Source organism: Cannabis sativa, chromosome 8 (genome assembly GCF_029168945.1).
Source record: "Cannabis sativa cultivar Pink pepper isolate KNU-18-1 chromosome 8, ASM2916894v1, whole genome shotgun sequence".
NCBI classification, from domain to species: domain Eukaryota; kingdom Viridiplantae; phylum Streptophyta; class Magnoliopsida; order Rosales; family Cannabaceae; genus Cannabis; species Cannabis sativa.
In genome coordinates, this window is record NC_083608.1 from 28,874,351 (window position 1) to 28,946,439 (window position 72,089).

Below are 72,089 nucleotides of genomic sequence, written 5' to 3' on the forward strand. Positions count from 1 at the left end.
GGTTCACTTGCTCGGTCCAACTCGAGGTCATTGTTCTTCTGACCGGCCAGACCTTGGAACATATTTTTTAGTTCGTCCAACTGTGCTTGCACAGATGGATTAACTTGTTCAGTCTCTTGACCGACCAGAGTCACGTTAGGATCTCTTTGAGCGGGATTTTGAACACGAGCCCGGGGCTGAATGACTGGTGCGACATACTCCTCGTCTAGCCCTCTCCTTCTGTTCAGATCATCCCTAAGATCATGAGCTATTCCCAGTATATTAAATATAGATACACCAGGCTGTCTCAGTGACTTGTTGGTTTGACCGATCACTTGGCCGAAATCGTTAACCTGGGCAGAGTTATTAGGTATGACTTCTTTTGACAAATTACTAGATAAGGTCTGTCTACCTACTGCTTGACCCACAGGCGGAACCTGTGACTAGGGATTGAGTGGCTGACCGTTCAGAGTTTGAGAAGCATTCACGGCTGGATCTTCGTCTGACTCGCCCAGTGGGATGATGGTTGCAGGTTGTTGATTAATAGCCTGGTAGGCTCTTCGTATCAGCACGGTGACCTGCCTTATTCGATGGTCAATGGCCGCTTGCTGAGCCTTCAAAGTTTCCACCTCTTTATCTCTCCATTAAACGAATAGAGGCCTTTGCTCTTCAAATGCAAGGTTCACCAAAGCACGGAGCTCCTCCTGGTCATGATGCAAGGTATAAGTATGACCTTGCATGAGTCCAAGAGTAGCACGGAGGTTCTTAATCTCGTTGTCATCTCCAACGGTTGTTCGAACATTTGTTGCTGGTGGAACTCAAGTATTGGGAATACCCTGATTGGCTATTGAACTTGTATTTCCAGTCTCTTGGACACCAGGCGCGATTCCACTCAAAGGATTCGTCACACCCTGACCTACAGTTGGTGATTGTTCAGGATTTGTGGCTGGTGGTACCCCTGCATTTCTTGGATTCTGTAGTGTGGGATTCACTGCCGGTGGATTCGCTGGATCGACCATGCCTCTACGAGTCTGTACCACCATCGTGTTTATGATTAAATTTAAAGTAAAAAGCGAGTTTGTGATTTTACGCTCTCAATGAAAGCACCAAAATATTGACCTCGCTTTTAGCCAACGACAATGAGTCTTAATTGTAAGCGACAAATGATATAATATAGTAAAATAAATGCAGGACATAGAAAATTTAAAGAGGTTCGGCCCTAAGCAGTTCAGTAATAGCCTACTCCCCTTGATTTGTATTGACTTAAGAATAAAGAATGCAATGATTCTTCTCTTAGAGTTCTTACAATGATATCCCTGAGTATATACTCTTAGATAAGTTTTTCGACCCCTTGCTCAGTGAGAATAGGTCACTATTTATAGGGCTATAAGCTTGAGGGAAAGTTTCCTTTCTGTTTACAATGTTTGTAATTGGTAAGATTACACATTAAATACAAAGTACACTGATTAAGGGATTTGGACAGCTTGCCATATCTCTGTGATATGATCCCAAAGTTATAAGGATTACTTCTGTGATTCACGATGCAAGTGTTGAAGTTGCTAAGTGTTGGCATGTTGTTCGGACTGTCCACTGCCCGGCCGGGAAGGCTTTTCCCGTGTTGATATGTGCGGCGTTCTATTCAGCATATCTCTTTCGAGCAGATATGTGAAGTCGATTCCACGTGTCACCAGTATGTGATGCCACGTCAGAGTGCCGAAATTGGGATAACAACTAATAGGTCTATATTCACCCAACTGTTTGGGATTATCCACCTTGGGGATTAAAGTGATAATTGTTGAGTTGATAGCTGAGATATTAGCTCCATCATTTAAGATTTGAAGCACACATTCAGAAACAAGGGGCCCAACTACATCCCAATGATGCTGGAAAAAAATGCTTGACATGCCGTCAATACTGGGGATTTATCTAAAGCCATAGAATGGAGAGCATCCTCAACTTCGGCTAAAGTGAAATCCTACATTAGACTCACATTCATGTCTGCTGTAATGGACGAGTTGATGGTAGAAAAAGTGACATTAAGAGCTTCATTGTCAATCCCTGAAGTAGTGAAAAGTTGGGAAAAGAATCTTGAGGCTTCTGTAGCAAATTCAACATCAGTGTAAAGCATATTTCCATCACTAGTTTGGAGCATTTTGATCTTGTTAGTGGTGTTAAATGTAACATCAATACAACTAAAATAGGACTAGGTCATTACCCGCTAACTAAGGGGGCCGAACCTCTATAAAAATATTGTGTTCCTTTTACTTACTTGTTTTCATTGTGTACATGTGATGATATTAGTCATAAATACGACTCTGCAGCCAGTTGGCCGAATCTGAGGTCCAAATCACAAAATCTAAAATGTAATCTAGGTCATGATAATACCAAAAATCTCAAATTTTCAATTAACAAATGAAATTATGAAATCGTAAACTTATAGTACACAACAAAGAGCATGAATACAGAAATTGATACCTTCAATTCCTCCAAAAGGATGATGGAATAATTATGAATCCTGGCAAGACACCCAAGAACGTGAAAGATGGAAAGAAATCACCAAACAACTGATCAAGAGAGCTTGACAAAGAGAAAAGGATTTGATTCAAAATGTATCAGGGATTAATATTAAAGAAGACATTGGAGGAGTCATTGAGATTTTTAGATAAGATAATTAAGAAAGAAAAAAAAGATGAAGAAAGAGATATTTATTTGGTGATATATTACTTTTATTAAAAATATACCGGAATTAGAGTTGTTTTGTGGGTTGAGAATTTGAAAATGGCGAGATGACAAGCTGAGAACGGTTCTCTAAACATTTTGAGCGGGGTCACAAAAATTTGGGGGGGGGGGGGGGGAAGGATTTTGTGAACTAAAATTTTAAAAATATTTTTTCCTAATTGCGTACAACTGTCGAGTATACGTAATTTTCCCAAACGTTATACACCGTCAGGTATACTTTTTGCTTTCAAAAAATTTCATTTAGTATTACTCACGGTTCTCCACCATTAGAAATAATTATCCCAACAGTTTCTTTTCTTCTGGGCTAAGTCAAATCTCTGCTTTGCAATTCTGGTGGTTTCCATAATTGAACCTCTTTTTGAGTGACAAGAATTAATATCCCATTCTTTAGTAGTGCAGGGCTTTCAATTCATGGACTATGGAGCCATGCCCCATTCCTCTACAATTCCAAGCTAAGGCAATTATCAATCCTGAAGGGGAGCCAATGGAGCAACCTTCTCAAGAGAAAATTCATTGAATAAAAAGTTACCAGGGGCTGCCAAGATAAGGGAAAAATAGGTTGCAATCATCCTAGAAGAAACTAACAAGGGACCGAAGTTCGAGTGCTACCCAAGAAAGCCAGCCTAAGAAGCTCTGAAGAAGAAGGCAACATAGACATGAAACACAAACTCGAGTCTCAAACGCAGAGTGACCTCAAGCACAAGAAAATGTACCTCCTTAATCGCAAAAAGTAGCACATAACCTCAAGTTTTCTTCCTAGTGACCTAACCTTGGAAACCCTTAAGTTAGAAGTGGGAAACTCAAATCTAGATGAGGGAAGCTCGAAAACCAAGCAACAAATCAAAATTTGGACCCTCACACAACGGGTTGAAAGGAAAGACGTTTACTTACAGCATATTGAAACATAGACAACACTGTGCCTCAAGAATCGAACCCAAATAATAGAGTTGTAAAGAAACTAGGGCAGAGCTGCAAGAAAACTCTTAGAATAAAAAAAACAAACAAGATCTACAAACTAATGTGCGTGTCCATTAATGGAGCTCCACAAACCGACGTAGAAGCAAACCTAGGCAAAGGAACAGTCAGAGACGCCTCAATGAACGAACAATAACCACACAAAGGAACAACCGCAAGAAAGAAATGGCGTAGAGGAATTGCACTGTCAATTTCAAAATCACACGTGGTACGAATTTTTTTTTTTTTTTTATCATCACTAATATATATATATATATAGAAAATGTTTGTGTTTGCTCTCTTGATTTATTTTTTTTTTACTAATATTTGCTATTAAAATTATATGTAAATAAATTTCAAATTTTTGAAAGAATTCTAAATATTGGAACATAATAAAATTTTAATAATTTTGATATTTATGATAATATTTTTATAATTAATATAAATATATATATATATATATGAAAAATTAATTTAGATATATTTTGTGTTAGATTTTTAATCAAATAACAAAAGTTTTGATATTGATTACGCATATAATTTTTTTACTAATATATATAAACTAAGTGAATATTACGTATTTAATAATATTTTTAGATTTTTTTTGGATATGTATATTTTTAGTTGTATAATTAGGTTATTTTTTTTAATATTATTCAATTAAACAAAATTATTTTTTGTTAAAAATATTTATTTTAAGTGATATTTATATAATAATATATAAAATTTGTTGTTAATTATAATTTTAGTATTGTCCTAATAATTTTAATTTTATAATTCTTTTCATTTTTTAGAAGCATCACACATTTTTCTAATTTTTTAACAATAATACTAAAAAGATATATTTTTGGTTATTGCAAAAGATAACATCAGTCATTTTTTAAGAATCATGACACTTTTTTTATTTTATTCTTTTGAAAAAAATAATTATAGAAATATATTTGTTTAGATATGTGGATGAGTACAAATTGATAATAGAAAGATATTTTTTTTTTTATATGGGTTAAATTTATCATGCAATGTTAAAAAAGACACAATTAATATAAGAGATCAAATATAAGAAAGATGTTTGAACTTTAAATTTGAATTGTAATATTTTGAAAAAGAATTACACTTTCTTGTATAGCCAAATTTAATATAATATTTATAAATATTATAATCGTAGAATTACATAAAGTACTATTTTTTGTTCTTTGAAAGAACACGAAAATAATAAAAAAAATTACATAAAAGTGACACGAAAATAACATCCAAATAATATCAAAATATATAACAATAAAAAATAACATACAGATAACAAAAAATTAACAAGAGATCATATTTTTTGTAAATAAAATTATAAAAATTGTAAAAATATTTAAAATTTTGTAAAGCCGTATTTTTGTTATTATTGTTATTTGTGTATGTCTGCAGCATGTTACACTGTAATTTAATTTTTAAGTACCGCTGGCCATAGTGAATGAGAGTTGAATATCACCACAATGGGGACTATCATCGCAAATGCAAATGAAGATGCACAATATTTGGTTCTTGGTGCTACTAAAACACCAACTCCCACAACATCTGACCGCCAAACTAAGTGCTCGGTGGTACCTTTGAATCAAAAGAATGTGATTAGTTCATTATTCTTAATTAAAAGAATTTGATAAGTTCATTATTAATTTGAATAAAATTGAACCAATCTCTGCGTGATGCATCTAATTACTCGAGTTTATATTGTAACAATTATAGTAGAGGGGTGAGTGAGATGAGAGGGGAAAAAGATAAATACCCCTGACCACTTTCTTTGTCATCTTTCAATATAGTTATAAACTTTCTGAGCATGATTTAATATAGTGCTCACGCCACTAAAATATGCAAAACAAACATAGCATGAAAGGTTAAAGCACATGCACACCCAGAGCTTTGAAGCTCTTTCTTTGTGATTATCTCCTATTAATAGCAGGGATGGAGGGAAAAATTAACTTCAGAAGGGCCATAAGATTTTTTATTAAAAATAAAAAAACTAGATAATTTTTGAAAAAAAAAATAAAATAATAAAGGACATCGTCATTAGTTTTTGTCAAAATTTTGCAGTGCCTGACCTTTCGAAGTTTTGTAGTCCCTAACCTAGCTCATCTACAAGTTTTGTTATTTATAATTGGGTAAATATCATTTTGGATCTTTTGCAAAAGTTACAGATTAGACCATGTGTTTTGTTAAATGATAAAATGGATCCTGTATTTTCTAAAATAGTAAAAATAGGACCCTGAGCTTAATTTTTGACAACTTTTTTTTTAATACAACCAACTTGAAGACAATGCTTAATACGAACAGATACAAAAAATGTAAACAGTTTTGTCATAACACTCTTAGATCGGATTATAATTAAACTTTATATTGACAAAAATCAATTCAGAGTCCTATTTGTACTATTTTAAAAAATACAGGGTCCATTTTGTCATTTAACAAAACACAGGGTCCAATTGGTAACTTTTGCAAAAGGTCCAAAATAGTATTTACCCTTTATAATTTTCTTAATTATTTCCTACTATTCTGTCCCCTTTTTTTTATGAGCTCATTCATATTTTTTATTTCTTACCTAAATTCAAGAACACTGTAGCAAGAAACAGAAGTTCACTAGTAAAAAAAATAGTTTATTAGTGCAAGTGGAACGCTAGCTTAGACGGGTGAAAACTCAATATTCTCTACCATCCACCATGTGGAACGTCGTGTGTGCCTTTATATATATATTTATATCATAGCAGCGGCTATAGTTGGCAAGACAATCATTTAAGCATCATGTCCTATCATAATAGAATTTAATTTTTGCCTTGAAAATTCAAATTTATATGTCTATTCTACAAATGTAGTACATATAGAGAAATGTTAAAAGGGTACTACTCTAGCACTCTCTTATCTCTTATGTATTAGTATTATTATTGGTTTAACTAAGTATTAGATCCCACATAATTTAATATAATAATTTTTAGAAAATATCGCTAGCCAATAGCAACGTGACATGTCGAGAAGGTACTAGTCACCGCTAGTACCTAAGAAAAATGCTCATATATATATATAGAGATGTTAAAGAGCACCAGTGGTACCTAGCACCCTCTTACATATCAATATCGCTATTGGTTCAATTAAGTATCGGGTCCTATATAATTTAATATAATAGTTTTTAGAAAGTATCGCTAACTAATCACAACGCAATATATTGAGAAGGTACTAGGCACCACTAGTGTCTCATAACAATACTATATATATATAATACTATATATATATATAATGATTCACGTCACCCCATATGATATTTTTAATGGGGATTTAAAAGTATTTAACTGGTAGTAATTAAAGAACCCATGTGCTTCTCTGAAGTTTTTGTCACTGAAAACTTTGACCCTTTGCCTTTATTTTTTGACAAAAAAAAAAAAACGTGCCTTGATTCCCCCTACACATGGAGGAAAATGGGCTATGCAAGTTTCATATTATACCAACAAAATATCATACGGAAAAAGACTGAGCTATCACATGAATATTGGATCACTATCATTATCAACTAATTAAGTGGAATATTAAATTGAATCCATGTTGAAAGCAATTTTAGAACAATACTATCCATATGATGTGCTATTTGTCCCCAAATAGTCCCATCATGGGGTCCATATAGCTAGGTACATTAGCTGATCAGTCCCCATTACACAATAATATGGAAATTAATGAATTTCAATTAGAAGCCTATTATAATCTTGATTGTAATTTTTTAAAAAATTAGTTATAACATATATTTGTATTAAAAGATGATATTTATAGACATAATAGTAAGCTTGGTATAATAATTAAAGTAGATGACAAATATGTTATAGGATAAAAGTTCAAATCCCACTAAGAACACTTTATATTTTTCTATTATTTAGTACTATTATAAAAAACGCAGGATCGAATTTGTCATTTATCAAACAAAAAATCCTATCAATAAATTTTATAAAAATCGGATTCAAAAATATATTTATTCTATTATTTCCCTTTTCATATTCAAGATTTATAAGATCACTTGCCTTAGTAATAAAAAGAAAAGAAAGAAAAAAATGGAAGAGTGTTGTGGTGGTGATCAATTTCCAGGGTTCCAAAGATATGGTCACAAAGATCATGACAATATTATACTAAAGAGGAGTTTGACTTTGATGAGTAGGCTACAAAGAAGTGCTCCTTGTCCACTCCAAATAATAAAGGTCTCTTCTGGTGAGGCCAATAATAATAATAATTCACAAGGGAACTGTTCAAATGCTACGTCTTCATCATCTTCTTCTTCTTCTTCTTCATTGAGTTCAATATTGTATCCTAGTAATGATCCAATTCCATTGCTTTCTCCTCTGCCTTCTTTGCTGGAAACTGCCGGCATTCAACATGAAAATGCTTCCAAATCGCGTTGAAATTTTTGTAGCTGTGACCTGCTGATTATATATATATAAATATATATATATATATATGTATGTTATTGTTCATCTCTTCTTCCTTCTTGTGGCCTTTTTGGCTATGTAAATTATAGAATATATTTCTTTTTTCTTTCTTTGTTTGCTTAAATTGAACATTCTATATATATAATATTAATTTTCGTTATTCGCCCATCTAATACATTAGCATTTTGAATACAAGTTATTTTTTCTTAAGAAAATAGAATTATTAGTTGATAACCGAATGTTACAAGTTAATTAGACATTACTCTTTTTTTCTTTTTTGACAAAACAACTCATTGATTAAAAAAATTGTTTAGTACCGCGGAGGAGGCAGATATGTTCAGTCGTATTAAAAAACTTAGCTAATCTATGGACAACATTAACAACAAACACATATACTAGAGTTAAAATGATTAAAAGGAGTGGAAAACAGTGTTATAGTTCCTCCAAATGAAAAATGTGTCATTCCTGGAAAGTTATTCTTTCACAGAAGCTAGTCCAGGAAGGCTTCCTTGTCCTTCTGAGAAGTGTCCTCAAGAAAGCTAGCCTTGCTTTGGAATGGAATTCTAGTTGGCTAGTTGTCTCTCCTGAAATAGTAGTTCCAGATAGTCGACTCCAGTAGGCTCTATCCTATCCGGAAGCCTCTCCAGCATGTGCCTTTGGTCCGTGATCCTGGAAGCTTGTATGATTGCAATTTTTTCTGATATGGTTGAACATTTTTTGAAAATCTTTATGAATGATTTTTCTATAATTTATGGATCTTCTTTTGATGAATATTTACACCATCTGTCTCTTGTCTTGATTCGTTGTAAAGAAAAGAATTTAGTGCTAAATTGGGAAAAATATCATTTTATGGTAAAACGTGGAATTGTCTTAGGACATGTGATTTCATTTGAAGGAATAGAAGTTGACAAAGCTAAAGTTGATCTTATTTCAAAACTTCCACCACCTAAAACTATGAAAGAAATTAGATCATTCTTAGGTCACGCCGGTTTCTACCGGAGATTCATAAAAGACTTTAGCAAAATTTCACGGCCTCTATGCCATTTACTTGGAAAAGATAATGCATTTGTTTTTGATCATGATTGTCATATTGCTTTTGAGGTGTTACGGTAATTTAATCCCTTTACAGTGTAAATCATCTATATAGAGGATCATTGATCACATTAGAGTTATAACAATGGATAACTAATGACGTGTCTATATCGTGGAACATATAGAGCGTTCTATATACTGAGAGTGCAATTCTAAGTTTTATGCGTGGATTCAACGAAGAATTAATAAGTCAGTGAATTTAAGATATAAATTCTTGATCTACTTATTGGAAGCTCGGATATATAGACCCATGGTCCCCATACTAGTTGAGACCATACTGCTTGTAAGACTCAGTTAATTGATTTTGATTAATCAATTATAATTCTAAAGTTAGACTATGTCTAGTTTATGAATTTTCACTAAGCAATGGCGAAATTGTAAAGAAAAGAGAATTCTAGGTTTATTTATTAATTAAGAGACTTTATATGTCTAATTAATAAATATATTAAATGACAATATTATTTAATAATTAATTTTTAGTTATTAAATAATTAGAATTGGCATTTAAATGGTTGAATTTGAAAATTGGCGTTTTTGAGAAAATGAGATGCAGAAATGATAAAACAGCAAAATTGCATAAGTGAGGCCCATTATCCAAGGCCCATGACCGACCACACTTATAGGGTTTTATCATTTATTTTTTCATTATTTTAATGCCAAATAATTCTAACTTAAACCTAGGTGGTTACCTATAAATAGATAGTGATGGCTCTCATTCACACTTGAACTTCTGTTAGATGAAAACTGAGCCTCTATCTTTTCTCTGTAGGCCGAACCTCTTCCCTTCTCTTTTCTTCTCTAAATTTTTGAAATCCTTGAGTGAATGAGTGAGTGCCCACACACATCAAGTGGTATCTCAATCATAGTGTGTAAGACTGTGGAAAACCATCCAACAAGAAGGAGAATCAGCATCAAAGGAAGGAGAGAAAGAGATCCAGGTTCAGATATTGATAATGCTCTGCTACAGAAAGGAATCAAGAGCTAGATATCTGAACGGAAGGAGTTATTATATTCCGCTGCACCCCATATAAGGTTTCCTAAACTTTATATGTGTTTATTTCATTGTTTTAGAATTCATATTAGGATGTTAATGAAACATACTTGTTAGTAAATCTAGATCCTGGTAAAATATATCCAACATATAAAACTAATTAGTACATCTCAATTAATCCTAAATTCTGACAGTGTTTTTTAAATGCAGTCATTGCCAATACTTTGGTGAATGGATCAGCTAAGTTGTCTTCTGTGTCCACTTTTTCCACCAGTACATCCCCTCTTGCCACATATTCTCTGATGATATGATATTTCCTTTCTATATGTTTGCTTCTCTTGTGGCTTCGAGTCTCCTTACTGTTGGCTATTGCTCTAGTGTTATCATGACAAAGTAAAACTAGAGGCTTTTCCACCCCAGGCACAACACTGAGACCGGTGAAGAACTTTCTCAGCCAGACTAATTCCTTGGCAGCCTCTGCAGCAGCTATGTATTCTACCTCCATGGTAGAATCTGATATCGCACTTTGTTTAGCACTCCTCCAAACCAGTGCTCCACCCCCAATGGTAAACACCATCCCAGATGTAAATTCCTGTCATCAAGACATGCCTGGAAATTTGAGTTGGTATAGCCTATGGAATTTAAACCACCACCCTTGTAGAATAACACATAATGTCTTGTACTCTTCAAGTATTTCAGAATATACTTAACAACATTCCAATGTTCCTTACCTGGATTTTTCTGATACCTGCTCACGATTCCTACTGCATAGCAGATGTCAAGTCTAGTGCACAACATTGCATACATTAGACTTCCATCTGCAAAAGCATAAGGAACTTTTCCCATGTCCTCTATCTCTTGAGGATCAGTCAGAAACTGTTCCTTAGATAGACGGATACCATATCTAGAAGGCATAGTCGCCCCTTTGGTGTTGGTCATGGAGAATCTCTCTAAAACTTTATCAATGTAAGTTGTTTGAGAGAGAGCAAGGGATCTGTTCTTCCGGTTTCTAATACCGAGAACATAGGCAGCCTCACCCAAATCTTTCATTTCTAATTGAGTGTCTAGCCATTCCTTAATGCCAGTCATTTTCTTGATATTGTTGCCAATGATCAAAATGTCGTCAACATAAAGGACCAGGAATACTACTACTTGGTCTTCCTTGAGTTGGTAAACACAAGGTTCATCTTCATTCTGAAGAAAGCCGTAGGTTTTGATGATTTTATCAAACCTTTTGTTCCACGAGCGAGAAGCTTGCTTAAGTCCATAAATAGACCTATTTAACTTGCAAACTTTCTTTTCCTGCCCTGGAAGAACATAGCCTTCTGGTTGCTCCATTTGCCACATTTCATAGTCGAAAACGGCTGCGATGGAGAGAAGAATTCGGATGGATTTGAGCATGGCGACTGGACTAAAAGTTTCCTCATAGTCTACACCTTCTCTTTGGGTATAACCCTTGGCGACTAGTCTAGCTTTAAAAGTTTTGACTTCGCCTCCAACGCCTCTTTTCTTCTTGTAGACCCACTTACATCCGATTGGATGATAGACATCGGGTGGGTCTACATATTCCCAAACTTTGTTCTTTTTCATGGAATCCATCTCTGAATCCATGCCGGCTGACCACTGTTTCCGTTCTGAACTTGCCATTGCTTGTTTATAGGTTAATGGTTCGTCTTCAATACCGTTACCAACGACCATATTGATTTCACCTTCTAAGCCATAACGAGACGGTTTTGTAGAAACCCTCCCACTACGACGAGGAGCGGTGATCTTCTGAACAGGAACTTTAGTAGTATATTTCTCAGTGGTTTCGACTGAGGGAGTGGGATTATCCTCTTCTTGAGTGGAAGAGGACGGAACATTGGGAGGAGTTAAATCTGTAAGCATTTCCTCTAATACAACTTTACTTTTCAGTTTGTTGTCTTTAATATAGTTATCTTCAAGAAAAGTAGCATTCGTAGAAACAAACACTTTGTTATCCTTGTAACTATAAAACAATCCACTCCTAGTCTCTTTAGAATTCCCGACAAACATGCAAACTTCAGTTTGCGATTCCAGTTTTCCTTCTTTCTTTCTCAAGACATGAGCAGGGCACCCCCAAATTTTATAATGGCGTAAACTAGGTGTACGACCATTCCATAGTTCGAAGGGTGTCTTAGGGACTGCTTTAGATGGAACAACATTTAAAATTTCGTTTGCATCTGAATAGCATATCCCCAGAAGGATGTAGACAGAGTTGAATAACTCAGCATAGACCTAACCATTTCCAAAAGAGTGCGATTTCTTCTTTCTCCAACTCCATTTTGCTGTGGAGTGCTTGGGGCAGTGTATTGGGATTCAATTCCAAGTTCAATTAAATGATCTTTGAATTTCATATCCATATATTCTCCACCCCTATCAGTTCGCAAGATCTTTAATGTTTTACCTAATTGGTTTTGAGCCAAAGCATGAAATTCCTGAAACTTTTCAAACGTTTCAGATTTCTTTTGCATTAGGTAAAGAAAACTGTATCTAGAGAAATCGTCAATGAAAGTGACGAAATACTCATAACCACCTCGGGCTTTTACATTCAGAGGTCCGCAAACAGCAGAATGCACTAAACCTAGGGGTTGTTTCACACGCTCTCCCTTTGCAGAGAAAACGTTTGGTCATTTTTCTTTCTAGGCAAGACTCACATACTGGCAATTGACCTAAGATAACATTTTTCAATGGACCGTCCTTGGTAAGCCTATTGAGTCTATCAAAACCTATATGACCTAAACGTAAATGCCATAGATAAGTTTGTTCATCATTATCAATCTTTTTTCTCTTAAGGCTTCTAGGTTTAGCTACATTAAAAAGTTCAGTATTTAGTGAGATTTGCTTATCAGGTCTTAAAACATAAAGCCCTTGTTCCATGTTAGCAACACATATATGAAATCCATTACGAGAAATTGAACAATTAGAACTCAAAAAATTCAATATATAAAATTGTGTTTGTAAACATGAAACACTAATCAAGTTTCTACTAAAGTTTGGAATAAATAAAACATTCTGTAAAAGTAAAAATCTTTTTGTATGAAACTTGATACGTGTCGTTCCTCTTGCTTTGACTGATACTAACTCGCCATTTCCAACTTTAAGCTTTAACTCTTCTGGGTGCAGATTTTCTCAAGTTTCAAGCAGCTGCAGTGAAGAAAAAACATGGTTAGTAGACCCAGAATCAACAATCCATGTGGATTTGTCATTCTCTAGAACACGTGATTCAAAGACAAAAGCATTACCTTCGTTTGAATTGTTTAGAAGCCGGGGACATCGTTCTTCTTAATGTCCCTTTTCATTACAATTTAAACATAGAAGATTATAGAAGTAGCTTTGTTAGAGCCTTCATGCTTAATCCTCTTCCTCTGATTAAAGTTTGCAAAACCAGGAGGTCCCATTGCAAACAAATTCTGTTCATGAGCTCGTAATTCTGCTTCGAGCTTGTCCATGTCGGAGGAGTTAAAATTGTTGATCATGTAAGATACAACAAATCCATTATACTCCAGAGGAAGACTATTAAGAATGAATTGTACCCATTGTTCATTTGATAATTCAATTCCAAGTAGATTTTCCTTTTGAAACTTTAGATTCATCAACAATAGGTGCGAGTTAATGCAACTACCAGGATGCATTTTCACACTATAGAGTTCATTGGCTAAGACATTGACTAGGAGTGGATCGGGGTGAGGGTTATCCATATTGGCACTACAACACATCAATAAAACAGAAGTAAGGTTTTAGTTCAATAAATTCATATACAAGTTCAGAAAATAACAAATAATCACATATGTTATAAAAATACTAAATTTAACATAGATTATTTTCCAAGGTTTCTAACAAACTGATACAGTGTCCCATTTAGGCGAGAATCAAAGCATCATCCATTGAATAGAGTTGTCAATTCATCTAAAACGATAAATATTCTAGCAACCTTTTATTCGATCAAGATTGGAATTCAGCGTTGTCCCGTCCAGAGTCAAGGCTATTCTATCTTATGAGCTTCCACCATTGTTTCATACTTATGTAAGTCTTATACAGTCGCCACCATTAGGGTGATCAATACTAATATAAAAAACTTACAAAAATACTTATCTTTCGAGATTAAACGGTGTTAACTTGCTAATGAACGTTCCTCCATTAGGGAGGATTACTCACTAAAACAATAGCTATGTAAAACTAACAATGGAGATCGAATGTCTCTTGATTAAAGCTCATTATTTAAAAAAAAAATTGTGTATTTTATTTAATCATTTAATTTATTCCATATTTTAATGATGAAAAATTACAAACTAAAGTTGTTTTTAATAAAAAAAAACAACTTTAATTAAATTTCAACTATTTAAATTCGAAAAAAAATCGAAATTAAATAAATAATTAAAATATAATGGAATAAATTTGAAAAAAAAAATATCTTATTTAAGTTGTTTAGAAGAATTTAAAAAAAATCCAACTTAAATATTTTTCAAATTATAATTTAATAAAATATTAAAATTAAGTTGTAACCACTTAATTTAAAAAATATTCCATTTTAAGTTTATCCATATTTAAAAAAATATCAACTTAAAAAATATCCAAAGAATCTTAATAACCAATTCCTAAAATTCCTCAACTTAATTTTGAAATTTAAAATTCAAAAGATATTCAAATTTAAGTTGATAAGTTAGAAATAACTAATTTTCAACTTAAATAAGAATATTTAATGAAATAATTAAAATTAAGCTTCAGTTATCCAAATCAGGCAAATGGGCCTTCACAATTGGGGTAGTTCATGTGAGGGGGAGCTGGGTTCAGTATGTCGTACCCACTTCTATGGCCCTCAACTCTCACACAAGGCCCAAAAGAGAGGAATTTAACCTTAAAATGAACAACTGTTATTAATTGAATAGGCCCAAAAACTAAATGGGCCTAAATAAAATCTATCAAGATATGACATTTTATTTAGCAACAACAACCTATATGCATCTATAACAAAAATAAACATATAGGCTCACACATGCACACAGATTTGGATGGATCCTATCATGTTACTAGGTCATACACAGATGAAAGAAGAATGTAAAATTTACCTGTTATAAATTATTTACTTGACCTATTGACAATTGAACCATGGGTTAAAATCAGATTATTGGATCTGTCAACAAGTTAACCATGGAAATTTAGATCAAGCAATAATAGGTTTTTATAAAACTTACACACAAGCTAAAAACACATACTCCTGGAACAAGTAAACTTTGGATAGTTGCATATAGGATTTATTTAATTGAAAATATTAATTTCGAAAATAATAAATAAATAAAAAAATCGATTTTAAATAAAATAAAATAATATTTAAAATTAAACCTACAATTTTTGAAAAATTAGGTTTCAACTAACTTAAATATCTTTTCAAAAAAAATTTGCTAATCACCTTTTAAATTTCATGTTATTTTATAAATTAAATATTCAATAAAATAAAATGATAAATAAATATCCTTTTTCTAATTTTATAATTTAATTTTAAAAAAATAACAAAATTTAAAAGTTAGCAAAATATCTTATATCTATTCAAAATATCATGATTATAGTTATCTTATTTTAAATTTAAATAAGGTCAAATAGTTTAAAAAAAATTTAATATCTGACCTTAAATTTAAAATTGAGATAAAAAATAATCAAATTTAAAAATAAGATAGATAATTAAGCAAAAAATTAGATATTTACCTATTTTCAAATTCAAATTACACTAATATCATAAATTAAAATTAAAAAAAAATTAATTTAATTATGATAATTAGAATTAAAATAGGAATAGTAAATATCTAAATACAAAACTACACAAAAAAACGGAAGTTAATTCCATGAAATAGCATGAAAAATCGAAAAAAAACGAAAAAAATGCATGTGGTACGGACAGTATGCATTGCATACTGTCCGCGCGCGCACAACAAGGAGGTGAGCTGAGTTTCCTCGGCGCTGGAGGCTGCAAGCAGCCATTCCGCGCGCGGATGAGGGGCTTTAGGACAACCCAACGTGTTTCCTCGAACATGAGGCTGTCCGAACACGCGTCTGACTGAGTGTAACTCGGTGTCCGCGCGCGTGAGGGAGTGTCACCACCCCTAATTTTTTTTCAAATCTTCAAAAAATCATAACTAATTCAAATAAAATCGAAATTGAGTTCTGTAAAAAAGTAAATTGCTTAATTTTTTTCCAAACTATCCAATAAAAATAATTTCACAGAAACGAAAAAATTCAATTATTTTTCACAGAATTTTACAAACATCAATTAATTATCAATACAACACACAAAACAACATGATACCATCCAAATCACAAACAAATCGTTTTAAGTCTAAATTTCTTGCAAGCAAATCAATTACCATGGCTCTGATACCAGTTGTTGGAATTATTTTACCAGGATCTTAGATCTACTCACAAGTATGTTGATTAACATCCTAAATATGAACTTCTAAAACGATTATAAGTAAACACATATAAAGTATGAGAGACCTTACATTGGGTGCAGCGGAATAATATGTCTCCTTCCACTCAGATCTCTAACCCTTATATCCTTTCCGTCGCAGAGTATCATCAAGATCTGAGCCCGAATATCCTTCTTTGTTGAATTTGGATTTTTCACGATCTTCCACACTATGATTGAGGTACCACATGTTGTGTGTGGGCACTGCTCTATCACTAAGGGGTTTCGAAACAATCAAAGAAGAAGGAAGAAGAGAGGTGGCGGCTAGGTTTAGAAAGATGGCTCAGGATTTTCTCTGAAAGGAATAAGATGCATCTTACTTTCCTGAAGCCATCACTTTCTATTTATAGAATACCACATAGGATTAGGTTTGAATTACATGGCATTAAAATAATAAAAATATTAAATGATAAATCCTATGCAAGTGGCCGGCCATGGCTTGTGGATATCGGTCTCATTTTTGCAATTTTGCTGTTTTATCATTTCTGCATCTCATTTTTTCAAAAACGCCAATTTTCAAATTCAACCATTTAAATGTCAATTTCAACTATTTAATAACTATAATTAATTATTAAATAATACTTTCATTTATTATATTTATTAATTAGACTAACCAAAGTCTCTTAATTAACAAATATACCCTAGAATCTCTTTCTTTACAGTTTTCCTCTTACTTAGTGATAAATTCACAAATAGTAATTCGAGAATTATAATTGATTAATCAAAACCAATTAAATGAGTCTTACAAGTAGTATTGTCTCAACTAGTGTGGGGACCATGGGGCTATATATCCGAGCTTCCAATAAGCAGATCAAGAATTTATTTCTTAAATTCACTGACTTATTAATTCTTCGTTGAATCCACGCATAGAACTTAGAATTACGCTCTCAGCTATATAGAACGCTCTATATAATCCACGCTTTATTATTATTTATATCTTTTTAATTTAATGTCTAAAGCCATATAAGTTACATACCAAAAACTATATTTTTTACAATTTTATAGAATCATATTAATTATATTAATTATGTTTATTCTCGTTAATTATTTTATTTACTATTAAAACATTTTATTGATTCTTTTGATTAATAATATATTTTTGTATAAATATATTTTATTAAATTAATCATAACCATTCATGTATTATTATATATTTGTATAATTAAAAGTTATTTTATATATATTGTTATTGTTCGGCTTTATTTTGTTTAAGTTAAATTTTGTTAGTTATGAAAAAGTTTGATGTTGTGATATTGTTAAAGATTTAATATTAAAGATTTGTTGTCTATCCCAAAAATTTTAATGAAAATTCGGAGATCTTGTTGATGAGATAAATTTTTATATTCTGCTTTATCAAATCAATTTAGATTTATTAATCTATAGTGTGTATTTTAGTTTGTTGGACTTTTATTTTTGCTATAATATTTTTGTAGGGGCTCTTACAATCATTCAAACAAACTTTATTGATACGAGTTTAGAGTAGATGTTCGTTGCCTGGTCTATAAAAACCCTTTAAGATTGATTGTAATTTGGCATTATGCTTTGCTTTCTCATAACAATGTTCCTGCAATATCCATATTCCATGATATCTCATACATTAGTTGTGCATACATTCAGAGTAGATAAGACTTGATTTGATAGACTTTTTTCCATCATTTTTGTAAACTCCAATTAATATCTGAATGATAAGTTAATTTTTCAAAAAAAAAATATGCAAAGAAAAGTACTTACTATTTAAATAATGGAGAAAAATTGTAACAATCCACGTATTACAATAAAAATGAAAAAAAAAATGAAAAATTCAATAAAATTCAGTAGAAAGTCATTTAATTGATGATGTTCGTTGTTTTTTGTCTTTTTTCTTTAGTTACTATTACTCATGTTCATAAGCATGTTAATCAAGCTGCCATGGATTAGCAAAGTACGCTCTAGAGTTGGATGAAGATGTCTTTTGGATGGAAGAATTTCTACATCCTATTTTTCCTATTGTTGTAAATAACTTTTAACCTATAAATACCATAGAAGAGTGACAAACCTATAAATGCCATATTTTTGTAACTTTTTTACAAAATTCCATATTTTATGTAATTTTCACATAATAGTAATAGCAATTTCTCAACAAACAAAAAAAAAAAACCACAAAAAAAAAAAAAAAAAAAAAAAAAAAAAAAACACACACATTTTGCATAATATGAATTTGGCTCCAAAACGACAACGAAAGGAGTTGATGACAACAAAAACGATTATGTTTGCTTTGAGAAATTTCTTAGAAGGATCTTAGAAAGAGTGGTTTGTAAATCGGTGAAAACTGTGTGCTCATGTCAGAAATAACATCATAATTAATAATCCAAAATTGCTTCATTGTTAATCCCAGAGATGAACAAACTATCTCCAAAACCAAAATTGAGGAAACTCCTTGGTCTTCATCGTTATCACCGAGATTTTTCTTGCATAAAAACATGCTTCCAAGAAATGAGGATGAGGCATTTACAGCTTTGATGTTTGAAAATGTCGACGGAAGCAAATAACAATTTCAAAATTGAAACGCAAAGCCAAGGAATTTATTGAATTAAAAACTAAGTCGGCTGGCATTAACTATGTCCGGAAATGAAGAATCATTATGTTAAGCAAAATCTATCATAATCGTCTGTAAAGGCTTATTGTGCAGAACATGACCAATTCAATGTTATATCTTCTAATTACTTTTCTTTAACATGAATTGTAAAGGTGATGTAAACAACAATGCCAAAATTGACCCTCAAACCTGAGGAATTTGGAGGAATATAACAAAATCTAATGACACACTACTATAAATACATAACTAATAAATGAAGTTATGACAAAATTGAAACTCTTTCTCTTTCATGTGTTAAGGCTTGACACTCTTTCATGTATTCCATCAACTCCACTATCACGGTAGTAATTTATAGGCACGGCACATTATATGATCCACTGCATGCAAACAAAAATCAACAGAAAATTCATCAGAAGAGGAAAATGAATGAACAAAGAAGCAATATACATGTGAATATTTGCAGGAAATTACCTTGCCCCAGCTGATGAACAATCAAAGGTGATATGCGAGTACAGAAAAGAGAAGTCAACTTCACTTCCTCCTCTTCCTGCCTTTTCCTAGTTGTCCAGAATTGAAAGCATGTTGTTGTTCTTCAAGGAAAGCTTTCACTTTGTGATACTTCTCAGTTCTTTCTTCTGCCATCAGTGCCTTCTCCTTTGCCTTAACCTCGTGTAAGAAATAATTGTCCTTACGGAGTTCTCGAATAGCCCCTTTAGATTCTTCTTTTAAAAGTTTCTTCAACTTTTTCATCTCGGCCCTTTCACGGTCTGGATCATAATCTCTACCCTTTACAAATCTGCAGAACAACAAGACCAATTCAATACTCAATTCCAACCATCCAGTCTAAGTAATACATGCCATAACAAAAGAAAGTAAAATTAAGTTACCCTTCTTCGAATTTGGGTGTAAGCATTCTGATAGGCACTGGCTTTTGTTTCCGCATTTGAAGAGGTTGTCTTGATATGTAACATTCATGAACTTTAGTCGTGATGAGCTCAGCAACATCTTCAATCTTATCTTGCAATAGACCAACTATGTTTTCTTGCTGTGCCACTTCACGTAGCAACATCGAAAATGGGAAAAAATTTTCAGGAAAAGAACTCAAGTCTTCATATATGTTGACATATCCTTGCAGAGTTTCAACAGCTGTCATCAATATACTAGTCCTGCAAATTGCAATAAAAGAAACAAAACGTAGCAAATATTAATAATGGAAGTTGATGTTACTGCGAAAAATACCATAAAATCAAATCAAAACAGTACCAATGTGTATCCTCATTAAAGCAATTTCGAGAGCACCCAAAATTGCTATAAATTGGACAGTCCGCACAAAATATGAACTAATTGAGAAAACCTTATTAAGTACTAACCTAAAACTGTCAGTGTCAAAAAAGGAAGAGTCCTCTGGCAGGTCCAATATAGTGAAGAAATTCAGTGGCTTGATCTCATTTACATGTCCACGTATAGAAAGCAGGGGCTTGAGCTCATTTATTTCCATAAGATAATAGTACTGCGACAATAAATCAAAAGAGATGAAAAAGTTATTTAAATGCCAAAACAAACTACGCATAGACTGGAATTACTTCATATGATATCAGCAATTGACCATAGATTCATATATTACTCATAATAGGTTATCCTATACATCTACAAATTACATAATGTATAACGAAAACAATCTTACTTGAGTATCCTGATATGACATGGGTTTTTCATCTTTCGCTGCCATCAGCAGCATTCGCAGAAACCCAATTGCTTCAGGACAGAACTTCTTAGATTGTTTAGCAACCTGCATCATGAATTACTTAATTATAGAGTCTGCAATTTTATTTTTTATGCTTTTGCTGAACAAATAGAGCCTGCAATTGCTAAATGAAATGACTCACGACCCAAGGAAATCCATATGCACGTGTCACATGAACATTTATAATAATAGAAAATGCTTCATTAAATAAATTAAATGAACAAGTTGAAAAGTATATATATAGAATGAAAACATACAGAGAAAAGCATTGAGCAAATGAAAGAGCCAACTGCAATGTCACGACCAGACACAATGGGGCAACGCATAAGATATTCACACATCAGTAGTATAGCTGGAGTCATGACCACATGACGGAAGTCGGAACAGGGAAATATTAGAGACCAAAGCCTCAAAAGAATTAAAGTCTTCGAAGAAGGCCAGCAACTATTTTCTGTAAGGATAAAGCAAATCAGACCATGTGATAAGACAGCAGCTACACAATCATTAAGTGATCAACTTTCTGAGAGAAATAAATAAAAGACCATCTAATAGCATCATGGCCAACCTGGGTTCTTGATAATCTCACAAAATTGTGTTCGAGTTCGTAAAATTCTTTGACGAGCACATATTGCAGCAAAGTAAGGAATCTCCACACTCATTTCCATCAATGGCTTCACCAACAAATCCAGCAAGTCAATATTCAATGGTCTTTTATTCCCCAGTACAGCAAAATACTGCAGCAACACACCATAAAACACCTGAAAATTGCACAGAAGTACAGGTAAGAGCTAAGAAAATACCACTACGGCAATAGCCAATATACTTAGGCAAAAATTCTTCAAATATGCAATTGATCAAAATATATATGTTTAAAAGTCTCATACTTGCATCTTCTTCCGATTTTCTGCTGCAAGCTTGATTGCATTGCTCACTCGAATGCGATTGATTATCAACATTATGTCACTATTAGAACAATTATCCAATAATGCAGAGAATTCTTCCAAGGACTTTGGAGCTTCAATTAAATAAGGAATATCTAACCGAGTATCGGACTTTTTTTCATCAGCATCCTTTTTTCTGGAGCCCAAGGAATCTTTATGTCTTTCACTTGTTTTAACAGACAGAATGTCCTGTGATTTATTTGAATCTCTTGGTTCCACTACCTTCTTGTTACCAACATCATCCTCATCACTCTCTTCACCATCCTCTTCCTCATCATCTTCTGCCCCATGTAACTCAGTTTCAACATTATCATCATCACTCTGTTCCCAGTCCTTGATAGATGGATTCTTATCACTATCTTCGTCAGACCCTTCACTGCCATTTTCAGAACTCTCTGAATCCTCAGAAGAATCGCCTTCTTCATTCTCATCATCTCTTTCTTCAAGAATCTCATCAACCCAACCCCTTTTCTTTGACTTAGGCTCTTCATCAAGCAAAAAGGAATCACCAAGATCATCACCGGATATTGCTCTTGGCCTCTGAGTAGATGGCTTCTCAGCATCCTCATCCTCTTCATCACTAGAGCCATCGGTGGCAAGCATCCTCTTCTGTCTTTCTTCCTGTACATAATTACATTGTACATTATACATAATTACAATATTGAATTTCATCTTCCTGTAAGTTGAATTTAAGTTGTTCACAACAAACATTATACATAACTACAATATTATATACCATTCTAGAAAGAATTATAAATTGTAAGATACTAAATTGAATATCATCTTTCTGAACAAGAAAGGCAATGGTAATTAATTAAACTCTACATAATGACACAGCAAGCTAAGTACACGGCAGGTGCATTTATAAATAAGATGTTTGCTAGAAAAAAATGGAATAATAACTTTTAACATACTAATCTAAATTGATTCTTTCAGAAAAAGAATATATGACCCGTAATTAAAATATAAATAATAAAACATAAATTTTCCAACAAAAGTAAGCATTTACTAAACCACTGCATATAAAAGACTTGGTCCAACAATCTTTAGCAAGCACGTCCCATTCATAAATGAAAGCAACAAAAGAGCAGATCAGGTACCTCTAATTGCTCTAATCTTTCTCTCTCCTCCTGGGCTATCTCCTCAGGTGTTTTTGTCCTATCTGACGGACGAGCACGCATTTCCAATGCCATTTCTTTAACCATTTTGTCATATATATCAGGCTTTTCCTGATACCAAAATGTATAAGTAAATTGTTTCAGTTTCCCATAATAAAAGTTCCAGATGTAAACTACTAGCAAATTGAAGCTATACAATTCTTTTTATTAAAAATAAAGGATGAAGAAATATACTAGTAAGTAAACAAAGAGACATTAGACCTTGGGGAAGTACCTAACCAACCAAAACGCAAATGATGCAACTTGCAGGTTGAAATTTAAAAATAATAGTTATAATTGAGTACAGAATTTTCAACATTATATAATAGTACTGAAGACAAAGGTTCATTTAAGAATGAATAGCACAAACCTAACAGGTAAAAGTTGTCACTAGACATAAAAAAGATCTTGTATTTAAACAGCAGACCTGATTAGAAAAATCCCATTTTGTAGTGGTAGAACAATCATCCCTCGTCACTTGGTCACTCGGAATGCTCTTTTTCACAAGAGACTTTAAAGCATTCATCTTCCCAGGATCAGTAAGAGATGATAAGGCTTTTGATTGCACCAAGGATGTGAAGTTTTTGTCCAACTCTTCCATCAAATGTTCATTTTCTTCCTTATCTTTTGCTTTTTGTGCCTATGAAAAGATAATGAAATAAACAGAGCAAAAGAAATACTATTAAAGGTCAGAAAAAAAACACACTCAACATTACATCAAGAATTCAAAATTGGTGAAGAAAAAAATATCCACCTTGAAATATTTGCTCTTTGATATGATCTCCTCCATCACTTCCTTCTTGGTTTTGTGTTTCTATGGCAAGAAAGTAATAATCAAGTGAAAATATCAGACATACATCCTTCACAGATAAAAACACACCAATGATTGGGAATAAAAAGAATAAAAGACAAATTAAGCAATAAGGATCACCAATATAGAGTAATAACACTCCAAATCGCAATGGGGTGCACATAGTTTTGAAAACCAAAAAGGTTAAGCGGAGGAATGTTTATGAGCCTCAAAAGTTTAAAATGTTAAGATAGTAACAAAAAAAAATGCTTACATTTTCACCACCATCACTTCCCCTTTCCATGATATTCTTTTCAAATCCAGCTGAATCTTCTGCATAGAAAAAAGCACGCAACTTCAGCTCCATTAGCATAGTTGTTCTAAATAAGCTAGAGCAATTTAAGCTGTACAAAATAACATATCATAAAACTATGATCCTAATAGGGTTTATAAATAAGCACATACTCCCAATGTCAGGAGCTTCTTCACCACCGTAATCATCATCATAGGGCAACATCTCGTCTTCAAAATCATCTCTCTCAGAAAATGCACCAAGTCCCGGAATATCCAAATCATCTTCTTCTCCATCCGATAAGTTATACTTGCTTTTTTTGCTCAGTTTCAACTATTGAAGAATACAGTACACGCATTAAACAGCAAGAAAGCAAAGAAAAATGATAAATAAATAAACTTGAATTACATCCCCAAGTCCATTCATAGGTTCTTACAAAAACCATACAAGCTTAACCATTGTTTTTTCATCAATAGAGAGAAAGAGCCATCAACTCTTTTAACCATTGTTTTTTCATCAATAGAGAGAAAGAGCCATCAACTCACCTGGCGCTCTCTTTGGGAACGGAGAATGGCCTTATCGAACTCGCCTAGATCATCGTTCTGCTCTCCAATACGCTTATCAACAAACACCGAAGACTTTCCACTCTGCTCGTACTCTTTCAGCAATGTATTTTTCCTCTGCACCGAAAATCAGTGACAGCATACATAAGAAGAATTCGAGTAAAATTTAACCGAGCGGTAGCGAGCTAAATTGAGTTGTACCTTATCGATGGCGCGAGAGCGAGCGAGACCTACTCTAAGCTCTTCTCCTTTACGTTTTTTGCCGAGAATATCGAATTTTCTCCTAGACCATATTGTTTCAAAAGGATTGGGTTTAGAGGCCTGAACTTTCATAGCTACGGACTCTGGACCTGACTTCTTCTTTTTGCCATTCTTCTTGCTGGGATTGGCGTCGCCGCTTCCAGCTTTCGATGTCTTCGCCATGGGTTTACAGGGTTTAAAGCTAAATGACCTTAATATGTTTTAACCTATATTCTTTATCAGCCACACTTAAACCTTTCCTCGAAACCTTTATATTCCAATAATACCCTTCGAGACTCTCTCAAATATCACTCTTTTATTTTTATTTTTTTTGGCTAAACGTCAAATGTCACTCTTATTACTCCAAAATGAATCTAAATCTTTATATATATTAAAAGTGATTATGTAACTGTAATTTTTGGTTAAACAAATTTGTTATTTTTTATTCTGTTTAACTTTAACGAAACCATTCATTCCTACTATTCAAATTAAAATGCATCTGAACTTTTGTTCTCAACCAAAAAAAAAAACAAAAATATATTATGATTCATCTTTTTTCTCTAACAAAAACATATTGCCATTTTTAATTCTAGCAATTCTCCATCCCCACAAGAAATGGGATAAGTTGATAATTACCTTTTTTTTTTTGGGTTAATTAACCAAAATTACCCTCAAAAGTTTTTTAGTTAATTTCTACCTATTTTTTTAATTAACTTTCTTAAACTACCCTTGCAACACAACTCTATTCCTTCTTTCTTAAAGTCACCGAGGTCTACACTCTCTATTGAATACAAATATAGTAGTACTAGACCTTTACAAGACATTTACAACAATTGCCGGAACCGACTCTGCTACAACCATTTGAGCTACATCATCATCACCGCCTCTGCTATAAACATCAGCACTACGTCTTCACCATACGAATTCTTGAAAGTAAGGAAGGGTAGGCGAAGAAGGGAGACAACCACAGCAGCACTACTGGCCGTTGCAGCTACGCAAGGGAGTTTATGGCTACGGTGTGGTTTGAACCTCAAGATGGCTCCGATTGTTGTTGATGACTGCGAAGTTTTGAGAGAGAATTATAAAGTAAAGATTAAAGGAAGGAGATGACTACGAAGTTCTAGATTTGTTTTTTTATTGAAAGTGTCAGAAAGGGAAAAGTTAATGCAAATTTAGAAAAGTGTGAAAATGGAAAAGTATAATTGGAAGAAAGAATGAAAAAGAAGGTATAAATTAAAGAAATTTGAACAGCGGGTAAAATTGAGAGACACCAAATTAAAAAGTGTATACCATCTAATTTCCTTGCAAGAAATCAAAACGGTTATCTGTCATTCTTCATCCCCGGCCCATTTATTGTGACTCTTCTTTCTTCTCTGAAACCCATATATAACAAAACCCTCCTTCTTCCCATTTCATCTCACAGCCTGCTCGATTGAAAATTTTAGAAAGAAATCAATTTTCTAGTACAGTAGAACCTCTATTTAAGAATACTCTATTCAAGAATAACTTCTAATTTGTTATAAAAAAAAAATCAAGTCCCAATTTGGACTAGTTATAAATAAGAATAATCTCTAAATTGTAATTAGTTATACATTTTCTAAGTCCTCTATTAACAAATTATATCTCTGTATAAGAATAATTACATCTTAATAAAATATATACATATATTTTCTAAATTTATTTACATAAAATTAATAATTTTATTCCAAATTGTAATATATGTATTAACATTATATTTACTCTGAAATAATTCTATTATAATATAGTATTTATAATTATTTATTGTTATTATTGTTACATTGATCTTTTTTGGTATTTTAATTTTTTTTCTAATGTAACTCTATTTAGTTATAATGTCTCAATTAGAATATAATTTACTTGGTCCCAAGTGTATTCTTGAATAGAGGTTATACTGTATATCATATAAGTGGAGATTGCATTTTCTTTAAATATATTTATTTATTTATTTTAATTCTTTTATTTTATTAATTTTAATTGAGTTTACTTCAAAATCGCTTTAAGCACATTCATTTATTTAGAAAATAATTTGTGTTTCGGGTGCGGTTATATTTTAATTAGTAATAATTAAATTAAAAATTATATCAAATTTTAAATTTTATATTTTTAAAATAATATAAGTAAACTCTTATTTTCTTAATAATATAAGCAAAATAAATTAATATTATAAAATCTTAATTTTTTTAATTATTTTAAACTTAATAAATAATAATTTTTAACTAAGTAATTTGCGGCATAAATACCTAAGTTTAATTCCTAGTTGCAAATAAATACCAAAGTTTAATTTTTGGCGATTATAATACCTAAGTTATATTTTTAGAACTATGTATGTACCTAACCATTAAATATTAAGTCATTATCCACGTGTCATTTTATTATTGGTATATTTAAACTATTTTTTAAAAAAACTAAAAAGTTAATAACTTGAACTTATTAGGGATTGCCACGTGACGATTTACTTAACACTTAATAGCTATGTACCTACAGAAGTTTCAGAATTATAACTTACGTATTATTACCGTCAAAAATTAAACTTAGGTATTTATTTATAACTGGGAATTAAATTTAAGTATTTATACCGCAAATTACTCTTTTAATTAAGTAATTTATTTATAGACATTTATTAGTAAATGGTTAGTTTTCAAATGTATATTTTGCATAAATAAACTAAATTAGAATTCATAAAAAATAATATAACAATCGATAAATTTATAGAAAATTCATCATATAATTTCAAAATTATTGTCATCGCAGTATCTCACTTGTAGTTGTCATTACATTCAAAATTGTTGCTGTTATTTTTATTTTTATGTATTTTTGAGAGTTGAATTTATAGTGTGTTTTAGTCTTTTTATTATTTTATTGTGCAGATTTATGCTTTATTTTTAGTGTTTTAGGAAAAACATTTGGAGATCTTTATGTTAGACTTTTTATTTGGGCTTACATTAAATTTTATTAGTTTTATTAAAAGTTGGGTTGATTGGATAGTTCTTTGATGTGTTAGCCCATGTTGTTGGTGATCAATTGTTAATGGGCTTAGCATCTGTGTGTAAAGTCTAGGTGAAGCAGAAGTGTGGGCTTTTCTAGTTGACTGAAGCCTTTGATGAGCAGGCTCAGCCCAACTAGGGTTTAGTAGCTAAGTCCCCTCCCTAACTCTATAAATACATATTGTCTCATCACAATTGTATACCTTTTGATAATCAGATAAATAAACTGCTTCTGATTTAGAGATCTAGGGAGGAAGACTTAGTTGATAGTATTGCACTATCGAATTGGAGTAATTGTTGTGGATCGAATTGAGATAATTGCTATGGATCAATCAGGTATGCATACCTAATTATTATATATTATTATTGTGTTCTATGTTATATACAAATTGATCTTGGGGTTTATATTAATTTTTATAACACTTTAACTTTGGTAATTTTAGTATTTTGCAAGCCATTTTTGAGCAAAAATGAGAAAAAAAAAATATAATAAAGAAATGAAACTTGTTTTTGCTTGGATTGATTTCCTATTGCCTAAAATGGGTCAAAGATTACATTTTTAGCTCCAAAATTTGTGATCTAGAGTCAAGAGTGATCACTTCCATAAATAAATTGAAAAAAATTTAAGTCATTGATGTTCAACATGCTCTGTTTCTAATTAAAAATAAAGTCTAAAGCTTCAAGAATTTTTTTTAACTATAATCCATTTACTTCTAAGAAAAATTTTCTAAAGAAAGTTCTAGATCTCTCTTTCATCTTTTTAAAACATCTTGAATCTTTCAATTTCAAGTTATATCGAGAGAGTTATGGTCAAAATACTATCAGTCATCGTAGCAGGATCTTGAAAATGGGAAACTGGAAAATTCAACAAAGAAAAGAGGAAATTCCTTGTAAGGTCGGAGCCTTGGTGTTTTTTTTTTTTTTTTGAAACTTGGATTTTTTCATTATAAAGGGGGGTTGATGACAAAGCTTTGACACCATTCAAAAATTGAGAGGAATTCTGAGTGTAGAAGGAGAGCAAAGAGTAGAAGGCACAGGTGGATGACTCCAAGCAGTGTTCTTTCTCCTTTATCTCTGTCTTTTATGTCTTTTGTTAAATTTCTTTTGTTTTAGAATGTCATTTAGTAGCTAATTTCTTTTTAAGGATTATTACGTGAACCACTTAAGTTTATTTTATTGATTAATGTGATTGTTGAATTTCTTCTTCTACTCTTTATTCAATTTCATACAATCTATTTTAATTTTGCAATTATTGATGATCAACTTTAATTATTATTTATGAATTTAAATCAAAATTCTGAAATATAAGATTGGAATGTGCTCTAATTGATATGTAAGCAAATTGATTTAGAACGAAATTACCTAGGTTGTTTGTATTATTTTACTAGTTGTGAAGCTTAATATTATCTTTGTAATTAAACTTGTCATAGAAATATAAGAAGTTTTCATATAGATTGGGTTTATAAGTCTTAACCAAATTATAAACTTCTTAACTCAACTTAGGAAGAAGAAAAATTAGGTATTACATTATGAAGTAAAATAAAAGATAATTTGGGATCATAATAATCTTTGTCTTTATCATTGTTATTTTTTAAAATTTTAATTATTGCTTGTTTTATTTACTCTTTATCCAACAATGATTATTTATCAAATAGAACCAAACAATTAATTAATTGGACATTGATAATCAATCCTCGAGAGAACGATACTTTATTTATCATTATATTACTTGTTTCGATTTCGTATACTTGCATATAAATTTTGCCAAACAAGTTTTTGGCGTCGTTGCCAAGGATTGAATTTATCAATATCAATTTAATATATTTTTATTCTAATTTAATTTTTGTTTTCTCTTGTTTCTAACCTGTTTAGTTGCTATTTTTACTTATCTCAAGTTTACATGCGCGATAGAAGAGGTGCAGAGAGCCTTGTTCCTTTGAATCCTTAGATTGAGAAATCTTGCAAGAAAAATAAAAAAGAACAAGAGAGAAGCAAAGAAATCAAAGAAGATGGTGCATAATGAAGGAAATGATCTAATTTCTTGAGTTATGCAAGGAGGTCAGGCTCACCCTAATGCTGAAAGGAGCCTGTGAGACTATGTACTCCCTACTCTGACGGAGGTACAAAACTGTATAAGACCACTAGCAGTGGACGCCAACAACTTTAAGATCAAGCCAGCTATTTTACAAATGGTGTAATACTCTCCAATTTAGTGGATTGCCTTTTGAAGATTCTCACACCCACTTGACTAATTTTTTGGAGCTTTGTGGCACTTTCAAATACAATGGAGTGAGTGATGATGCTATCAAACTGAGGCTTTTTCCATTCTCTTTAAAGGAAAGAGCAAAGAGTTGGTTGAATTCTCTACAACAAAATTCTATAGTCACTTGTTAAGATCTGGCTTAAAAGTTTTTATCTAAATTCTTCCCTCCTTCAAAAGTTGCTAAACTGAAGGGAGAAATAAATAACTTTTATTAGAATGATGGTGAGTCTTTGTATGTGTTGGAAATATTTTACCAGGATCTAGATTTACTAACAAGTATGTTTCATTAACATCCTAATATGAATTCTAAAACAATGAAATAAACACATATAAAGTTTAGGAAACCTTACATTGGGTGCAGCGGAATATAATGACTCCTTCCGTTCAGATCTCTAGCCCTTGATTCCTTTATGTAGCAGAACATAATCAAGATCTGAACCTGGATCTCTTTCTCCCCTTCCTTTGATGCTGATTCTCCTTCTTGTTGTTTGGAATCTCCTACAGTCTTACACACTATGATTGAGATACCACTTGATGTGTGTGGGCACTACTCTATCACTCAAGGATTTCGAAATTGAAGAAGAAAAGAAGAGAGAAGGTGGCGGCTAGAAGATTTTCTCTGAAGGAATGAGATGTGTTATCTTTTCCTGAAGCCATCACTACCTAGTTATAGGTAACCACATAGGTTTAGGTTAGATTTATTTGGCATTAAAATAATAGAAAAATAAATGATAAAAGCCTATAAGAGTGGCCGACCATGGGCTTTGAATAATGGGCCTCACTTATGCAATTTTGCTGTTTTATCATTTCTGCATCTCATTTTCTCAAAAATGCTAATTTTCAAATTCAATCATTTAAATGCCAATTCTAATTATTTAATAACTAAAAATTAATTATTAAATAATATTGTCATTTAATATATTTATTAATTAGACATATAAAGTCTCTTAATTAATAACTAAACCTAGAATCTCTTTTCTTACAATTTTTCCCTTGCTTAGTGAAAATTCACAAAGTAGACATAGTCTAACTTTAGAATTGTAATTGATTAATTAAAATCAATTAACTAAGTCTTACAAGCAGTATGGTCTCAACTAGTATGGGGACCATGGGCCTATATTTCCGAGCTTCCAATAAGTCGAACCGAATTTACCAAGTAAATTCCTTAACTTATTAATTCCTTATTGAATCCACTCTTAGAACTTGGAATTGCACTCTCTGTCATATAGAACGCTCTATATGTTCCACGATATAGATACGCTATTAGTTATCCATTGTTATAATCCTAATTTGATCAATGACCCTCTAATAGATGATCTACATTGAATAGGCACTAAGTTACCGTTACACCTTCAATGTATTTTATCCTTAAAACACTTAGCTCCGTATAAATGATATTTCAGCGAAGTGAAATGAGATCTCCACCATTTATCTCTGTTTAGCCAAGCTCGAAGGATATCATCGTTTCACTTTTAAATTCTTATAGAAGTTATAGACTCCATATTTATGTTAGCGCTCCCACTCAATTATACTATCATGTTCCCAAAATGTACGTATCACCCTGACTGTTCAAAAGTACGCTTAACTAACAAATCAAAGAACATGTATAATACTCTTGAGATCGAACCTAACCATATCAGGATTAAGATCATTTGACCTAGGATCAACGGGTGATATTGAATTGAATAGATATTACGGTAAATTTTAATATATCTAATCAAAGTTCAATATCGGTCCCTTCCGATGTATACTCCATACATCTGATACTGGTAAACTTTGCCAATGTCCTGGAAAGGACATAACACTTATCCAAGGTGTAAGAATACCTATTGCTGATTATCATGTCAGTCTAAATCCAGTATTCTGACAAATCAGGGAATAAACTTTCGAACATATAATCAATATTATATTCCACTGTGCTGACAACACTATAATCATTAACAAATTCATATGTTCTGGACTTAAATAGAATTTATACATTATATATATAATCATGAAATAAATCATGTGAACCATGCAACATTAAATGTTATTTCTGATCTTTATTAATAAGTAAATCTGATTATATTGAAATGAGTTTTATTTATGGCATAAAACCCAACAGTATGAAGCTCAGGAGCAATTTAAAGACCTATTGAGAAGATTCACTCACCATGGTATGGAGCAGTGGATGGTAGTTCAAAACTTTTATACATGTTTATGTCCTACTACTAGGACTATCATCGATGTTGCATTTAGAGACACTTCATGAGTAAAAGCACAACTGGAGGTTATGAATTACTTGAAGATATGTCAATGAACAACCATCAATGGTCCAATGAAAGAGAAACTGGGAAGAAGAAAGCTAGTACTTATGAATTGGATGTCATTACCGATTCGACAACTCAAGTAGCTACTCTCACTAAGCAATTACAAAAGACAATTGAAGTTGCCAAAGTTGTACAAACTAGGTGTAAGATTTGTGGAGGACCACACACTTTTGACAAGTGTGAATCAACTGAAGATGTTGTGATGACTCTTGCTCAAGTGCAAGTAATTTCTAACTTCTAGAGGCAATTCAACAAACCCTTCTTGATCAACTCATTTAATAATTGATGGGGAAATAACCAGGGGCAGCAACCTCAATTTCAAAACCAAGCTTCTATTCTTAGCAGTAAAATTTTCAAGCTCCACTTGCTCTAGTAATTGATCTACAAGCTGCTTTTCTTACTCTCACCAATATACAAACTTAGTTTATGACTGAGCCAAGAGCATCCATCAAAAATCTTGAAACACAAGTGGGGCAACTAGCTAATATGCTTCATAATAGACCTCAAGGAAATCTTCTAAGTAATACAAAGGTAAATCCTAAAGATAACTGCAGTGCAATCACTCGTGGTAAAGAGTTAGAAGAGCCAATCAAGAAGCTTATTCTTGCACAAAATACCAAGGTTGAGAAGGATGTTCTATAGGATTACAAGGTTACTAAGAACCTTGAGAAAAAGCAGACACCAATTAATTATGACCACCACATCAAGATTCCATATCCTCAGTGACTTCAAAAGAAGAAACTTGACAAGTAGTTTTTGAAGTTTCTTGATATTTTTTGGAAGCTTCACACTAACCTATCTTTTGTCGAGGAACTTGAACAAATGTCAAGTTATGTAAAGTTTATGAAGGAATTCTTATCAAAGAAAAAGAGATTGGATGATTATAAGACTATAGCACTTACTGAGGAGTGCAGTTCTATCTTACAGAAGAAACTACCCCCAAAGCTCAAAGATCAGGGTAGTTTTTGTTAGAAAATATTTTACCATGACCTAGATTTACTAACATGCATGTTTATAATTTTATAATCTAACACCCTAAATATAAAATTCCTAAAAATAATAAATAAACACATTAGGGATTAAGTAATCCTTACAGTGATGACAGTGGAATAATATGACTCCTTCTGTTCAGATCTCTAACCCTTGATTCCTGTCAGTAGCAGAGCATTATCAAGATCTGAACCTAAATCTTCTCCTCCTTCGATGGTTTTCATCACAGTCTTCCACATAGGCTTGAGTATCACCTTGAACAGTGTGGGCTGATACTCAAACACCTTTGGAACAATATTTTTGAGAGAGAAACTTTATGATTTTCGAAATATACAAAGAAAGAAGAGAAGAGAGTAATCTGACAATGAAAACTTAGGTTAATTCTCTCTTTTCATCATTTTCTTTATATAGGCTTAACTTAGGGCTAGGTTAGATGAGATTGGGCTTGAAATAAAGACTTGGGCTGAATCTTCTTTTTAGGGTCAAATATACGGGTTTTAGAGTTAGATTTTCGCTACTTTATTTCAACTAATGAAATAAAAGTGTCTTTTTCTAATTTTAACACTTTTCTCATCTAATTATTTAAATACAAATTTTATTTTAATAATTATAAATAATTATCAAATAAAATATAATTTAAACATATTTATAATTTAGACCCACAAAGTGTATTAATTAACAAATAAACCCTTATTTCTCTTTTCTTCTTAAAAATGTCAAACTTGGTAAAAATTCTCAAATAAGGCATAGTTTTTTTTTTTTTTGAATTCTAATTGACTGATATAATCAATTAGTTGAGTCTACAAGATGATATTATCTCATATAATATGGGGACCATGGGCCTATGTAACCAAGCTCCTAATAAGTAGATCCGAAATTTACTAAGTAAATTTCCTAGCTCATTAATTCCTCTTGACTCCATTATAGATTCAGAATTGCACTCTTGATTACATAGAACACTCTATATACTAAATATAGATACATTATGAATTATCCATTATTTACAATCTAAATAGTCAATGATCTTCTATAGATGGTTTACATTGAGTATGGACAAATATACCGTTCTACCCTCCAATGTATTTTATCCTTAAAACACTTAGCTACTTATAAATGATATTTCAGTAATCTAATATAATTACTAAAATGAGCGCTCTATCATGTATCACATTAAGCCAAGCTTTAATGAAACCATCGTTTCATTTCTAATAGAAGATATAGATTCCATATCTATGATTAACACTCCCATTCAATTGAACCACTGAGTTCCCAAGATGCAAGTATTAGGCCAACCCTATTGGCAACTGTAATGAACAAGTCAAAGAGCACGTATAGTACAGTTAAGCTAGAACTTAACCATCTCAGGATTGAGATCAATTGACCTAAGATCAACTAAGTGACATTGACTTAGAAAAGACATAATAGTAAGTTTATGATATTTTTTTTACTGTCAATATCGGTCCAGTCCGATGTACAGTTGATACATCCGATACTATTTTACTTTGCTAATGTCCTGGAAAGAATATTCCACATATATAAGTGTAAGTAAACCACATCACTACTTATCATGTTAGTGTAAATCCAGTGCACTGATAAATCGTGAGGCTAAATAGTTTGAACTATATAATTATGATTATTTTTCACTGTGTAGACAACACTATAATCATGTATAACTATATGTTCATAATTTTATAGAATTTATATATTAAACATATAATCATAAAATTAATCATGTCAACCATGCAACATAAAATAATTTCTAATCTTTTATTAATTAGTAAATCTGATTATATTGAAATGAGTTTTATTTAGAGCATAAAATCTCAACAAACTCCCACTTGCACTAATGTAAAACTAAAAGTACATTTCAATTAATCTCATCATCTTGATGTCCAGATCAAGTGTAGTATGTAGTATTATTATTGTAATAGGATCTGACAGGTTTGATTCAGTATGAACCTTTTCTACAATTACATCATCCTTAGTCACAAAATCCTTGATATTGTGAAATTCCTCTCTATATGTTTACTCCTCTTAGGGTGTTGGATTCTTTACTATTTGGCAACTATATATGTGTTATCAAGAAGTAAAACTAGTAGTTAATCCATGACTAGAATAACTCCACGAACTATATAGAACTTGCCTTAGGCTGAATAATTGTTTAGTAGCCTTTTGGGCCACTTTAATATTCAGTCTCACCGGTAGAGTTAGAGACTCCAGATAGGTTTTTACACTTCTCATAAATCACTGCTCCACCCCGAGAGTAATCATCATCCCAGATTTAGACTTTCTAGCTTCAATGTAAATCTAGAAATCTGAGTCAATGTATTGTAAAGGGTTTTAAATAATCACCCTTGTAGACTAACATATAGGTCCTTTTTTAATCTTAAGATTTATTTTATTGTCTTCCAATATTTCTTTCCTAGATTAAACTAATACCTACTCATAATTCCCACTCAACAGTAGGTGTATAGTCTAATGCATACCAGAGCATACATGAGACCACTCACTATCGATGCCTAAGGAATTATTTCCTTGGCCTTTGTCTTTTTTGGAATAGTTGAAACTATTCCTTAGATAAATAAATTCTATGTCTAGGAGTCAAAAGACTTCCTTTAGAGTTAGCCAATGGGAAAATGCTTTAGCATCTTACTAGAGTAAGTTGCTTGCACTAAAGTAAGTAAATTACCAGGTATACCACAAGCCATAGGTTTAGATAATCTCAAAACTATGATACTAGGATCGGAAAGTTTTCTTAAGTCCATTGAATAGACTTATTATCAGAATTTCCCTTCTTGTCCTTGTAATAGAAAACTTTTGGTTGCTTCATGTGAATAGTTTTAACCATAGTTCTCTTGGTTTTGATTCTCAGTTCCTTATTAGGACTATCCATTGCTTGTTTAAACTAACAATGAATTACTATCACAAGAGTTTTCCCAGTCGTAACAGGGTGAGTTCCTTAAAACCCTCCCACAACGACAAGGTATCGTGAATTTTGTCTAGGAACATCAACGGTATTGACCTCATCGATTGTGTCAATACAATAGAGGCAGTAGGACAGTCTTATATAGAATAAGATGATAGAACACTTTGAGATTAAATCAAATATTATCTCCTCTGCTTTGCTACTTTATTTTCATATTTAGTCATGTTCTTAGAAAAGCAGTATTCGTTGAAACAAACACTTTCTTATCTTAATGACCATAGGGTGGTCCACCCCTAATCACTTTAGAACAACTATTAGATATGCAAACCTTAGTTAGCAGTTTTGGCTTTCCTTAAGTTCATGATCAGGGCATTCCAGAATGTAGTAATGGTGTATGCTAAGTTAACGACCATTCTATCATTCTGAGGTTTTCTTGAGATCAGACTTAGATGGGACGACATAGAATGTCGTTTGCTATCTCTAAGGCATTTCCCTAGAAGGACTCAGGTGGCTGCTAGTAACTAATCATAGACCTTTCATTCTCATCAATATGCAATCCGAATTTCTAGAGAGGTAAGTTTGGAGACAATTCAAAGTTCAACTTAATGATCTTTGAACTACATAAACAAATATTTCTCCACCCCTATCAGTTCACAAGATCTTTAACCATCTACCTTAATTGTTTTCACCATTGCTAGAAATTCATGAAATTTCTAAAACATTTCAAATTTCTTTGCATAAGGTATATTCTAGAGTGATTGTCTAAGAATTTAAAAATTTAACGATAACTCATATCCACCCCTAAATGTGCATCCATATGTTTGAATACAAATGGACACACTTCCAAGTGGATATTCGCATATTTTCTCTTTACATAGAATAATCTTGTTAATACCACTATGAACAAGATGTAAATGTCATAGATGTATGATTGTGGTTATGGTCTTTTGATGATTCCTAGGATTAGTTACTAAAACAAGAACTATGTAGAACCAACAATGGAGATCGAATGTCTCTTGATTAAAGCTCATTATTTAAAATGTATTTTTATTTAATCATTTATTTTATTCTATATTTTAATAATGAAATTATAAATTAAAGTTGGTCCAAAAAAAAATTAATTTTTTAAAAAAATTTCCAACTTTAATTAAAATTTTCAATTATTTAATTTTCGAAAATTATATAAAATATAAAATTCAAAATTAAATAAATAATTAAATTATAATAAAATAAACTTTTAAAAATATCTATTTTTTTACAAAAAAAAAAGAAAATATCTAATTTAAGTTGTTCTAGAATAACTAAATTTCCAACTTAAATTATTTTCAAACAAAATTTAATTAAATAACAAATTAAGTTGTAACTACTTAATTTGAAAAATATTCCATTTTAAGTTGATCCAAAATTTAACAAATTTTCAACTTAAAAAATATCCTAAGAATCTTCAATAACTAATTCCTAGAATTCCTCAACTTAATTTTGAAATTCAAAAGATATTCAAATTTAAGTTGATAAAAAAAATTAGTTAGAAATAACTAATTTACAACTTAAATAGGAATATTTAATGAAATAAAAAAAAATAAGCTTCAGAAGGAATCTAGTTAGTTATAATTCTATATTTAATTAAATACAAGAAAAATACATATAGTTTATCTTGAACTAATTTCATTAAACTAAGTGTGTTTTTCTTAAATTAATTTCAAAATATACGAATGAAAAATAATTCTATTTATTTTGAAATTAATTATGTTGCTAATCAATTTTATTAGGTTAAACTAATTTAATTAACCTAGTACAGTTATTCAAATCAGGCAAATGGGCCTTCACAGTTGGGGTTGTTCATGTGATGGAGGGCTGGGTTCAGTATGTCGTACCCACTGCTATTGGCGCCCTAACTCTCACACAAGGCCAAAAGGGAGGAATTTAACCTTAAAATGAACAACTGTTATTATTTGAATAGGCCCAAAAACTAAATGAGCCTAAATAAAATCTATCATGGTGTGACATTTTATTTAGCAACCTAGTCCATTTTAATTAAAAAAATTAAATGAACTACCTATATGCATCTAAACACAAAGTAAACATATACGCTCATACACGCACACAGATTTAGATGGATCCTATCATGTTACAAGGTCATACACAGATGAAAGAAGAATGTAAAATTTACCTGTTACAAATTATTGTCATGACCTATTGACAATTGCACCATGGGTTAAAATCAGATCATTGGATCTGTCAACAAGTTAACCATGACAATTTACATCAAGCAATAATAGGTTTTATAAAACTTACAAAGAAGATAAAACACATATTCCTACAACAAGTTGGATAGTTTGATATAGGATTTATTTAATTTTAAATTAATTAATTTATTTAATAATTTTCGAAAATAATAAATAATAAAAAAATATTTTTCGGTTAAATAAATAAATAAAAAATTTAAAATTAAACTTATAATTTTGAAAAATTAGGTTTCAACTAACCTAATATCTTTTTCAAAAAAAATGCTAACTACCTTTCAAATTTCATGTTATTTTAAAAAATTAAATATTCTATAAAATAAAATGATAATTTAAGATCATTTTTTTGATTTATAATTTAATTTAAATAAAAAAAATAACAAAATTTAAAAGTTAGCATAATATCCTATTTCTATTCAAAATATCATGATTAAACAAATCTTATTTTAAATTTTAAATAAGGCCAATTTACTATAAAAAATAAAATAATTTAAAAAATATTAATATATGACCTTAAATTTAAAATAAGATAAAATAATCAATTTTAAAAATAAGATAATTAATTAAGCAAAAAAAAATAGATTTTTACCTATTTCAAATTCAAATTTCATTAATATCTTAAATTAATTTTTTTTTAAATGATTATTAGATTTGAAATTTGAAAAGTAAAAATCAAAATACAAAACTACACAAAAAATCCGAAGTTAATTCCATGAAAAAACATGAAAAAATTGCATGTGGTACGGATGGTATGCAGTGCATACCATCCGCACGCACGTTTGGGGCTGCCTGACCGAGAAAGCACAGCGCAGGAGAGGCTGCATGCGCGCCTTGCGTCAAGCTTCAGACAATCCGCCCACAGACCGAGAAAACTCGGACATCAGGCTGTCCGAAGCCGCACGCGTCCGAGAAAATGGTGAATCCGTGCGCGTAAGTGCGGGTGATGCACCCCTGATATTTTTTTTATTTTCAAAAAATCATAACTAATTCAAATAAAATCGAAATCAAGTTCTGTAAAAAAAGGGAATTGCTTAATTTTTTCCAAACTATCCAACAAAAATAATTCCAGAACGAAAATTCAATTATTTTTCATAAAAAATTTCACAAACATCATTCAATCATCAAATAACACACAAATCAACATGAAACCATCCAAATCACACACAATCGTTTTAAGTCAAAATTTCTTGAAAGTAAATCAATTACCATGGCTCTGAGGCCAGTTGTTGGAATTAGATTTACTAACAAGTATGTTATTTAACATCCTAAATATGAACTTCTAAAACGATATGAAATAAACACATATAAAGTATTAGAAACCTTACAGTGGTTGCAAAGGAATATAATGTCTCCTTCCGCTCAGATCTCTAACCCTTGTATCCTTTTTGTAGTAGAGTATCACCAAGATCTGAGCCCGAATGTCCTTTTCTTGAATCTGGATTCTTCACAGTCTTACACACTATGATTGAGATACCACTTAATGTGTGTGGGCACTCACTCATTCACTATAGGCTCGGTTTAGAAGAGACGAAAAAGAGAGAGAAGGTGGCGGCTAGGATATAGGAAGAAGGCTTTGAATTTTTATCTGAAGGAATGAGATCCATCATCTTTTTCCTAAAGCCATCACTACCTATTTATAGGAAACTCCCTAGGGTTAGGTTAGATTTATTCGGCATTAAAATAATAATAAAAATAAATGGTACATATGCTCTTTAAGTGGCCGGCCATGATGTGGATAATGGGCCCCACTTTGCAATTTTGCCATTTTGTCATTTCTCCATCTCATTTTCTCAAAAACGTTAATTTTCCAATTTAACCATTTACATGCCAATTCTAATTATTTAATAACTAAAAATTAATTATTAAATAATATTTTAACTTAATATATTTATTAATTAGACTAATCAAAGTCTCTCAATTAACAAATAAACCCTAGAAACTCTTTCTTCACAATTAAGCCCTTGCTTAGTGAAAATTCATAAACTAGACATAGTCTAATTTTAGAATTATAATTGATTAATCAAAATCAATTGACTGAGTCTTACAAGTAGTATTGTCTCAACTAGTATGGGGACCATGGGCCTATATATCTGAGCTTCCAATAAGCAGACCCAGAACTTACCAAGTAAATTCACTGACTTATTAATTCCTTGTTGCATCCACTCATAGAACTTGGAATTGAACTCTCAGTTATATAGAATGCTCTATATGTTCCACGATATAGATACGCTATTAGTTATCCATTGTTATAATTTCAATAATCAATGATCCTCTATAGATGATCTACATTGTATAGGGATTAAATTACCGTTACACCCTTCAATGTATTTTATCCTTAAAATACTTAGCCACCTATAAACGATATTTCAGTGAAGTAAACATAATCACTGAAATGAGTACTCAACCATTTATCTCTATTTAGCCAAGCTCGAAGGAAATCATCATTTCACTTCTATGTCTAGAAAGAAGCTATAGATTCCATATCTATGTTTAGCGCTCCCACTCAATTGCACTACCATGTTCCCAAAATGTACGTATCTCCTTGACCCAAAAGTAGGCTTAACTAACAAATCAAAGAACATGTATAATACTCTTGAGATCGAACCTAACCATGTCAGGATTAAGATCATTTGATTTAGGATCAACTAGGTGATATTGAATTGAATAGATATTACGGTAAATTATCATATCTATACAAAGGTTCAATATCGGTCCCTTCCGATGCATACTCCATGCATCCAACCCAAGCTTTACTTTAACCAATGCCCTGGAAAGAACATAGCACTTATCCAAGGTGCAAGTAAACTATGTTGTAGATTGTCATATCAGTTAAACCCTGTGTACTAATAATTCTAGGAATATATATTTAATCACACAATCTTGATTACTTTCCACAATGCTGACGACACAATAAACAAGAATATAAATGTGATAAGGATTTGGATGAATTTATAAATCAAATAAACAAATAAATGATAACATGAACCAAATGACACACATATCGGTGATGAAAATACTTCTGTTTCTTTATTGATATTTAAAGGATAAAGATTACATTGAAATTGAGTTTTATTTAGGGCATAAATTCCAACAGTTTAACCTTATTATCGGGTCTAAGATTTGTATAACATAAGCAACCAAACACCTTAAGGGAAGAGTAATATGGTTTGACATTGAAAAGAACTTTTAGAGGAGAGAAATTGTTGAGAAGTGGAGAGGGCATTCTATTGATGAGAAATGCAGCAGACCTGCCTCATCCCAGAATTTAAGAGGCATACTAGCCTAAGCTAGAAGAGTTAATCCACTCTCAACAATGTTCCTATGTTTTCTCTCCACAACTGCATTTTGTTCATGTGAGTGAGGGAAAGAGATTTTGTGAACAATATTAGATTGTTGCAGAAATTGGGTAAATGATTAGTATTCTCCTCCCCATTCAGATTGTATTTTCTTAATGGGTAAGCCTAGTTGAAGCTCAACTTTGTTTTTAAAAGTAATGAATGTAGATAGGGCTTCATTTTTGGTTCTCAACATGTATATCCATGTGTGCCTAGAGAAAGAATCAAGAAAACTAATGTATATCTATACCTAGATGAAGAATTAATAGGGACAAGACCCTATAAACCAGAATACAACAGTTGCAATGGCTGAGTATAGACAATTGTGGATGTAGGGAATAGAAGTTTGTGAAGCTTCCCAAGGCAACATGCAGTGCAAAGTTGAGTAAAAGATTCATTATTTATATTGCTAAGTTTGATATTACAAGAGTTAAGTACTTGTTGAACAATTCTAGAATGAGCGTGGCCATGTCTTTTATGCCACAAAGAAAAAATGCTATTTTGTTCAAACAAGGTACTTGAATTACATTGAGTGCTATCAAGAGTAGACTTGATGTTGGTGGATTGAGGCAGAGAGGTCTGCTTGTGAGTGTTGAGAAAATTCAGTTGATTTGAATCAAATTAGTAGAGACCTTTTTCAAGCTTCCCAACAAGCAAAGTCTTCAAAGTAACCCGATCCTTGACAAGACAGTGAAAGGGGTGAAACTTAAAGAAAACCCCATTATCTTGGGAAAACTGAGACATACTAAGAAGGTTTTAGGTTATATCAAGAACATGCAATAAATTATTGAGCACAAGATTATGAGAGTGATAAGGGGAAGTAAATGAAGAAATGACCAATGTTTTGAATACACAAACCTGCTCCATTGCCCATGTGAGCCTGCTGATCACCATTATAGGTACTGCTAGAGGTAAGATTCTATTCATTTGGAATAAGGTGATGTGTAGCTCCTGAATCTGGGTACCAGTTAGGATCATTGACCACTTCTGGTGTAGCATAGTAGGCTTGCATCTCAGGTATGTTGGCAGTGGCATTTCTAGCAATGTTTTGAAAAGATTCATGCCTTGAAAACGACTTATCAAAGTGGTAAACATTGTTGAATAGTGCATCCAAGCTTGTGGCACAACTGACATTGTGGTTTTTGACCCCAAACTGTAGTAAGGCCATGACCACCAAAGAAACCTCCTCTAAAATTTCCAAATTGGCCTCCTGATGGTGGCATAGAACTTCTGGATGCGGAAGCAAAGTGACCAGGTGGGGTGGACTGCATCATGGCAAAGGTTGCACCATTGCCTTTTGACATAGAACCAAATCTAGAAGAAAATGGAGAAAAAGGTTGAGAACATTGACCTCAACCTATTTGATTCTTGGTGAGAGCCATATTTGCTTCAACTTTAGCAATATCAAGTTCTTTTGCAGCTTTGTCCAACTGAACTTCTTGAGCCATTAACAGTGCCTCAATCACAACAACATTATATGCATCTGTTCTAGTATTGACAGAGATAATGAAAACATTGTATTCAGTTGGTAAACCATTGATGATCGCTTCAATGTGATCTTGTGATGTAGTTGGATGACCTATAGATGCAAGAGTATCAATGATACTCTTGATCTTGAGAAGAAAATCACTCAATGGAGACTGTTATTTAGTGTTGCAAAGTAGAGTTTTGTATTGATCGATCTTGGCACGATTGAGAGAAGTGTAATATTCTCGAAGATCGATCCAAATCTGAGCTGTAGAAATAGATCCTACCATTCTTAGGAGCACTTTCTCAAACATGGATGAGAGAAGCCATGGCACGAGAATGTTGTCCTGTTGCTCCTGATCTTCATATTTTGGACTCAGTCTATTTGCACACCGATCTTCTTCTGTGAGATACTGCAGTGGAGTAAGGTTAAGATCAAGAAACTTTTGTAGTCGACTCCCCTTAATGGCGGCAAGAACCTGATGCTTCCATGGCAGGTAGTTGAACTCATCGAGTCGAACAGAGAACGAGTGAGAGAAAGAGACAAGACTACTCTTAGGAAGATTAGTAGTGTTGTGAGGTAAACCCGTTTGTTGACACAAACTTGGAGGAATCGACGAACCTCCATTGTTGATTGCTGAGGTCTACTCCATTAAGAAGATAATAGAAGCTCTGATACCATGTTAATGTCGAAAGCAAAAGAACAATTTAGAAGAATGCTCTGTTTTCATTACTGTTCAGAAAAGAAGATACAAGAGTATATATACACATTGAATGAGTTGAAAACTCATCAACAACTAACAGAAAGTCAGTTGACACTAACTAAAAACCAAAAAAGAAAAGGCTAACAACTTGTAACTGTTTAACTAACTAAACCAATCATAAACCAGGTACCCTTAACATCTCCTTATTATACAGTCCATTACTATTAAACCAAACATCTCCTTCTTATTACAGTCCATTACTATTAAATGAAACATCTCCTTCTTATTACAGTCCATTACTATTCTCGTTACCATTCCAATTATAATACAATGAACTAAACACCACCACAATAACACTTAAAAAAGAAAATAAAAAAATTTAAAGCCAAGAGGCTTTTATATTCATAATAGGACATCACTATTCATTTCATTGTCCACACTTTTATTATATACACAACCAATACACAAAAACCACGTTGGATCATTTCATGATTCAGTATTAAATAAGGTTAGAACTCTCCATATATTTTCACAAAATATATAAAAATATAAATAAAATCATGCATATATGTGAATGTGACTTCTTCTTCTTCATTTTTTTCTTTAATAAAAAAATATAGCTAAGCCAAGAGCCAAAAGTCTTTGTGTCGTTTTGTGGTGATCAAGTAGCCTCCTACACGTCTGTTTTTTCTCCTCACGGCTAAGGCCATGCAAGTGGCATTCTGAATGCAATACTCCACAACACCGCCCCCCACGCCGCCTCGGCCACTGTTCCCAGCTGACCACATCATCAGAAGTCGCCATGTCGTCGACCTCTTCTTTTGGCCCAAAACCAACATATCAACGCTTTGCTTTTTTGCTTCTTCCAATATCATTGGGCCCTTTTCTTTGCCCTCTATCACAGTAACATCAATTTCCACCTGTCAAGGACCAACCGTGTGATTAAATTCAACAACACTTTTATTTTTCCTCATAAATAATAATTAATTAACTACACAGTCGTCATTCATTCAAAGTAATCAAGTAACTAGAGTCAACATGACCTTTAAATCACACATTAAAAAATCCAACAAAATTTGAGATTTTAGTTAGACAAATTAACTGTAAAGTGATACATACGTATATATATAAAGCTCAAGAAGGTGATAACACAGAATTATTGATGAACATTAATCAACAAACTATAATTATGATAACTATACTAAAAGGAAGTGCATAGCATTATTGATTATATTATTTACCCACCTCGGTCTTCTTTGATTGACACATATTCTTAAGAGCTTGAACAAGTTCAAAAGCCTTCGGAGCTTTCTCCTCGCTCAATTGCTCCCCTGTTCCTGTTCCTGCTAATTAAAATAAATCTGATTTAGTTATTCTCAATTTTTCACAAACTTAATAATCTACGGAGAAAAATTATGAAGGAATATAAAGTAGTAATAAGCTCAAAAACCTTTTCTAGATACCGGTTTGATAACATGGAGGAGAACTAGCTTATCCTGGTTGGGAATAGAATGAGAGAGAGCCCATTGAAGAGCTCCTTTAGCTTCGAAGCTAGAATCGACCACAACCATGATCTTCCTTCCAATTCCCAAACTGGGTTTCATTTCATTTTCTGTGGTTTTTTGATCATCCCCAGCAATGCCATCAGAGCCTTGATCATCATGTTTTTGAGCAGCCGCTTTAAGAGACTTCTCTTGAAACTTTTGTTGAATAGGTGGAGATCGAACTCGAACCAGAGGCCTAATCCTGCTGAGGCAGAAGCTCGGCAACTTTGGACCTGATCTTCTACCCATATCTTGAGACTCCTACGGAGCTAGAGAAAGAGAGAGAGAACCAGACCAGTTATTGTTATTAACAGATAAAGAAATGGCTTTAATTAGGGAGTGAACAAAGTTCTAGATGTTGGTCCCTGAGGGCCATTGTTGTTAATTGTTATACTCTGCTTTGCTTTGCTTTTGGCTGTGTAATCATGTGCCAGTTTCTTTGTTTCTTTTTTTTTTCCTTTTGAATTAAAAGAAAAGAAATAAGAAAGCGTTTGTGTGGGGGCTATTACGGAACGTGCTTGTCATGAAGTTGTAGGGTCAGCCCTTAATTAAAGCTTTGGCCAGCCTCTTCACCCTTAAGCTTTTTCTTACAAGTCTTCTTAGCTGCCATGGATGTCCCCTGTCTCAATTACGATTATTTTTCCCCTCATTAACAAAATAAACATGTAAACTTATTAATTATTCAATGACAAAAAAATAAAAGAAAGAATTATTAAAAGTTTTGCCGCTGAATTTTTGATAGGTACCGCATATACTATGTTTGTTAAAAATTGTTAAAATATAATAGTTCCATGAGCATGCCCTTCTGCTAGATTATTTGATATCCTGTATTTTAAAGTCATACATATTTGGTACTTTAAATATAATTTTTTTTGATAAAATTTTATCAAATACAATCACTCTCTAAAATTTGATGAATTTTGAATTAAAATTTAATTATTTGATTACATATAACCGTCAATTGTTTGGTTATATTGATAAAATTTTATTGTTTAAATTTTATTTTAATGTACTAAATATGTACAATTTGAAAATATGAGGTACAAATTAAGTAATATTGAAAAGAGAGGGTAACAAATATATTTTCCATAAAAATATAAAGTACTAAATGAGTATATTTCCTTTATTTTAAGGAATTATTTTACAAATATACAAAAATAACAAAAAAAAAAAAAATTACAAAAATACGGTTGTACAGTATTTTAAATATTTTTACAATTTTTATGATTTTAATTTACAGAAAATACAACCTTTTGATGTATATTTATATTTGATAATTTGTTGTTGAATTTTCGTTATTCGCATGATATTTTTTGTTGTTATTTTGATATTGTTTAGATTTTATTTTTTGGTTAGTTTTATATAGTTTTCTTTTTATTTTTATTGAACATCGTAAAAATTAAAAAAAAATCTTTAAACATAAAAATGTAAAAAAAAATTACAAAAATAAGTACTTTAAACTTTGACAAATACCAAAATTTTCAATTCTTTTATTCAAAAAAATTATTATTAAAGAAAAAATATTAAAAATCCCATTAAATGCTTAAAATAAATAATAAGTAAAAGTGAAAACATTAAATTTACTTAAACAATTACTCTTTCAAAATATATTTAAATTTTTTATACTTACAAACACATCTTAAAAAACAAAAAAAAAGTTTATTCAAAATTCAATAAATATTTTAAACAACAAATTGTAAAAAAAAAAAACAACAACAACAACAACTTTTGTTTACATGAAATCGACACTTTTTTCTTTTCCAAATGAAGTTTTAAATAGAAAAACAATTTACTTTTTAAATTTCTTAATTAGTTTTTCAATTTTGATTTCTTTTTAATTTTCTTAATGATTTAAAATGTTTTATTTTTGATTCCAAAAAAAAATGTTTTATTTTATTTTAGTTTTTAAGATTTGAATCAGAATACATTGGATAATGGGATAATTACATAAGGCACCGTTTTTTATAAAAAAAAAAATGTACATTTTTACGTTATATGGATTTTGTTTTTATATTTTTACGGTTTTCCGTAAAAATAACACGAAAACAATAAGAAATTACATAAAAGTAATATGAAAATAACATCTAAATAACATCAAAACAACAACTAAAAATAACAACCAATTAACATGAATATAACATAAAAAGACCCTATTTTCTGTAAATAAAATCAAAAAATTCGTAAAAATGTTTAAAATTCCGTAAAACTGTATATTTGTAATTTTTTTTGTTGTTTTTGTGTATTTATGAAATTATCCCTTGGATAATTGTTAAAGTTCTAGAGATAAAAACACTCATTTACAATGACACATAAGTATTTAAATGATCAAATGGATGAAACATAAGATAATAATTAAATTTGTGTAAATGTTAAAATTTGGAAAGAATTTTAACGAACTAGATATTTTAATAACGAGCACGATATTGTAATATAATAACTTTGACAAAACTACAAAGTAATAATTATTAAAAAAAAAGTTAATTAGGATAATTTTTTCCCCAAATTTTGACATGTACTAAATCATGTTCCCTGAACTTTTTTTGTCGTTAAAAATTGGAATAATTACATAAAAAATATAAATTGACATTTTATTTACAAAAATACCTCCATAAGGTAAAGTCAACATTTATACCTTTTATGTAATTTTAATTACTAAAATACCACTTACACTATCATCACTTACACAATCAAACGATGGTTGCAGAGTGGTTGCTGCGTGGTTGCGCGGTAGTTGCATCAGACGAAGGTTTCAATCAGACGATGGTTGCATGATGGTTGCTAGGTGGTTGGCCGAAGGTTGCATCAGACGAAGGTTTCATTCAGACGAAAGTTTCTGGGTGGTTGCTGGGTGGTTGGCCGAAGGTTGCATCACACGAAGGTTTCAATCAGACGAAATAACTGTTAGCAAAATGTTTATGCAACTGTCGTGAAACATTAAAAATCAGAACAATATTTTCATGCACATAACTATATCTACATGTCTTTTTATAATTTAATATGAACAAATTCACCATTAGAAATTTGTAAAACAACAAAATACACCAGGATAAACATTTTACTATAGTATTGATGTATTTTTTTTTTTGGATTATACTTGAGTTGGATTGTTTGGGAACTCCAATTCAACTTTTTGAGATCTGCCTTTTATGGATCTAAAAATTGAAGTCAGGACATTAGTTTTATGCAATTAAACTGGATTTCAAGTTGAATTTTAGTTTCGTAGTAGTTTTTCTACATTTTTTTTTTATGAATTTGAAACAACCTCTATTTTGATTGATTCAGGTCGTTTTCTAAGGTGAAGTCGCCAGAATTAATGGTGGTTCTCTTTCTGATTGAATTTTCGTTTCAGTTGCGTTGGGTTGCTACGTAGTTGCACAATGGTTGCGCGATGGTTGCGTGATAGTTTCCCAGGAAGCATAGATACTGGGTTAAAGGTGTGTGTAAGTGATATTTGTGTAATTTTTTTAGTTGGGATGTATATTTTTTTATTTGGCCAGTTGGAAGTATTTTTGTAATATTGTTACTTTTTTTGGTTAAAACTGAAAAAATCCCTTAAAAATTCCCCCTGAACTATTAAGATGGTTAGATTTAAGGACTTTTGTCTAATTTTAGTAAAAAAATTCTAACATCGATGAAAGTTTAGGGGGCATGATTTAGTACATATTAAAATTTGAGGGGCATAATTTGGTAGATATCAAAGTCCGGGGAGCATGGTTTAGTATATAAACAATCACTGAAACAGTAATATTGAATGAAATTAGATAAAAGTTCTATAATCTAACAATCTCAATAGTTTAGAGGGAATTTTTAACTACTAAAAAAGTTCAGGGGCATGATTTGGTACATATCAAAGTTCGGGAAAAAAAAAACTTAATTAGCCTTAAAAAAAAAAATAAAAAATACACACAAACGATCAGTTTAATAGTAACCTAACTTGGCTGAACATTCCTTTTTCAAGTTGTGTTTACATAATATAAAAAATTGCTTACAAAAGTTTCTTATAATACGTGCAGAAACTACTAATATATATAACATATGATAATAATAATCCTGATCGTGATAATGCCTCTACTAAAATAACATTGTGACACGTAAATGATATGATGATAGTGTGAGAACAACATCAAAAGTCAATTATAGTGATTTTGTGGCTTTTGATATTAATACTATTGTTTTTGTACAAAGTCCATATCACTTTATTGAGTGGTTTCATTATCATGAGAAGAGGAATATTTTCCCTTACCCAACAAATAATAACGATATATATATTATATAATTTGATAATGAAAAATAATTCCCCTAACTTTATTTAGTTATAAATTTAGGTATGTTTTGATTATGAAAATCAAGAGATCATAAAACACAAGTTGATCCACCCCCTCACCAAAAGTTTAGAGAAAAGGGCCTGAAACGTTAGGTAAGATTGAAATTTTGAGATTCTTATTAGTTGTGCCGGCAACCATCTTTAGAGCAATAATTTATGCAAGATTATTTGAACTTTATTATAATTTAAATATTTTATATTAAATATTGTCCATTTTTTTTGTGTATTTTGTATCATTTGGTTTGTTCAAAAGCACAGTCATCTTTTCACGGTAGTAGATCAATTTGATTCACAGAAGAAGGTGAATAATTAAAAATAAAACAACGTTATAGTATGTATGACTGCAAACAAACCTTAATCTATACATATATCATTCAAAATCATATATTTTATTTAGAGCAATAAATCTACAACATACCTCCCATAGCTACTCTATCCATTTGAGCCATTCCAAAAAGTGTGTGTGAAGTTTAAACACTATCCAAGATCTTGACGGTTATGTTATTAGTTAGGAAATTAGGTTAGTTATAACTTTCTGTTATGACAGTTAGGTTCTTTATCCTTTATTTGTACTGCTCTATTTATAAAGACCATTAGTGATTCTATAGAGTAAAGTTGATGACTAAAAAGAATTTAGATGAAATTCTAGAGAGAAAGAGAAGTGTAAAAGGTTTGAGTTTTTCTGATCTCAGTTCCCTCAAGTGAGCCTATTGCAGGAGAAAGACTCCATGTATGATGAACATCCAAATCTCCCTCCTTTATAATAATCTGAGCACCATTGATCAATAAAGGCAAAGCCTCAAGACAGTTCCACCCAAGGAGTAGATCCAAGCATCTTGCTTGTGTTCGAACCTTGTAATCCTTGTGTTAAGTTGCTCAATTTTTGTCATCCATTTATTAATTGAGTTTACTTTGTTTTTCTTGCTTTTGATTCTTTAATCTCTAAGTTTGATTTTTTCTTGAAGTGGGATTGATTCACAACAAAAAGCATCAGAGCACAAGTTCGTATTATGAAATCAAGAACCAAGGTGATGAGAGTTAAAGAACACAATGGAAACTACTAGATTCGAAGTGGATTAATATACAGGGGTTAATGACTTTGGTCCATGGAGAATCAAGACGAAGGCATTGCTTATGCATCAGGGTGCTGTAAGTGCCATAATAGGAACTGTCGCCAAGGAAGGAGAGGAAGCAAAGAAAGTTTCTCAAGAAACCGATATGAAAGCATAGTGTCATTTTGTTGAGCTCAAGAGATGAGGTACTTTGAGAAGTCGCAGATGAAGAAACTGCAGTAGGATTTTGGAACAAACTTGATGAAGAAACTGCACTAGGATTGTGGAACAAACTTGGATCAATATACATGAAGAAATATCTGGCAAACAATTTTTATTTGAAGAAGAAGTTGTACACCATGAAGATGGATGAAACCAAAGAACTCATGAAGCATCTCGATGACTTCAACAAGCTGATCTTGGACTTGAATAACATTGGGGTTCAAATTGAGGAAGAAGATCAAGCTATTTTGCTATTAAGTTCTCCGCCTAAAGCCTATGAACACTTTGTGGACACAATCCTATGTGACAAATATACTTTAACCATGTTTGAAGTAAAGGCTGCAACTAATTCAAAAGAAATTCAGAAGAAGGTTGATGACAGATCAAAAATTAGTGGTGAGGGATTGTTGTTTGCTTGAGGAAGAACTGAAAGGAGAGATTTTGAGAAATCCAATAATGGACACAAATCGAATTGTAAAAACATAATTGCAATAGGGAAGGAGTGCTACTACTGTAAGAAAGATGTGCACTTTAGAGATGAGTGTTACTTGTTAAAGAACAAGCTAAAGAGAGACAAGAGTAAAGAAAGAGGTGAAGCAGATGTTGCATCTAGTGGTTATGATTCAGTAGATGTTGCATATATGACTCCAAACAAGAATTTATTTAGCAGTTATGAAGAAAATTCAGTTGGCACAACTCTCCTAGGTAGCAACAAGGCATGCAAGATTCTTGGAATTGGTTCAATTGAAATGAAGATGCATGATGGCATAACTAAAAGTATAAAATGTGTGGTATGTGCCTGAACTCAAAAGAAACTTACTGTCAATTGGATGATTGATAATCGTGGATACCTTGTGAAAATTGATAGTGGTACCCTTAATGTCTCAAAAGGATCTCTAGTGGTTGTTAGAAGTAAACTTATAAATGCCCTTTATTACATGATAGGGATTGCTATAACAGGAACAACATCACCAGTTGTTGGCAGTGTCAAAAGTGACAGTATAAGTCTATGGCATTTGATGCTTGGTCATGTTATTGAGAGAGGCCTCACTGAACTTGACAAACAGGGACTATTTCGAGGTTGATTAATTGTCAAACTTAGTTTCTATGAAGAGTGTTTTTATTAGAAAAGTTGCAAGGTTAAATTCTCCACTGGACAACATAAAACTAAAGAAAAATTTCCCTATATACACTCTGACCTCTGGGCTCCTTCCAGAATTAAAACTCTAGGGGGTGTTAGCTATTTTATTAGCATTATAGATGATTTTTCAAGAAAAGTGTGGGTGTTCCTTTTGAAAAGTAAGGATAAAGCTTTCAATACATTTGTTTCCTAGATAAAGTTAATTGAATATCAAACCAAGTGCAGAATTAGAAAGCTAAGAACTAATAATGGTTGGAAATATTTCTCAAAGAAATTTAATAAATTTTGTAAGGAACATGGGATAGCTAGGCACTTAACAGTTAGTGATACACCACAATAAAATGGTCTTTTTGAAAGGATGAATATAACTCTCATTGAAAGGGTAAGGTGTATGCTAAAAGGTGATGGTTTGTAAAGGCCTTTTTGGGATGAGGTTATCAAGAAAACTTGCTACAAAGTCAATAGATGTCCATCAGTCCCTTTGAAGTTTAAGACACCACAAGAAGTTTGGACATGTTAAGTACCTAAGTTAGATCACCTAAGGGTGTTTACATGCACAATTTATGCTCATCATAGGCAAGACAAACTTCAAGCTAGAGCTCTAAAATGCATGTTCCTAGGCTATCCAGATGGTGTGAAGGATTACAAGTTGTGGTGCTTGGAACCAGGTCATAAGAAATGGATTATTAGTAGGTATTGTTCAGTTTTCTGCCCTAAATAAAACTCATTTCAATATAATTAGATTTACTAATTAATAAAAGATAAGAAATTTCTTTTCTGTTGCATGGTCCACATGATTTATTTCATGATCATGTTTGATGTATAAATTCTATTAAGTCCAAAACATATATATTTATTCTTGATCATAGTGTCGTCAGCACAATGGAATATAATCATGATTATATGTTCAAAAGTTTAATTCCCATGATTTGCTAGTTCACTACATTTAGACTGACATGATAATCGGGGATAATGTATACTTAAACCTTGGATAAGTGTTATGTCCTTTCCGGGGCATTGGTAAAGTTTATCAGTTTCGGATGTATGGAGTATATATTGGAAGAGACCGATATTGATTTTGGATAAGATACCATAAACTTACAGTTATATCTTTCTAAGTCATTATCAATGGTTGCTAGTATGGTTCACTAATGCCTATTCTTCGGTGCAAGTAATCTTGGTTCAGATTACGAATGTAGTGATACATCAAAGTGAAGCTACTGTATATAATAGAGATTATATATGACAAGGACCGATATGAATAAAGTTTTTTTTTAACATATCATTATTATAAAGACCTAATTTATATCATAATGATGGTCAATAGTAGATCGACCTAAATCCTTAGTTATCATGAACTCATTTTCATGTCATTAGCTTCTTTGATTAACTCGTTGAACTTTCTCCGAGAAGATGATTCTTACAACATCTGTTTTGAGAATCTAACATGGATGGCTGAAACATGATGTACAATTATGGAATCCTATCTTTTCTAACGGATCGACTGTTGGTTCCCTTTAAGTGTTAATTTTGGAACTGGAATGTTGTGCACAAATTTAGATGTGATCTTGAATTATACTTCCACTAGTAAATTAATAGAACTAAAGGTAAAGAAGTAATTAGAAAGTTAAAATGGTATTTTGACCAAAACTAATTACGAACCAACACATGGAGGGCTAATCACTTGAATTGATTATATTAATGGTCACTGCAGTTAAATTCTGTAAATATAATTCTATAATTACTAAGAGTGAAATTCCATATTTATAATGGAGTAATCGTAGAATTAATAAATAAGGGATTATTTTGTTGATGAGACTCAATAAATAATCTATTTATTGAAGCTTAGAATTATAAGTCCATGGTCCCTGAATCGTTAACTTGAAACTATGTCAAGGGTGAAGATAAAGTGTTGTATAAAGATGTTCAAAGAAAATCTAATTTCAATTAGCAAAATAGTAATTATTTATTTTTGTAATAAATAAATAATTATTTTTCTAATTAATTAAATAGGGAAAAAGACCAAAATTGTTAAGACAAAATTTGTTGAGACAAGATTTGTCAGAACAAAAGACACCAACCTTGTCCTAAAAACAGTGGTTGGCGCCTAGCTTCTCCCTATCCTTATTGGATTTATCTTTTTAGGTTAATTAATTATATAATTAATTTAATTAAGTAAATATTTAATTTAAAAAGTGGTTATAGATACTTCAAGATTGTTGAGATATTCTCTCAAGTAGTTGAGAGATTTCCTCATAAACATCACTAACTCAATTTGGTTATAGATTTTTATTCATATAAACAATTAAATAATAATTGAATAAAAGGGATTTAACTACTATAAATAGGAGTCTGATTTGAGAAATCAAAACATTATTTTTACACAGTAAATTTTAAAATCTATCTAGAGAAAAAGGAAATTGTTTTTTCTCTCAATTGTTCTGGCTCATGTGTTGAGACCTCAACAAGAACAGTGTTATACACTTTGCCCTAATAGCCAACACTATTCCTTGTGTGTGGTGGATCGATTTGGAAGACACTTGCGTGAGTCCAAATTGTTAATTCCTCATCAACTTGATTAAGGGATACAACATACGAGAAGTTTTGAGGATACCCTAATAGGTTTCAAGAGGTATTCTAAAATTATATCTTTTATTGTTTTGATTTAATGTACACACATATAGAGATCCTAGGGACTATGGTATGATGATAATTGTTAGGTTATATTTAGCCTATGTTTCAGGTCTTTAAAGTTAGCATTATCTCGTCTATTGGTGTCTTTTGCAGCAGTTTTACGCTTGATTTTCATTATTTTAGGTTCCCGGGCTTTTAAAGTTCAAATTCAGTCAAATGGCGAAAAACTGGGACAAACTGGAAAAAAATTGGAAAATTCGGCTCCAGACGCGTCAGTAGTCGCAACCTCCAGAGAGCCACGTCACGACCTTTTTTCCTGGTCGCGACTCTGGTCGCGACTTCGAGATTTGACAGAACCTCTGATTTTTGAGGTTTGCCTGTAGTCGCGACCAGCTTAAATGCTCCTCGCGACTAGGTATGGAAATCGCAGATTTGACCTAATTTTGATTTTTTCTCAAATTGGAGGCACACCTCTCATCCCTATATAAGGAATACGACACTGAAGGTCAAAGCAAGCAGAAATAGACCTAAATAGTGGATGCAAGTGGAGAGGAAGCTATCTTGAAGACCCGGAGCGATATCACCTTCTAGTTTCTTTCTTTTACCCTTAATTTCTTCATTATGTTTAGTTTTGTTTCTGAATTAATCATGGATGTTTTTAGAGTTATGTTGAACTAAATTTCCCAATAAGGGAGGATGATGAATGTTGTTTAAGTTTATGCCTAGTTAATAAATAATTGCCATTCCTTCATCTTATGTGTGAATACTATCTATATTTGTGTTTAATTCCATGTGAAAGCTTGATCACCTTTTACATGTTTAATGATCTCAATTCGAAATCTGAAAAGTGAGAATTGAGAATGCTAAAATTTGGATAGTCTAGGTTTTGATGTGAAACGAAATTATTTACATAGCCTCAGTGACGAATAGATTATTGCTTAATGCTGATTTTGTGTTGATTTAATTAAGAAGTTAATTAGAGAACATATTATTTAGAACCTAAAAGATCTGAAAAGAGTCAGGTTAATTTATAATCTGTCATTCACATTGGGATAAGGATAGCAATTAGGTATTAACATTGGTAGCTTATCAACAGGATTCACCTCCCTAATCTCTCATCTTGATTAATCTTCGTTTATTTTCTCTTTAATTTTCTGAGTTATTTACTTTTAAATTGCAAACTTATTATTTTACCAAATAGAATCGTAAGTATAGTTTAGTAGTACTGAATCCAATTCCCTGTGGTTCGACCTCACTTGCATGAGATAATACTTGATTGCGTATACTTGCGTAATAAACATAAAATTCGTAAAAAGTTTTTGGCACCGTTCCCGGGGAGTTGTTTAAAGATTAATATTACACAAAATTATACTAACTTCTACTTTGGTATATTTTCTCTTGCTGATTTTCTAACCTTTTTTTTTCTTGCAATATTTTCTTGATCTATTTCAGGAATCCTAAGTGTATGCGCCGTCAAGGACAAGCTGTCATATTACCAGTTGATCCTGAAATCAAGAAAACTTGTAGGAGAAACCGAAAGAACAAGAGGCAAGAAGGAGTTTCAGCAACTGCTGAAACTTCAGAAATCATGGCTGCTAATGTGAATGCTAATGCTGCAAACAATGGAGGTAATAACGGTAATAATGGTGGCGCCGTGGAAGATCAAGCTAATGGTCGTAGCTTGAGAGATTACATTCTCCCTACTCTGACGGGAGTGCAGTCATGTATCAGGCCACCGGCAGTGGATGCGAACAACTTTGAGATCAAACCTGCCATACTTCAAATGGTGCAGTCTTCAATTCAGTTTGGTGGCCTCCCTTCTGAAGATCCTAATCTGCATCTCTCTAACTTCATGGAACTTTGTGAAACTTTTAAAGTTAATGGAGTTAGTGATGATGCCATTCGACTGAGACTGTTCCCATTCTCGCTCAGAGAACGAGCCAAGAGTTGGTTAATGTGACAGTCAGTAGTCCTGTGATTCGTAAGGGGAAATACCGGTAAGCTGTGCAATCCCACACCGCCTGGGGAAGGTCAAGTGGGATGATTCTGAGACTATGTAGGTATGGGTCTACACAGTTGAAGAGAGCTTAAATGGATTGATTGGTACTACCTATGTCAACAAGGTGCATCTTGTTTTTCGGTAGCCCATCTCGAAAGAACTCCACAGTTAAGCGTGCTTGGCCTGGAGCAATTTCAAGGATGGGTGACCTCCTGGGAAGTTTTCCCAGGATGCGTGTGAGTGAGGACAAAGCATGCTGAAAACACTCGTGTTGGTCTGTAGGGTCAATCGTCAGTCCATGAGGTAGCCAGAGTGACATACTCATGTATAAGAGCCATTCAGTCCGTGGGTGTAAGGACCCAATGGAGGCTTGAAGTGGGGACGTTACAGTTAAACTCCTTGCCACCCAACTCTATTGCCACCTGGAATGATCTGGCAACAAAATTCTTGTCAAAGTTCTTTCCTCCAGCAAAGTCTGCAAAGCTGAGAGGAGAAATCAACAACTTCTGCCAACAAGATAATGAATCTCTCCATGAGTCTTGGGAGAGGTTTAAAGATCTAATCAGAAAGTGCCATCATCATGGTATAGAGAAGTGGATGTTGGTCCACAATTTCTACAACGGGTTGGTTGGTAACACTAGAACTCTAATAGATGCAGCAGCTGGTGGAGCCTTTATGAGAAAGAGTGCTAATGAGGCTTATGATCTATTGGAGGAGATGGCTCTAAACAATCAGCAGTGGCCAACTGAAAGGAGTCAATCTAAGAAGGTTGCTGGTGTGTTAGAGGTTGATGCCATCACAAAGTTGACAGCTCAGGTTGAAGCATTGACAAAGCTAATTGCAGGGCAAGCTAAACAAGCCCAAGTTGTTTGTGAGTTATGTGGAGGAAGTCATCACTTTTCAGAGTGTCAAGCAGATGTGGATGATTTGCCAATGGATGAAGCTAAAGCCATTGGAAATTTTTCGCAGAATAACAACAACAATTATGGGTTCAACCAGGGTAATAACCGAAGAAACAGTGGGTTCTATCAGCAACGAAATCAGAACCAGACACAGAACCAACAGTTTAATCAGCAACAAGCCTCTGGTGGAAATTCTAGTTTGCAAACAGATTTACTGCTACAATTCATGACTGAAACTAGATCTTCAATCAAAGACCTGCAGACTCAGATGGGCCAACTAGCAACTCAGGTAGCAACCCGTCCTCAAGGGAATTTGCCTAGGACAACTGAAGTAAACCCCAAAAGAAAACTGCAAAGCAATTACCCTGAGAAGCGGTAAAAATTATGATGGTCCTGAATTGCCACAACCAGCTGATGAAGATAAGGAGAATAAAGCTCAACCAATGCCAACCCCAACACAAACATCAGAGAAGGCTACTGACAGCCCAGCACAACCACAACAGTCTCCACCAATTAGCATTGATCACCATGTGAAAATACCCTATCCTCAGAGGCTCAGAAAGTCAAGTCTAGACAAGCAGTTCACCAAATTCCTAGAGGTCTTCAAAAGACTTCACATTAACATACCCTTTGCTGAAGCTTTAGAGCAGATGCCAAGTTATGTGAAGTTCATGAAGGAGATTTTCTCAAAGAAGAGAAAGATGGAGGATTATGAGACAGTGGCTCTAACTGAAGAGTCCAGCGCCATTCTACAGAAGAAATGCCCTCCCAAACTCAGAGATCTAGGGAGTTTCACTATTCCTTGTACTATCGGGAGAATTGAAGGAATAAATGCACTATGTGACTTGGGAGCCAGCATTAACTTGATGCCTCTGTCAGTGTTTAAAAGATTGCAGCTGGGTGAAGCAAAGCCAACCACGGTAACTCTCCAATTGGCAGATCGATCACTAGCTCATCCTAACGGAGTCATTGAGGATGTGTTAGTTAAAGTTGACAAGTTCATCTTTCCAGCTGATTTCATTGTTCTGGATATGGAAGAAGATAGCAATGTCCCAATCATTCTTGGGAGACCATTCTTGGCAACTGGCCAAGCCTTGATCGATGTTCAGAAGGGTGAATTAAAGCTGAGAGTCCAAGGAGAAGAAGTGGTCTTTAATGTGTTAAAGGCTATGACATACCCAAACGCAAGTGATAACTGTTTCTTCATTGATTTGATTGATGAAATTGTGGGTGAGAAAAAGCTGCTAGATGATCCTGTCGAACTGAGTTTAACTGAAGATGAATTGACGGAGCAAGAGGGACAAGAGGTCATGGGTTATGTGAAGTGGCTTGATTCTTATGGGCCCTTGAACAGAAGGTATTATGAGGAATTGGGAGCAGTTCCAAAAGAGCTGATGCCATCTACTGAAAAGCCTCAAGAACTTGAATTGAAGGTGCTTCCTAGTCACTTGAGGTATGAGTTTTTGGGTAAAGATAAAAAGCTGCCAGTTATTGTGTCAACTTCTCTTTCTGATGTGGAAACTGATAGACTTCTGAGGGTACTCCGAGCTCACAACAAGGCCATCGCTTGGACACTAGGTGATGTCAAAGGAATCAGTCCTTCAACGGTGATGCACCGAATTCTAATGGAAGACAATGCCAAACCGACAATCGACGCTCAACGAAGACTCAATCCACCCATGAAAGAAGTTGTCAGAAAAGAAGTAGTCAAGTGGTTGGATGCTGGAGTTGCTTATCCCATTTCAGATAGTAAGTGGGTTAGCCCGGTGCAAGTGGTTCCAAAGAAAGGTGGAATGACTGTGATCAAGAGTGAAAAGAATGAGTTGATTCCTACAAGAACAATCACTGGTTGGAGGATTTGCATCGATTACAGGAAACTCAACAAATCAACACGAAAAGATCACTTTCCTTTGCCCTTCATTGATCAAATGCTAGACAGATTGGCAGGGCAAGAATATTACTGCTTTCTTGATGGCTACTCTGGATACCACCAGATATCTATAGCACTTGAAGATCAGGAGAAGACTACTTTCACATGTCCCTACGGTACCTTTGCTTTCAGAAGAATGCCATTCGGTTTGTGTAATGCCCCTGTTACTTTTCAAAGGTGTATGATGGCTATCTTTTCAGACTTGATTGAATCTTGTATTGAAATCTTTATGGATGATTTCTCAGTTTTTGGTTCCTCCTTCGATCATTGTTTGGAAAATTTGGAAAAAGTGCTAACTAGGTGCGAGAAATCTAACTTGGTGCTAAACTGGGAGAAGTGCCACTTTATGGTAACAGAAGGAATTGTTCTTGGGCACAAAATTTCAAAGGCAGGAATTGAGGTGGATAAGGCTAAAGTCTCAACAATAGAGAATTTGCTACCTCCAGTTTTTGTAAAAGGAGTAAGGAGTTTCCTAGGACATGCTGGCTTCTACCGAAGATTTATCAAGGACTTTTCCAAGATCTCAAAACCTTTGTCCAGCTTACTTGTCAATGGTGTTCCATTTGAGTTTGGAGAAGATTGCTTAAAGGCTTTCAAAGTTCCAAAGGAGAGATTGATTTCAGCACCGATAGTCACTTCACCAAATTGGGAGTTGCCTTTTGAGTTGATGTGCGACGCAAGTGATTATGCAATTGGAGCGGTCTTGGGTCAAAGAGTTGACAGGGTGTTTCACACAATCTACTATGCTAGTAGAACTCTGAATGATGCTCAATTAAATTATGCCACTACAGAAAAAGAAATGCTGGCAATTGTGTTTGCTTGTGACAAATTCTGACCATACCTGATTGGGAATAAGGTAATTGTCTACACAGATCATTCAGCGATCAAATACCTTATGACCAAGAAGGATGCAAGGCCGAGACTGATTCAGTGGGTACTTCTACTTCAAGAGTTTGACTTAGAGATAAAAGATAAGAAGGGCACCGAAAATTTGGTAGCAGACCACTTGTCAAGATTAGAGCTGGAAGAAAGTCAGAATACAAAGGAGGTACAAATAAATGAGCAATTTCCTGATGAACAACTCTTTAGTGTGAGGGAAAACCTGATGGTACCATGGTACGCTGACTATGTTAATTTCTTGGCTGCAAAAATAACCCCTCCTGAGCTGTCGCGTCAACAATTGAAGAAGTTCTTTTCTGAGGTGAAACATTATTATTGGGAAGAGCCAATCCTCTACAAGCACTGCACCGATCAGATAATTAGGAGATGTGTGCCTGAAGAGGAGATGTATTCTATCCTAAATCATTGCCATGCTTTACCATGTGGAGGAAATTTCAGTGGAACCAGAACGGCTGCTAAGGTGTTGCAAAGTGGATTCTTTTGGCCAGCGCTATTCAAGGATGCTACTACCTTTGTGAAGGCATGTGATCGTTGTCAACGGACAGGTAATATCTCAAGAAGAAATGAGATTCCTTTAACAGGGATATTAGAAGTGGAATTGTTTGATGTGTGGGGGATAGACTTCATGGGCCCTTTTCCTTCATCCTTTAGCAATCAGTATATTCTATTGGCTGTCGACTATGTGTCTAAATGGGTTGAAGCTGCAGCTACACCATAAAATGATGGTAAGAAAGTTCTCTGCTTTCTACAAAAGAACATTTTTACTCGGTTTGGTACTCCTCGAGCAATAGTAAGCGATGAAGGGAGTCACTTCTACAATAAACAGTTTGAAGCACTCCTTTCAAGATATGGTGTCCGACATCGAACACCTTTACCATACCATCCCCAAAGTAATGGCCAAGCTAAAATTTCTAATCGGGAGATCAAGATGATTCTAGAGAAAACAGTGCAAAGATCAAGGAAAGATTGGTCAACAAAATTAGATGATGCATTATGGGCATACAGAACTGCTTTCAAAACACCGATTGGCATGTCTCCATATCGGTTGGTGTTTGGAAAGGCTTGCCATCTGCCGGTGGAGTTAGAGCATAAAGCTTTTTGGGCCATGAATACTCTTAACATGGAACTAAAAGCTGTCGGGGAGAAAAGACTGCTACAGTTGAATGAGCTAGAGGAGTTTCGAAATGAAGCCTATGAGAACGCAAAAATCTACAAGGAAAGAACTAAGAAGTGGCATGACCAAGGTCTAGTAAGGAAGGAGTTTCAACCTGGGCAGCAAGTGTTACTCTTCAATTCAAGGTTGAAACTGTTTCCTGGAAAGTGGAAGTCAAGGTGGTCAGGACCATTCACAGTGGTCAAGGTGTTTCCTTATGGAGCGGTGGAGTTAAAAGGGTGATGGTCCAGCAACTTTCAAAGTTAATGGACAACGTTTAAAGCTCTACTTGGGAGGTCAATTTGACCAAGCCAAGTCCGCCATGATTCTGGCGCCACTTTGAAAAACAAGGCTCAGCGTCCGGCTATATGACGATAAAGACAACGCTCTTGGGAGGCAACCCAAGTGTTTTCGTTAATTTTTCAAACTTTTTGATTATGTTTTTAGTCTATGCTTTAGTATTTTTAGTATGTTTAATTTTTAGATCGGTACCAGACATTGTTCTTTTCAGTTGAATCGTGAAAATCATGAAAAAAAAATTATTTTCGACTGGAGCCCAGTGGTCGCGACTTGGTAGTTCTTGGGTCGCGACCTCTTTTTAAAGTCGCGACCTATTTTTCAAGTCGCGACCCCAGTCGCGACTTCCCTATTTTCCAGAGACGGCTTAAATTCGAGTGTGAGCTAGTCGCGACTAGCCCTAGGCCAAGTCGCGACTTGCTCGCGATTTTTTTCTATAAATTCAAATTTTCCCCCTCATTCAACCATACACCAAAAATTCAAATTTCAAACACCTCTCAGCCGAACCCTACCCCTTTTCTCTCAAAAATTCAATTTTTCATCACCAATCTTCAATCTTTTCATCTTTTCTCAAATTTCTCAAACCCAATCCATTCAAAAACCCAATTTCACTCAACAATCTACACATATCATCAAAACCCATACCAAAAACCACCCATAACACCCCAAATCCGAAAATCACCATTGTCTTCATCTTCAACCTCAAGCTTTCAAGAACATTCAACAATGGAGGTGGAGTAAAGCTTCTTCGGGTTTGTAAGTATCAGTTCCTTCAATCTTTAAGGAATTTGATTGACTTTTTCTAGATTTTGGGTGGTGTAATTGTGTGTTGTGCCAGAATATTATTGATATTGGGTTTGTTATTATTGTATTGTGGTGTTGAGTATTTGAGAATATTGTTTGAGTGATTTTGAATTTTTGGGATATAGAAAAATTAAGGGGAGGTGCTGCTCAAATTTTTTTTTTAGCATTAGTTAGAAAAAAAATCAGAAAAAGAAAAAAAAATTTCGAATAAAAAAGAAAAAAAAAAATTTCTATCTATTTTTGCTGAAAAAAAAGGCACCTAAGAGGACTAGGAATGTGGAAGAGGGTTCATCTTCAAACCCACTACCAACGGGTTTTGATAGGACCCGATTTGGTAACATTGAGGCCCAAAATCGCTTCATGAGAATTAAGAATAGGGCTTATATTGAAGATCGGGGTATTGAATTCCCCGAGAATCATTTGAGGCGTCAACCTTGGTTTGAAACAATTCGAGCTCAAATAGAGAGGATGAAGTGAGGGAGCTTTGTGGATGCTCGGGGTTGGGCTAATGTTACTATGGCGTGTGAATTTCTTGCAAATTGGCCCGACCGCCGAAATGGGGAAGTAAAGGTGCGGGGAAAGAAAGTTCCCGCTACTGCTGATGCGTTTAATGTGATGTTCTCTGTCCAAGATTACACTAGCGAAGAACAACGCCTCCGAATTATTGAGGAGGAGGAGCAGTTTGATATGGTGGATGTGGCAGAGACAGTGGGATTTCCTGGGTTGAGGTTCCACGACAATGATGGCACAGAAGGGTCGCCAAATATCCTATACCGGTGTGAACTGAACCCGGTGGCGAAAACATGGTTGTACTTTGTAAGTGCTCGGTTAGTGCCAAATAAGCACTTCTCCGATGTCCAAATGGATCGCCTGAAATATGTGTACGCCATAATGAAGGGGTACAACATAAACATTGGACAATTCATAAGGCATAGCATTGATCAGATCGTGCAAGGAGCCACGGGAGGTGGTTTTGGTTTGGCGGGAGTTATCACAGAACTCTGTGGGGCATATGAAGTTCCCCAATTAGAGTATGATAACACGGTGTTGCCACATCCCTATGGCCAACCTCCACCTCATGCACCGCAAGGGCGTAGCGGCAACGAGAGCTTAGTGTTGAAGAAGAAGAGGAGCAGCCCCTACAATTGCCTGGGCCTATCGATCCCACAACGCAATACACTCATGCACAACTGCGTTATATAATTCAGCAGAACAACCACATGCAACAATACATGGTGCAGAGGAGTGTCTATGATGAGGGACAAGTTCAGCAACTTAACTCTCTCATCAACAGAATGAACATCGGGATTGATGAACCGAATTATTTGGCGCAACCTCCTCGGTTCTACCCATATGACCAGCCGCCAGCACCTAACCCTTTCTGATAGGGTCTCAGGTAAGTCTCTTTTCTCTGCATGTTACTGTATACATTGGGGACAATGTCATATTTAGTTTGGGGGGAGAGACTTAAAAATTTTAATTTCTGCACTTATTTTAATTTCTGCACTTTAATTTCTGCATTTTAATTTCCTGTTTTAGTTTTTGTTTTAGTTAAGGAATGGCAATAAGCTTGACGATAGTTGTATACTGCTGATTAGTGTGATGTGATCTGAATGTAAAATAACTGTGTGCTTGATTTTGTTAACTCTTTGGATTAATTCGGATGCTTAGAAACCTGTGTTTTTCTGCAAATACTCAATTTGTGAAAATTGTTATAATTGTTTTACTATGGTTTGTGGTAAGATTGACAGGATAGCTTAGAACTTGCATGTTTATTCTTTTGAGACGAAATCCTTGATAGTGTTCAATTGGAATATGACTTAGACATTTGTTGGATAGTTTGAGCCTTTCAAGCCTACCATAATAATGTGTATCCCTAGTTAACCTTTTGAGCCTAAACCTGTTATGTTTTTCACCCATTGATTTGAAAAATGTTGCAACCACACTATTAATTTTTCTTCACCATGTTATCCATGATATCATAAGCTACATGATTAGTTTGGGGGAGGAGAAACATTTAGTGTGAGGAAATAGTGAGAGGGAGAAAAACTTGTAAGATTGAGAAGAGAAAAAAATTGTGTAATTCAATGTCACTGAAAAGAAAAATATGAAAAAAAAACACAATGAAAAAGTAAAAATATGTGTTTAAAAAAAATAAAATAAAAAATAAAATAAAATATATGATTTCAGTGATGTTGGAAAATAGTAGAGATGTCTTCTATCAATCATGGTAAATTTGAAAACAGTATGGGGTTTTAGAAAAAGAAAAGTAAAAAGCTTGTGAGTTCTGTTTGTGTGCTTATGATATCTTGAGGCAAAATTGTCTTTTACCTATCCCTGAATATCTGAGCCATACTACCTAAGCCTTGAAAAGACCTAATGATTCCGAAGAATACTGTCAACATTAGTGGAGAAAGGTAAGCATGCAAGCTTATGAGTTATCGGGCTGTGGAACTGTTGGAAAGAGTAAAACTTTTATAACAATGTTTCACATTTGAATAAATTTTTGTAGTTGTACATAGTGTTATAAATTGAGCATCTGAGTTAATTGTTAGAGTTAGTAGGATCGAAATTCTAGTTTATGCAAGGAAGAAAACAGAGCATGAGTCAGCAGCGTAGTGATTATCTGATAGCGTAGTTAGTTTTTTTTACCTTACTCGGAGGCGAGTAAGAATCTAGTTTGGGGGATTTCGTGAGGTTATATTTAGCCTATGTTTCGGGTCTTTAAAGTTAGCATTATCTCGTCTATTGGTGTCTTTTGGAGCAGTTTTACGCTTGATTTTCATTATTTCAAGTTCCCGGGGTGTTAAAGTTCAAATTCAGTCAAATGGCGAAAAACTGGGACAAACTGGAAAAAAATTAGAAAATTCGGCTCCAGACGCGTCAGTAGTCGCGACCTCCAGAGAGCCAGGTCGCGACCCTTTTTCCTGGTCGCGACTCTGGTCGCGACTTCGAGATTTGGCAGAACCTCTGATTTTCAAGGTTTGCCTGTAGTCGCGACCAGCTTAAATGCTAGTCGCAACTAGGTACGGAAATCGCAGATTTGACCTAATTTTGATTTTTTCTCAAATTGGAGGCCTCTCATCCCTATATAAGGAATACGACACAGAAGGTCAAAGCAAGCAGAAATAGACCTAAATAGTGGATGCAAGTGGAGAGGAAGCTATCTTGAAGACCCGAAGCGATATCACCTTCTAGTTTCTTTCTTTTATCCTTAATTTCTTCTTTATGTTTAGTTTTGTTTCTGAATTAATCATGGATGTTTTTAGAGTTATGTTGAACTAAATTTCCCAATAAGGGAGGATGATGAATGTTGTTTAAGTTTATGCCTAGTTAATAAATAATTGTCATTCCTTCATCTTATGTGTGAATACTATCTATATTTGTGTTTAATTCCATGTGCAAGCTTGATCACCTTTTACATGTTTAATGATCTCAATTCGAAATCTGAAAAGTGAGAATTGAGAATGCTAAAATTTGGATAGTCTAGGTTTTGATGTGAAACGAAAGTATTTACATAGCCTCAGTGACGAATAGATTATTGCTTAATGCTGATTTTGTGTTGATTTAATTAAGAAGTTAATTAGAGAACATATTATTTAGAACCTAAAAGATCTGAAAAGAGTTAGGTTAATTTATAATATGTCATTCACATTGGGATAAGGATAGCAATTAGGTATTAACATTGGTAGCTTATCAACAGGATTCACCTCCCTAATCTCTCATCTTGATTAATCTTCGTTTATTTTCTCTTTAATTTTCTGAGTTATTTACTTTTAAATTGCAAACTTATTATTTTACCAAATAGAATCATAAGTACAGTTTAGTAGTACTCAATCCAATTCCCTGTTGTTCGACCTCACTTGCGTGAGATACTACTTGATTGCGTATACTTGCGTAATAAACATAAAATTCGTAATAATAATCATATAAATACAAAACTCTTCCACGACATATCTAATTTAATACTATAAAACCAACAATATGATATTTTCATTTCTCTACATGCATGGCATAATCATTTCAGTACATGTATGATATTATCAACTCTTTACATGTATGATATAATGAGAAATTATTTGTATTTTAAAATTATTAAAACAAAATGTCAAAATTATGCTCCGTCAAATCCATATTACTTGAAAAATAAATTAATTACTGTTTAATAGCCTTATTTCATTACTGTAAGTCCAACTTGAGTATATGTGCCGAGTATTACTAGAAATAGATTTCATTTTACTTTGGGATGGTTAAACTTGATGCACAGATCTTTGTACCAAAATTATGTAATATAAAAATAGTAACATTACAATTATATCCCTTTAAAATAATATTATTAAATGTTAAACATTTTGACGCCACTATGCCCAGTTACCAAACCCGGTTACAACAGGTCAAATTCCATCTGGCATTAGTAATTTGTACTGTATGTTAATTATGAAAAAATAATTTTTTTTTTGATGAACTAGCTGAGAAATTCATTACTAAACTTAATTTTGAACAACCTGTATGCACCTTCAAATAAGAAGGCCAAATTATCTATACACAACAAAAATAAACTACACAACTATGCTAACTTTTCAAACCATTCTTTATCACTCCTTTAAATTTTCCTTGGCATCACACAAGATATTCGGTTTTTCACAAGTCATTTAGCTTGCTGCTGTAAATGCTGAACTTTAACTTCATTTGAGTTCCAAATTTTATCATTTCGGCTGAACCATAGTTGGTATACCAATGCTGCCACTGCCGAAGCAAAGACTTGCTTCTTGAAATTACTTTGCTTGGATCTTTCAATCCACCTCAGCAGGCCATGTAAGGTTGCTGGTTTTTGCATGCCAATTCAGCCACTGCTTCAGCTGGGAAAGAAACAAACTCAAAACAAGACATTCAAAGAATAAATGATCCTTTCTTTCACCTGCATTGTTGCAGAGAATGCACAAAGGACTGTCTATTATTTCGAACTTGAATAACCTGTCTCTTGTTTTAAATCTATCCAAGATAGCCAACCAAAGCACAAAACTATCTTTTGAAATGTTAAGTTTACAACATTGCCCTTTCCAGAGAAAGCACCTACAAATTCTTCCAATTTCAGAAGTTATTCTCTTTGGGAGAATCAAAATTTGGCTCAAATATGTGTGAATTGTAAGGAGCACTGAGTAAATAAGAACAACTCGGCCTGTAAAAGAGAGGTTTCTATAGCTCCAGGTCTTAATTCTAGCAGTCATTTTCTGGATAAGACTTGTACATTTTGAGGCAGAAATTTTCTTGGCACAAATAGGTATACTAAGATACCTAAAGGGTGTTGTATGCCTACTGAAACCAGACCTGTCTAGTACTCTTTGAATCTCACTTTCCTGCATCCCACTGCAATATATAGCAAATTTAGTTTTATTCGGTTGCAAACTAGATGTATTAGAGAAGAGCTTCAGCCCCTGTAGCATGTAGTAAATGCTCTTAAAATCTCCCTTACAGAAAAGTAAAACATCATCAGAAAAACTGAGATGATTTAGCTTCAGTTCAGCACATCTTTCATGGAAATAGAAGTCTTTTTTTTGCCCAACTTTCTTCAAAATTCTGCTTAGATACTCAATTCCCGACACAAATAACAGAGGTGACATAGGATCACCTTGTCACAACCCCCTCTTTGATTCAAAGAAACCATGAGTGGATCCATTGAACATAAGAGAAAATCTTAGAGTTGTAATGCAGTTCATAACCAGCCTAATGAACTTAGTTAGAAAGTTAGAAGCATTCAGCAATAAATCCCACTCCAATGTGTCATAACCTTTTTGCAAATCAAGCTTTATCATGCAATTAGGCTTTGTAGATTTTCTACCATAATGTCTAATTAAATCTTGACATATCATTATGTTACGAGCTATATATCTACCTCTAATAAAACCACCATGATTTTCAGAGACAATACGAGGAAGAATTATTTTGAGCCTAGAACATATAAGCTTTGTGGCAATCTTGTATAAAACATTATAACAAGCTATATGATGATAATCACTCACAGTATTAGGGCATTTGATTTTGGGAATAAGAGTGAAGACTGTTCAGTTGATCTCCTTCAGCAGCTGTCCATAGTGTAAGAAAGATGTGACAACTTCATATATGTCTATTCCAACAAGCTCCCAATTATCTTGAAAGAAGTAGCTACTGTATCCATCAGGACCTGGCGATTTGATACCAGGGATGCTAAAAACAGCAGCCTTAACCTCTTCAAGGAAAATTCTGTTTCCAACAAAGCAACATGCTGGTTTGAAAGAACTGGCCCTTGTCGAACAACCTCCATTAAAACCTGTTGTCTTCTTTCTACCCGAGTTCCTAGAAATTTTGTATAAAAATCTAGGAAAGCATTCGTCACTACATTAGGGTCATAAATTCTATCCCCATCATTATTAGCAATAGAGAAAATGGTATTTTGAGTTCTCCTCTGCCTAATAGATGAGTGAAACAGCTCTGTATTCATATCTCAATCGCAAATCCAATATACTTTTGCCTTCTGATGCATGAAAGAACATTATGCTTCATGCATTGAAACATACTCCTTCCTTGCTTCTAATTTCATGGCTTGAAAGTCCACATTCAACAGATCATTATGCATTTTCTTCTGAGCTTCATCCAGCTTTTCCCTGGCTTGCACTTCTGCAATCTAAATGTCTTGGAAACATTCCTTGTTAATTGCTTTTAAAACACTTTTTAGAGCCTTGAGTTTTGTTACTACATGAAACATCTTAGTGCCTCTTACTTCTTGCTGCCACACTTATTTTACTTTCTGGTTATATTGAGGATGTTGTCTCCACATCCGAAAGTACTTGAAGGGCTTCTTCCCACCAGAAAACTCAGGATATACACTTAAAATAGCAGGTGTATGATCAAAGATGCCCTCATTGAGGAATATAGCCTCAGCATTCGAAAATCTATCTAACCGTGCTTGATTTGCCAAGATTCGATCAATCTTTGAAAAAATTCGATTGGGGCCTTGTTGTTTATTGCTCCATGTGAAAAAATTACCACTGAATTTTACATCTTCAAGGTGACAATCAGTCACACAATTCTGAAATTCAAAAGGAAAAAATCTAGCTTTATCTCCAATTCTTTCAACCCTTGCCAAAATTTCATTAAAATCCCCTAATACAAGCCAAGGTTCCACTGTATTATGTTGGACTTATTTTACCAGGATCTAGGTTTACTAACAAGTATGTTATTAACATCCTAAATATGAACTTCTAAAATGATATGAAATAAACACATATAAAGTATCGGAACCTTACAGTGGTTGCAGTGGAATATAATGTCTCCTTCCACTCAGATCTCTAACCCTTGTATCCTTTCTGTAGCAGGGTATCACCAAGATCTGAATCCGAATCTCCTTCTCTTGAAACTGGATTCTTCACAGCCTTACACACTATGATTGAGTACCACTTAATGTGTGTGGGCACTCACTCTTTCACTATGGGCTACGGTTTAGAAGAGAGAGAGAGAGAGAGAGAGAGAGAGAGAGAGAGAGAGAGAGAGAGAGAGAGAGAGAGAGAGAGAGAGAGAGAGAGAGAGAGAGAGAGAGAGAGAGAGAGAGAGAGAGAGAGAGAGAGAGAGAGAGAGAGAGAGAGAGAGTGGTTTCGGCTAGGTATAGGAAGAGAGGCTCAAATTTTAACTGAAGGAATGAGATGCATCATCTTTTCCCTTAAGCCATCACTACCTATTTATAGGAAACCACCTAGAGTTAGGTTAGGTTTATTTGGCATTAAAATAATGAAAAAATAAATGGTAAATTTGATATAGAGTGGCCGGCCATGAATGGATATTGGGCCTCACTTTGGGATTTTGCCATTTTCTCATTTTTCCATCTTATTTTCTCAAAAATGCCAATTTTCCAATTTAACCACTTAAATGCCAATTCTAATTATTTAATAACTAAAAATTAATTATTAAATAATATTTTCATTTAATATATTTATTAATTAGACTTAACAAAGTCTCTTAATTAACAAATAAATCCTAGAATCTCTCTTCTTCACAATTAAGCTCTTGCTTAGTGAAAATTCATAAACTAGACATAGTCTAATTTTACAATTATAATTGATTAATCAAAATCAATTAACTGGGTCTTACAAGTAGTATTGTCTCAACTAGTATGGGGACCATGGACCTATATATCTGAGCTTCCAATAAGCAGCCCTAGAATGTACCAAGTAAATTCACTGACTTATTAATTCCTCGTTAAATCCACCATAGAACTTGAAATTGCACTCTCAGTTATATAGAACGCTCTATATGTTCCACGATATAGATACGATATCAGTTATCCATTGTTATAATCCCAATAATCAATGATCCTTTATAGATGATTTACATTGTATAGGGATTAATTTACCATTATACCCTTCAATGTATTTTATCCTTAAAACACTTAGCCACCTATAAATGATATTTCAATGAACTAACATAATCACTGAAATGAGTACTCAACCATTTATCTCTATTTAGCCAAGCTCGAAGGAAATCATCATTTCACTTCTATGTCTTGATAGAAGCTATAAATTCCATATCAATGTTTAGCGCTCCCACTCAATTGCACTACCTTGTTCCCAAAATGTACGTATCACCCTGACTAAAAAGTAGGCTTAACTAATAAATCAAAGAACATGTATAATACTCTTGAGATCGAACCTAACTATGTCAGGATTAAGATTATTTGATCTAGGATCAACTAGGTGATATTGAATTGAATAGATATTACGGTAAATTTATCATATTTGATTCAAAATTCACTATCGGTCCCTTCCGATGCATACTCCATGCATCCAACCCAAGCTTTACTTTAACCAATGCCCTGGAAAGGTCATAGCACTTATCCAAGGTGCAAGTAAACTATGTTGTAGATTATCATATCAGTTAAACCTTGTGTACAGATAAATCTAGGAATATATATTTAATCACACAATCTTGATTACTTTCC

The 72,089-nt window shown here is 33.2% G+C and overlaps 4 protein-coding genes and 1 non-coding gene across 6 annotated transcripts; 1 reads left to right on the plus strand and 4 right to left on the minus strand.

The window, feature by feature from the left end:
- Window positions 1-19,273: 19,273 nt before the first annotated feature.
- Window positions 19,274-25,246, minus strand: LOC115699201 (uncharacterized). The gene is made up of 15 exons (XM_030626489.2): window positions 24,939-25,246; window positions 24,720-24,854; window positions 24,348-24,507; window positions 24,157-24,215; window positions 23,847-23,906; window positions 23,520-23,732; window positions 23,036-23,164; window positions 21,879-22,556; window positions 21,560-21,752; window positions 21,252-21,445; window positions 20,935-21,039; window positions 20,621-20,760; window positions 20,138-20,416; window positions 19,722-20,046; window positions 19,274-19,627 (listed from the first exon to the last, which is right to left on the minus strand). Exons 1-14 carry the CDS (start codon window positions 25,158-25,160, stop codon window positions 19,782-19,784), a joined length of 2,832 nt encoding a protein of 943 aa, XP_030482349.2. The 5' UTR covers window positions 25,161-25,246; the 3' UTR covers window positions 19,274-19,627; window positions 19,722-19,781.
- Window positions 25,247-44,480: 19,234 nt separating this feature from the next.
- Window positions 44,481-46,422, minus strand: LOC115701536 (universal stress protein PHOS32). 2 transcript variants are annotated; one of them, XM_030629352.2, is made up of 3 exons: window positions 45,670-46,422; window positions 45,465-45,565; window positions 44,481-45,139 (listed from the first exon to the last, which is right to left on the minus strand). In XM_030629352.2, the coding sequence occupies exons 1-3, from the start codon at window positions 46,010-46,012 to the stop codon at window positions 44,840-44,842; spliced, it is 744 nt and encodes a 247-aa protein (XP_030485212.2). In that variant the 5' UTR covers window positions 46,013-46,422; the 3' UTR covers window positions 44,481-44,839. The 2 variants fall into 2 exon arrangements, with proteins under 2 accessions (XP_030485212.2, XP_030485213.2); XM_030629353.2 differs by having other exon boundaries at window positions 45,465-45,562; window positions 45,670-46,233.
- Window positions 46,423-57,615: 11,193 nt separating this feature from the next.
- LOC133030690 (small nucleolar RNA R71) lies at window positions 57,616-57,722 on the minus strand. The gene has a single exon (XR_009684237.1). It is a non-coding gene; the product is annotated as a small nucleolar RNA R71 (small nucleolar RNA).
- Window positions 57,723-61,795: 4,073 nt separating this feature from the next.
- LOC133030530 (uncharacterized) lies at window positions 61,796-62,263 on the plus strand. The gene has a single exon (XM_061103305.1). The coding sequence runs from the start codon at window positions 61,796-61,798 to the stop codon at window positions 62,261-62,263; it is 468 nt and encodes a 155-aa protein (XP_060959288.1).
- A 5,651-nt stretch (window positions 62,264-67,914) lies between these two features.
- LOC133030531 (uncharacterized) lies at window positions 67,915-68,742 on the minus strand. The gene has a single exon (XM_061103306.1). It carries the CDS (start codon window positions 68,740-68,742, stop codon window positions 67,915-67,917), a length of 828 nt encoding a protein of 275 aa, XP_060959289.1.
- Between the last annotated feature and the right edge of the window lie 3,347 nt (window positions 68,743-72,089).

Coding starts and splice junctions, on each gene's coding strand:
- LOC133030530 (XM_061103305.1), top strand. CDS start 61,796: ATGATTCTAGAGAAAACAGTGCAAAGATCAAGGAAAGATTGGTCAACA.
- LOC115699201 (XM_030626489.2), bottom strand. CDS start 25,160: ATGGCGAAGACATCGAAAGCTGGAAGCGGCGACGCCAATCCCAGCAAG. Junction 21,753..21,878: donor AAAATCGGAAGAAGATGCAA/GTATGAGACTTT, acceptor TGCAATTTTCAG/GTGTTTTATGGTGTGTTGCT. Junction 20,047..20,137: donor ACACCCAAATTCGAAGAAGG/GTAACTTAATTT, acceptor GTTGTTCTGCAG/ATTTGTAAAGGGTAGAGATT.
- LOC133030531 (XM_061103306.1), bottom strand. CDS start 68,742: ATGTCACCTCTGTTATTTGTGTCGGGAATTGAGTATCTAAGCAGAATT.
- LOC115701536 (XM_030629352.2), bottom strand. CDS start 46,012: ATGGGTAGAAGATCAGGTCCAAAGTTGCCGAGCTTCTGCCTCAGCAGG. Junction 45,566..45,669: donor CAAACCGGTATCTAGAAAAG/GTTTTTGAGCTT, acceptor TATTTTAATTAG/CAGGAACAGGAACAGGGGAG. Junction 45,140..45,464: donor GTCAATCAAAGAAGACCGAG/GTGGGTAAATAA, acceptor GGTCCTTGACAG/GTGGAAATTGATGTTACTGT.